Genomic DNA, 72089 nt, shown 5'->3' on the forward strand with positions numbered 1-72089 from the left:
TTTGGCTCCCTAGAAGCAGGAAAATGACTAAGATCATGCTCATTTTATAGAAATGGGATGGAGATGGGGAGATGGAGATGAGATGGGGAGATGGAGATGGGATGGAGATGGAGATGGGGAGTTGGAGATAGGATGGGGAGATGGAGATTGGATGGTAAGGGACGGAGATTTAATGTAAAGAAAAGTAGAGCGATAATTAAGATAAACTGGAGTTAAATTAGGGATAACATGAAGGGAAAATGGGGATAAAATGGAGCTAAAGTGGAGCTAAAATAGGGATAAAGTGGAGAGAACATGGGGATAAAGTGGAGATAAAACTGGGCTAAAGTGGAGCTAAAATGGGGATAAATGGGGATTAAAACAGGGATAAAATGGGGCTATAGTGGGGATAAAGTGGAGATAAAAAATGGAGATAAAACTGGGCTAAAGTGGGGCTAAAATGGGGATAAAGTGGGGATAAAATGGGGCTATAGTGGGGATAAAATTGAGCTAAAGTGGAGATAAATGGGGATAATACAGGGATAACATGGAGATTAAGCAGAGATAAAATGTTGATAAAAACAGATATAATGTAGGTATAATGGAGATATTATGGGGAGCTAATATGGGGAGAGAGATGGGGGAGAAGGATAGGGAGACAGATGGGGGAGACCGATGACCATATTGGGGAGACAGATCGGAGAAGGACATGGGATGAGGGAGATGAGAAAGAGACAGGTGGAGAGAGGATAGAGAGGGAGATGGGGACAGGGTGGAGATGGTGGAGACAGATGAGGAGGGACATGGGATGAGGGAGATGGGGGATGAGGGAGAGCAAGATGAGGGAGAGACTGATGGGGAGACGGTGGAGATGGGGGAGACAGATGGGGGAGAGATGATGAGGGAGAGGGAGATGACTGAGAGACTGATGGGGAAAGGGTGATGGGGAGTGGGTGGAGATGGGGGAGACAGATGGGGAGTTGGAAACATGAATTACCTCTAAATGGTGTTGATATCACTTCCTGCAGTGAATAAACACGTTTTAAGCCCACAAAGTGAGCATGTGGGTCATTTTAAGTGACCTTTACCCATGCGCCAAATCTTGAGTTTTGGCTCCCTAGAAGCATGAAAATGACTATAAATATGGTCATATTAGTTCCAAAAGAGATGATCCACATCTGAAAGTCAAAATTAGTTGAACGATGGAAATTTTCAAAACGGACCATTTTGGTCATCTCAGAGCAATTTCCTCAGGTCGTGTGTCATCGATCATTTTGCATGAAAATTCGGACCTTCTCGCATGAACATGAATTACCTCTAAATGGTGATTATATCACTTGCCGCAGTGAATAAACACATTTTAAGCCCTCACAGTGAGCATTTGAGCTATTTTAAGTCACTTTTACCCTTGAACCAAATCTTGAGTTTTGGCTCCCTAGAAGCTTGAAAATGACTTTAAACATGGTCATTTTAGTTCCAAAAGGGATGATCCACATCTGAAAGTCAAAATTAGTTGAAAGATGGACATTTTCAAAACGGACCATTTTGTTCCTCTCAGAGCAATTTTCTCAGGCCACAGGTCATCGATACTTTTGCATGAAAAATCGGACCTTCTCGCATGAACACGAATTACCTCTATGGGGTTTATATCACTTCCTACAGTGAATAAACATGTTTTAAGCCCTCAAAGTGAGCATTTGGGTAATTTTGAGTCACTTTTACCCATGTGCCAAATCTTGAGTTTTGGCTCCCTAGAAGCAGGAAAATGACTAAGATCATGCTCATTTTATAGAAATGGGATGGAGATGGGGAGTTGGAGATAGGATGGGGAGATGGAGATTGGATGGTAAGGGACGGAGATTTAATGTAAAGAAAAGTAGAGAGATAATTAAGATAAACTGGAGTTAAATTAGGGATACCATGAAGGGAAAATGGGGATAAAATGGAGCTAAAGTGGAGCTAAAATAGGGATAAAGTGGAGAGAACATGGGGATAAAGTGGAGATAAAACTGGGCTAAAGTGGAGCTTAAATGGGGATAAAGGGGATTAAAACAGGGATAAAATGGGGCTATAGTGGGGATAAAGTGGGGATAAAGTGGAGATAAAACTGGGCTAAAGTGGGGCTAAAATGGGGATAAAGTGGGGATAAAATGGGGCTATAGTGGGGATAAAATTGAGCTAAAGTGGAGATAAATGGGGATAATACAGGGATAACATGGAGATTAAGCAGAGATAAAATGTTGATAAAAACAGATATAATGTAGGTATAATGGAGATATTATGGGGAGCTAATATGGGGAGAGAGATGGGGGAGAAGGATAGGGAGACAGATGGGGGAGACCGATGACCATATTGGGGAGACAGATCGGAGAAGGACATGGGATGAGGGAGATGAGAAAGAGACAGGTGGAGAGAGGATAGAGAGGGAGATGGGGACAGGGTGGAGATGGTGGAGACAGATGAGGAGGGACATGGGATGAGGGAGATGGGGGATGAGGGAGAGCAAGATGAGGGAGAGACTGATGGGGAGACGGTGGAGATGGGGGAGACAGATGGGGGAGAGATGATGAGGGAGAGGGAGATGACTGAGAGACTGATGGGGAAAGGGTGATGGGGAGTGGGTGGAGATGGGGGAGACAGATGGGGAGTTGGAAACATGAATTACCTCTAAATGGTGTTGATATCACTTCCTGCAGTGAATAAACACGTTTTAAGCCCACAAAGTGAGCATGTGGGTCATTTTAAGTGACCTTTACCCATGCGCCAAATCTTGAGTTTTGGCTCCCTAGAAGCATGAAAATGACTATAAATATGGTCATATTAGTTCCAAAAGAGATGATCCACATCTGAAAGTCAAAATTAGTTGAACGATGGAAATTTTCAAAACGGACCATTTTGGTCATCTCAGAGCAATTTCCTCAGGTCGTGTGTCATCGATCATTTTGCATGAAAATTCGGACCTTCTCGCATGAACATGAATTACCTCTAAATGGTGATTATATCACTTGCCGCAGTGAATAAACACATTTTAAGCCCTCACAGTGAGCATTTGAGCTATTTTAAGTCACTTTTACCCTTGAACCAAATCTTGAGTTTTGGCTCCCTAGAAGCTTGAAAATGACTTTAAACATGGTCATTTTAGTTCCAAAAGGGATGATCCACATCTGAAAGTCAAAATTAGTTGAAAGATGGACATTTTCAAAACGGACCATTTTGTTCCTCTCAGAGCAATTTTCTCAGGCCACAGGTCATCGATACTTTTGCATGAAAAATCGGACCTTCTCGCATGAACACGAATTACCTCTATGGGGTTTATATCACTTCCTACAGTGAATAAACATGTTTTAAGCCCTCAAAGTGAGCATTTGGGTAATTTTGAGTCACTTTTACCCATGTGCCAAATCTTGAGTTTTGGCTCCCTAGAAGCAGGAAAATGACTAAGATCATGCTCATTTTATAGAAATGGGATGGAGATGGGGAGTTGGAGATAGGATGGGGAGATGGAGATTGGATGGTAAGGGACGGAGATTTAATGTAAAGAAAAGTAGAGAGATAATTAAGATAAACTGGAGTTAAATTAGGGATAACATGAAGGGAAAATGGGGATAAAATGGAGCTAAAGTGGAGCTAAAATAGGGATAAAGTGGAGAGAACATGGGGATAAAGTTGAGATAAAACTGGGCTAAAGTGGAGCTTAAATGGGGATAAAGGGGATTAAAACAGGGATAAAATGGGGCTATAGTGGGGATAAAGTGGAGATAAAATGGAGATAAAACTGGGCTAAAGTGGAGCTAAAATGGGGGTAAAGTGGGGATAAAATGGGGCTATAGTGGGGATAAAATTGAGCTAAAGTGGAGATAAATGGGGATAATACAGGGATAACATGGAGTTAAGCAGAGATAAAATGTTGATAAAACAGATATAATGTAGGTATAATGGAGATATTATGGGGAGCTAATATGGGGAGAGAGATGGGGGAGAAGGATAGGGAGACAGATGGGGGAGACCGATGACCATATTGGGGAGACAGATCGGAGAAGGACATGGGATGAGGGAGATGAGAAAGAGACAGGTGGAGAGAGGATAGAGAGGGAGATGGGGACAGGGTGGAGATGGTGGAGACAGATGAGGAGGGACATGGGATGAGGGAGATGGGGGATGAGGGAGAGCAAGATGAGGGAGAGACTGATGGGGAGACGGTGGAGATGGGGGAGACAGATGGGGGAGAGATGATGAGGGAGAGGGAGATGACTGAGAGACTGATGGGGAAAGGGTGATGGGGAGTGGGTGGAGATGGGGGAGACAGATGGGGAGTTGGAAACATGAATTACCTCTAAATGGTGTTGATATCACTTCCTGCAGTGAATAAACACGTTTTAAGCCCACAAAGTGAGCATGTGGGTCATTTTAAGTGACCTTTACCCATGCGCCAAATCTTGAGTTTTGGCTCCCTAGAAGCATGAAAATGACTATAAATATGGTCATATTAGTTCCAAAAGAGATGATCCACATCTGAAAGTCAAAATTAGTTGAACGATGGAAATTTTCAAAACGGACCATTTTGGTCATCTCAGAGCAATTTCCTCAGGTCGTGTGTCATCGATCATTTTGCATGAAAATTCGGACCTTCTCGCATGAACATGAATTACCTCTAAATGGTGATTATATCACTTGCCGCAGTGAATAAACACATTTTAAGCCCTCACAGTGAGCATTTGAGCTATTTTAAGTCACTTTTACCCTTGAACCAAATCTTGAGTTTTGGCTCCCTAGAAGCTTGAAAATGACTTTAAACATGGTCATTTTAGTTCCAAAAGGGATGATCCACATCTGAAAGTCAAAATTAGTTGAAAGATGGAAATTTTCAAAACGGACCATTTTGTTCCTCTCACAGCAATTTTCTCAGGCCACAGGTCATCGATACTTTTGCATGAAAAATCGGACCTTCTCGCATGAACACGAATTACCTCTATGGTGTTTATATCACTTCCTACAGTGAATAAACATGTTTTAAGCCCTCAAAGTGAGCATTTAGGTAATTTTGAGTCACTTTTACCCCTGCGCCAAATCTTCAGTTTTGGCTCCCTAGAAGCAGGAAAATGACTAAGATCATGCTCATTTTATAGAAATGGGATGGAGATGGGGAGATGGAGATAGGATGGGGAGATGGAGATTGGATGGTAAGGGACGGAGATTTAATGTAAATAAAGTAGAGAGATAATGAAGATGAACTGGAAATAAATTGGGGATAAAATGGAGGGAAAATGAGGATAAAATGGAGCTAAAGTGGAGCTAAAATGGGGATAAAGTGGAGATACCATGGGGATAAAATGGAGATAAAATGGGGCTAAAGTGGAGCCTAAATGGGGTTAAAGTGGGGTTAAAACAGGGATAAAATGGGCCTATAGTGGAGATAAAATGGGGATAAAGTCGAGCTAAAGTGGAGATAAATGGGGATAATACAGGGATAACATGGAGATTAAGCAGAGATAAAATGTTGATAAAACACAGATATAATGTAGGTATAGCGGAGATATTAAGGGGAGCTAATATGGGGAGAGAGATGGGGGAGAAGGATGGGGAGACAGATGGGGGAGACCGATGACCAGATTGTGGAGACATGAGGACATGAGATGAGGGAGATGAGGCAGAGACAGGTGGAGAGAGGATAGAGAGGGAGATGGGGACAGGGTGGAGATGGTGGAGACAGATGAGGAGGGACATGGGATGAGGGAGATGGGGGATGAGGGAGAGCAAGATGAGGGAGAGACTGATGGGGAGATGGTGGAGATGGGGGAGACAGATGGGGAGTTGGAAACATGAATTACCTCTAAATGGTGTTGATATCACTTCCTGCAGTGAATAAACACGTTTTAAGCCCACAAAGTGAGCATGTGGGTCATTTTAAGTGACTTTTACCCATGCGCCAAATCTTGAGTTTTGGCTCCCTAGAAGCATGAAAATGACTATAAATATGGTCATTTTAGTTCCAAAAGGGATGATCCACATCTGAAAGTCAAAATTAGTTGAAAGATAGAAATTTTCAAAACGGACCATTTTGTTCCTCTCAGAGCAATTTTCTCAGGCCACGGGTCATCGATACTTTTGCATGAAAAATCGGACCTTCTCGCATGAATATGAATTACCTCTATGGTGTTTATATCACTTCCTACAGTGAATAAACATGTTTTAAGCCCTCAAAGTGAGCATTTGGGTAATTTTGAGTCACTTTTACCCATGTGCCAAATCTTGAGTTTTGGCTCCCTAGAAGCAGGAAAATGACTATGATCATGCTCATTTTATAGAAATGGGATGGAGATGGGGAGATGGAGATGAGATGGGGAGATGGAGATGGGATGGAGATGGGGAGTTGGAGATAGGATGGAGAGATGGAGATTGGATGGTAAGGGACGGAGATTTAATGTAAATAAAGTAGAGAGATAATGAAGATAAATTGGGGATAAAATGGAGGGAAAATGGGGATAAAATGGAGCTAAAGTGGAGCTAAAATGGGGATAAAGTGGAGAAAACATGGGGATGAAATGGAGATAAAACTGGGCTAAAGTGGAGCTAAAATGGGGAATAAAGTGGGGTTAAAACACTGATAAAATGGGGCTATAGTGGGGATAAAGTGGAGATAAAATGGGGATAAAATGGAGCTAAGGTGGAGATAAATGGGGATAATACAGGGATAACATGGAGATTAAGCAGAGATAAAATGTTGATAAAACACAGATATAATGTAGGTATAATGGAGATATTATGGGGAGCCAATATGGGGAGAGAGATGGGGGAGAAGGATGGGGAGACAGATGGGGGAGACCGATGACCAGATTGGGGAGACAGATCGGAGAAGGACATGGGATGAGGGAGATGAGGCAGAGACAGGTGGAGAGAGGATAGAGAGGGAGATGGGGACAGGGTGGAGATGGTGGAGACAGATGAGGAGGGACATGGGATGAGGGAGATGGGGGATGAGGGAGAGCAAGATGAGGGAGAGACTGATGGGAAGACGGTGGAGATGGGGGAGACAGATGGGGAGAGATGATGAGGGAGAGGGAGATGACTGAGAGACCGATGGGGAGAAGGTGATGGGGAGTGGGTGGAGATGGGGGAGACAGATGGGAGTTAGAAACATGAATTACCTCTAAATGGTGTTGATATCACTTCCTGCAGTGAATAAACACGTTTTAAGCCCACAAAGTGAGCATGTGGGTCATTTTAAGTGACTTTTACCCATGCACCAAATCTTGAGTTTTGGCTCCCTAGAAGCATGAAAATGACTATAAATATGGTCATTTTAGTTCCAAAAGGGATGATCCACATCTGAAAGTCAAAATTAGTTGAAAGATGGAAATTTTCAAAACGGACCATTTTGGTCATCTCAGAGCATTTTCCTCAGGTCGTGGGTCATCGATCATTTTGCATGAAAATTCGGACCTTCTCGCATGAACATGAATTACCTCTAAATGGTGATTATATCACTTGCCGCAGTGAATAAACACATTTTAAGCCCTCACAGTGAGCATTTGAGCTATTTTAGGTCACTTTTACCCTTGAACCAAATCTTGAGTTTTGGCTCCCTAGAAGCTTGAAAATGACTTTAAACATGGTCATTTTAGTTCCAGAAGGGATGTTCCACATCTGAAAGTCAAAATTAGTTGAAAGATGGAAATTTTCAAAACGGACCATTTTGTTCCTCTCAGAGCAATTTTCTCAGGCCACAGGTCATCGATACTTTTGCATGAAAAATCGGACCTTCTCGCATGAACACGAATTACCTCTATGGTGTTTATATCACTTCCTACAGTGAATAAACACGTTTTAAGCCCTCAAAGTGAGCATTTGGGTAATTTTGAGTCACTTTTACCCATGTGCCAAATCTTGAGTTTTGGCTCCCTAGAAGCAGGAAAATAACTAAGATCATGCTCATTTTATAGAAATGGGATGGAGATGGGGAGATGGAGATGAGATGGGGAGATGGAGATGGGATGGAGATGGAGATGGGGAGTTGGAGATAGGATGGGGAGATGGAGATTGGATGGTAAGGGACGGAGATTTAATGTAAAGAAAAGTAGAGAGATAATTAAGATAAACTGGAGTTAAATTAGGGATAAAATGGAGGGAAAATGGGGATAAAATGGAGCTAAAGTGGAGCTAAAATAGGGATAAAGTGGAGAGAACATGGGGATAAAGTGGAGATAAAACTGGGCTAACGTGGAGCTAAAATGGGGATAAAGGGGATTAAAACAGGGATAAAATGGGGCTATAGTGGGGATAAAATGGAGATAAAACGGGGCTAAAGTGGAGCTAAAATGGGGCTAAAGTGGGGATAAAATGGGGCTATAGTGGGGATAAAATGGAGCTAAAGTGGCGATAAATGGGGATAATACAGGGATAACATGGAGATTAAGCAGAGATAAAATGTTGATAAAACAGATATAATGTAGGTATAATGGAGATATTATGGGGAGCTAATATGGGGAGAGAGATGGGGGAGAAGGATAGGGAGACAGATGGGGGAGACCGATGACCATATTGGGGAGACAGATCGGAGAAGGACATGGGATGAGGGAGATGAGGCAGAGACAGGTGGAGAGAGGATAGAGAGGGAGATGGGGACAGGGTGGAGATGGTGGAGACAGATGAGGAGGGACATGGGATGAGGGAGATGGGGGATGAGGGAGAGCAAGATGAGGGAGAGACTGATGGGGAGACGGTGGAGATGGGGGAGACAGATGGGGGAGAGATGATGAGGGAGAGGGAGATGACTGAGAGACTGATGGGGAAAGGGTGATGGGGAGTGGGTGGAGATGGGGGAGACAGATGGGGAGTTGGAAACATGAATTACCTCTAAATGGTGTTGATATCACTTCCTGCAGTGAATACACACGTTTTAAGCCCACAAAGTGAGCATGTGGGTCATTTTAAGTGACCTTTACCCATGCGCCAAATCTTGAGTTTTGGCTCCCTAGAAGCATGAAAATGACTATAAATATGGTCATATTAGTTCCAAAAGAGATTATCCACATCTGAAAGTCAAAATTAGTTGAACGATGGAAATTTTCAAAACGGACCATTTTGGTCATCTCAGAGCAATTTCCTCAGGTCGTGGGTCATCGATCATTTTGCATGAAAATTCGGACCTTCTCGCATGAACATGAATTACCTCTAAATGGTGATTATATCACTTGCCGCAGTGAATAAACACATTTTAAGCCCTCACAGTGAGCATTTGAGCTATTTTAAGTCACTTTTACCCTTGAACCAAATCTTGAGTTTTGGCTCCCTAGAAGCTTGAAAATGACTTTAAACATGATCATTTTAGTTCCAAAAGGGATGATCCACATCTGAAAGTCAAAATTAATTGAAAGATGGAAATTTTCAAAACGGACCATTTTGTTCCTCTCACAGCAATTTTCTCAGGCCACAGGTCATCGATACTTTTGCATGAAAAATCGGACCTTCTCGCATGAACACGAATTACCTCTATGGTGTTTATATCACTTCCTACAGTGACTAAACATGTTTTAAGCCCTCAAAGTGAGCATTTAGGTAATTTTGAGTCACTTTTACCCATGCGCCAAATCTTCAGTTTTGGCTCCCTAGAAGCAGGAAAATGACTAAGATCATGCTCATTTTATAGAAATGGGATGGAGATGGGGAGATGGAGATGAGATGGGGAGATGGAGATGGGATGGAGATGGAGATGGGGAGTTGGAGATAGGATGGGGAGATGGAGATTGGATGGTAAGGGACGGATATTTAATGTAAATAAAGTAGAGAGATAATGAAGATAAACTGGAAATAAATTGGGGATAAAATGGAGGGAAAAAGAGGATAAAATGGAGCTAAAGTGGAGCTAAAATGGGGATAAAGTGGAGATACCATGGGGATAAAATGGAGAGAAAACTGGGCTAAAGTAGAGCTAAAATGGGGTTAAAGTGGGGTTAAAACAGGGATAAAATGGCCCTATAGTGGGGATAAAGTGGAGATAAAATGGGGATAAACTCGAGCTAAAGTGGAGATAAATGGGGATAATACAGGGATAACATGGAGATTAAGCAGAGATAAAATGTTGATAAAACACAGATATAATGTAGGTATAATGGAGATATTAAGGGGAGCTAATATGGGGAGAGAGATGGGGGAGAAGGATGGGGAGACAGATGGGGAGACCGATGACCAGATTGGGGAGACATGAGGACATGAGATGAGGGAGATGAGGCAGAGACAGGTGGAGAGAGGATAGAGAGGGAGATGGGGACAGGGTGGAGATGGTGGAGACAGATGAGGAGGGACATGGGATGAGGGAGATGGGGGATGAGGGAGAGCAAGATGAGGGAGAGACTGATGGGGAGATGGTGGAGATGGGGGAGACAGATGGGGGATAGATGATGAGGGAGAGGGAGATGACTGAGAGACCGATGGGGAGAGGGTGATGGGGAGTGGGTGGAGATGGGGGAGACAGATGGGGAGTTGGAAACATGAATTACCTCTAAATGGTGTTGATATCACTTCCTGCAGTGAATAAACACGTTTTAAGCCCACAAAGTGAGCATGTGGGTCATTTTAAGTGACTTTTACCCATGCGCCAAATCTTGAGTTTTGGCTCCCTAGAAGCATGAAAATGACTATAAAGATGGTCATTTTAGTTCCAAAAGGGATGATCCACATCTGAAAGTCAAAATTAGTTGAAAAATGGAAATTTTCAAAACGGACCATTTTGGTAATCTCAGAGCATTTTCCTCAGGTCGTGGGTCATCGATCATTTTGCATGACAATTCGGACCTTCTCGCATGAACATGAATTACCTCTAAATGCTGATTATATCACTTGCCGCAGTGAATAAACACATTTTAAGCCCTCACAGTGAGCATTTGAGCTATTTTAAGTCACTTTTACCCTTGAACCAAATCTTGAGTTTTGGCTCCCTAGAAGCTTGAAAATGACTTTAAACATGGTCATTTTAGTTCCAGAAGGGATGATCCACATCTGAAAGTCAAAATTAGTTGAAAGATGGAAATTTTCAAAACGGACCATTTTGTTCCTCTCAGAGCAATTTTCTCAGGCCACAGGTCATCAATACTTTTGCATGAAAAATCGGACCTTCTCGCATGAACACGAATTACCTCTATGGTGTTTATATCACTTCCTACAGTGAATAAACATGTTTTAAGCCCTCAAAGTGAGCATTTGGGTAATTTTAAGTCACTTTTACCCATGTGCCAAATCTTGAGTTTTGGCTCCCTAGAAGCAGGAAAATGACTAAGATCATGTTCATTTTATAGAAATGGGATGGAGATGGGGAGATGGAGATGAGATGGGGAGATGGAGATGGGATGGAGATGGAGATGGGGAGTTGGAGATAGGATGGGGAGATGGAGATTGGATGGTAAGGGACGGAGATTTAATGTAAATAAAGTAGAGAGATAATTAAGATAAACTGGAGATAAATTAGGGATAAAATGGAGGGGAAATGGGGATAAAATGGAGCTAAAGTGGAGCTAAAATAGGGATAAAGTGGAGAGAACATGGGGATAAAGTGGAGATAAAACTGGGCTAAAGTGGAGCTAAAATGGGGATAAAATGGGGCTATAGTGGGGATAAAATGGAGCTAAAGTGGAGATAAATGGGGATAATACAGGGATAACATGGAGATTAAGCAGAGATAAAATGTTGATAAAACAGATATAATGTAGGTATAATGGAGATATTATGGGGAGCTAATATGGGGAGAGAGATGGGGGAGAAGGATAGGGAGACAGATGGGGGAGACCGATGACCATATTGGGGAGACAGATCGGAGAAGGACATGGGATGAGGGAGATGAGGCAGAGACAGGTGGAGAGAGGATAGAGAGGGAGATGGGGACAGGGTGGAGATGGTGGAGACAGATGAGGAGGGACATGGGATGAGGGAGATGGGGGATGAGGGAGAGCAAGATGAGGGAGAGACTGATGGGGAGACGGTGGAGATGGGGGAGACAGATGGGGGAGAGATGATGAGGGAGAGGGAGATGACTGAGAGACTGATGGGGAAAGGGTGATGGGGAGTGGGTGGAGATGGGGGAGACAGATGGGGAGTTGGAAACATGAATTACCTCTAAATGGTGTTGATATCACTTCCTGCAGTGAATAAACACGTTTTAATCCCACAAAGTGAGCATGTGGGTCATTTTAAGTGACCTTTACCCATGCACCAAATCTTGAGTTTTGGCTCCCTAGAAGCATGAAAATGACTATAAATATGGTCATTTTAGTTCCAAAAGAGATGGTCCACATCTGAAAGTCAAAATTAGTTGAAAGATGGAAATTTTCAAAACGGACCATTTTGGTCATCTCAGAGCAATTTCCTCAGGTCGTGGGTCATCGATCATTTTGCATGAAAATTCGGACCTTCTCGCATGAACATGAATTACCTCTAAATGGTGATTATATCACTTGCCGCAGTGAATAAACACATTTTAAGCCCTCACTGTGAGCATTTGAGCTATTTTAAGTCACTTTTACCCTTGAACCAAATCTTGAGTTTTGGCTCCCTAGAAGCTTGAAAATGACTTTAAACATGGTCATTTTAGTTCCAAAAGGGATGATCCACATCTGAAAGTCAAAATTAGTTGAAAGATGGAAATTTTCAAAACGGACCATTTTGTTCCTCTCAGAGCAATTTTCTCAGGCCACAGGTCATCGATACTTTTGCATGAAAAATCGGACCTTCTCGCATGAACACGAATTACCTCTATGGTGTTTATATCCCTTCCTACAGTGAATAAACATGTTTTAAGCCCTCAAAGTGAGCATTTGGGTAATTTTGAGTCACTTTTACCCATGTGCCAAATCTTGAGTTTTGGCTCCCTAGAAGCAGGAAAATGACTAAGATCATGCTCATTTTATAGAAATGGGATGGAGATGGGGAGATGGAGATGAGATGGGGAGATGGAGATGGGATGGAGATGGAGATGGGGAGTTGGAGATAGGATGGGGAGATGGAGATTGGATGGTAAGGGACGGAGATTTAATGTAAAGAAAAGTAGAGAGATAATTAAGATAAACTGGAGTTAAATTAGGGATAAAATGGAGGTAAAATGGGGATAAAATGGAGCTAAAGTGGAGCTAAAATAGGGATAAAGTGGAGAGAACATGGGGATAAAGTGGAGATAAAACTGGGCTAAAGTGGAGCTAAAACGGGGTTAAAGTGGGGTTAAAACAGGGATAAAATGGGCCTATAGTGGGGATAAAGTGGAGATAAAATGGGGATAAAATCGAGCTAAAGTGGAGATAAATGGGGATAATACAGGGATAACATGGAGATTAAGCAGAGATAAAATGTTGATAAAACACAGATATAATGTAGGTATAATGGAGATATTAAGGGGAGCTAATATGGGGAGAGAGATGGGGGAGAAGGATGGGGAGACAGATGGGGGAGACCGATGACCAGATTGGGGAGACATGAGGACATGAGATGAGGGAGATGAGGCAGAGACAGGTGGAGAGAGGATAGAGAGGGAGATGGGGACAGGGTGGAGATGGTGGAGACAGATGAGGAGGGACATGGGATGAGGGAGATGGGGGATGAGGGAGAGCAAGATGAGGGAGAGACTGATGGGGAGATGGTGGAGATGGGGGAGACAGATGGGGGATAGATGATGAGGGAGAGGGAGATGACTGAGAGACCGATGGGGAGAGGGTGATGGGGAGTGGGTGGAGATGGGGGAGACAGATGGGGAGTTGGAAACATGAATTACCTCTAAATGGTGTTGATATCACTTCCTGCAGTGAATAAACACGTTTTAAGCCCACAACGTGAGCATGTGGGTCATTTTAAGTGACTTTTACCCATGCGCCAAATCTTGAGTTTTGGCTCCCTAGAATCATGAAAATGACTATAAATATGGTCATTTTAGTTCCAAAAGGGATGATCCACATCTGAAAGTCAAAATTAGTTGAAAGATAGAAATTTTCAAAACGGACCAATTTGTTCCTCTCAGAGCAATTTTCTCAGGCCACGGGTCATCGATACTTTTGCATGAAAAATCGGACCTTCTCGCAAGAACATGAATTACCTCTATGGTGTTTATATCACTTCCTACAGTGAATAAACATGTTTTAAGCCCTCAAAGTGAGCATTTGGGTAATTTTGAGTCACTTTTACCCATTTGCCAAATCTTGAGTTTTGGCTCCCTAGAAGCAGGAAAATGACTATGATCATGCTCATTTTATAGAAATGGGATGGAGATGGGGAGATGGAGATGAGATGGGGAGATGGAGATGGGATGGAGATGGAGATGGGGAGTTGGAGATAGGATGGAGAGATGGAGATTGGATGGTAAGGGACGGAGATTTAATGTAAATAAAGTAGAGAGATAATGAAGATAAACTGGAGATAAATTGGGGATAAAATGGAGGGAAAATGGGGAAAAAATAGAGCTACAGTGGAGCTAAAATGGGGATAAAGTGGAAAAAACATGGGGATGAAAGAAATGGAGATAAAACTGGGCTAAAGTGGAGCTAAAATGGGGAATAAAGTGGGGTTAAAACACTGATAAAAATGGGGCTATAGTGGGGATAAAGTGGAGATAAAATGGGGATAAAATGGAGCTAAGGTGGAGATAAATGGGGATAATACAGGGATAACATGGAGATTAAGCAGAGATAAAATGTTGATAAAACACAGATATAATGTAGGTATAATGGAGATATTATGGGGAGCCAATATGGGGAGAGAGATGGGGGAGAAGGATGGGGAGACAGATGGGGGAGACCGAAGACCAGATTGGGGAGACAGATTGGAGAAGGACATGGGATGAGGGAGATGAGGCAGAGACAGGTGGAGAGAGGATAGAGAGGGAGATGGGGACAGGGTGGAGATGGTGGAGACAGATGAGGAGGGACATGGGATGAGGGAGATGGGGGATGAGGGAGAGCAAGATGAGGGAGAGACTGATGGGGAGACGGTGGAGATGGGGGAGACAGATGGGGAGAGATGATGAGGGAGAGGGAGATGACTGAGAGACCGATGGGGAGAAGGTGATGGGGAGTGGGTGGAGATGGGGGAGACAGATGGGAGTTAGAAACATGAATTACCTCTAAATGGTGTTGATATCACTTCCTGCAGTGAATAAACATGTTTTAAGCCCACAAAGTGAGCATGTGGGTCATTTTAAGCGACTTTTACCCATGCACCAAATCTTGAGTTTTGGCTCCCTAGAAGCATGAAAATGACTATAAATATGGTCATTTTAGTTCCAAAAGGGATGATCCACATCTGAAAGTCAAAATTAGTTGAAAGATGGAAATTTTCAAAACGGACCATTTTGGTCATCTCAGAGCATTTTCCTCAGGTCGTGGGTCATCGATCATTTTGCATGACAATTCGGACCTTCTCGCATGAACATGAATTACCTCTAAATGGTGATTATATCACTTGCCGCAGTGAATAAACACATTTTAAGCCCTCACTGTGAGCATTTGAGCTATTTTAAGTCACTTTTACCCTTGAACCAAATCTTGAGTTTTGGCTCCCTAGAACCTTGAAAATGACTTTAAACATGGTCATTTTAGTTCCAGAAGGGATGATCCACATCTGAAAGTCAAAATTAGTTGAAAGATGGAAATTTTCAAAACGGACCATTTTGTTCCTCTCAGAGCAATTTTCTCAGGCCACAGGTCATCGATACTTTTGCATGAAAAATCGGACCTTCTCGCATGAACACGAATTACCTCTATGGTGTTTATATCACTTCCTACAGTGAATAAACATGTTTTAAGCCCTCAAAGTGAGCATTTGGGTAATTTTGAGTCACTTTAACCCATGTGCCAAATCTTGAGTTTTGGCTCCCTAGAAGCAGGAAAATGACTAAGATCATGCTCATTTTATAGAAATGGGATGGAGATGGGGAGATGGAGATGAGATGGGGAGATGGAGATGGGATGGAGATGGAGATGGGGAGTTGGAGATAGGATGGGGAGATGGAGATTGGATGGTAAGGGGCGGAGATTTAATGTAAATAAAGTAGAGAGATAATTAAGATAAACTGGAGATAAATTAGGGATAAAATGGAGGGAAAATGGGGATAAAATGGAGCTAAAGTGGAGCTAAAATAGGGATAAAGTTGAGAGAACATGGGGATAAAGTGGAGATAAAACTGGGCTAAAGTGGAGCTAAAATGGGGATAAAATGGGGATAAAATGGGGATAAAATGGAGCTAAAGTGGAGATAAATGGGGATAATACAGGGATAACATGGAGATTAAGCAGAGATAAAATGTTGATAAAACAGATATAATGTAGGTATAATGGAGATATTATGGGGAGCTAATATGGGGAGAGAGATGGGGGAGAAGGATAGGGAGACAGATGGGGGAGACCGATGACCATATTGGGGAGACAGATCGGAGAAGGACATGGGATGAGGGAGATGAGGCAGAGACAGGTGGAGAGAGGATAGAGAGGGAGATGGGGACAGGGTGGAGATGGTGGAGACAGATGAGGAGGGACATGGGATGAGGGAGATGGGGGATGAGGGAGAGCAAGATGAGGGAGAGACTGATGGGGAGATGGTGGAGATGGGGGAGACAGATGGGGGAGAGATGATGAGGGAGATGACTGAGAGACTGATGGGGAAAGGGTGATGGGGAGTGGGTGGAGATGGGGGAGACAGATAGGGAGTTGGAAACATGAATTAACTCTAAATGGTGTTGATATAACTTCCTGCAGTGAATAAACACGTTTTAATCCCACAAAGTGAGCATGTGGGTCATTTTAAGTGACCTTTACCCATGCGCCAAATCTTGAGTTTTGGCTCCCTAGAAGCATGAAAATGACTATAAATATGGTCATTTTAGTTCCAAAAGAGATGATCCACATCTGAAAGTCAAAATTAGTTGAAAGATGGAAATTTTCAAAACGGACCATTTTGGTCATCTCAGAGCAATTTCCTCAGGTCGTGGGTCATCGATCATTTTGCATGAAAATTCGGACCTTCTCGCATGAACATGAATTACCTCTAAATGGTGATTATATCACTTGCCGCAGTGAATAAACACATTTTAAGCCCTCACAGTGAGCATTTGAGCTATTTTAAGTCACTTTTACCCTTGAACCAAATCTTGAGTTTTGGCTCCCTAGAAGCTTGAAAATGACTTTAAACATGGTCATTTTAGTTCCAAAAGGGATGATCCACATCTGAAAGTCAAAATTAGTTGAAAGATGGAAATTTTCAAAACGGACCATTTTGTTCCTCTCAGAGAAATTTTCTCAGGCCACAGGTCATCTATACTTTTGCATGAAAATTCGGACCTTCTCGCATGAACACGAATTACCTCTATGGTGTTTATATCACTTCCTACAGTGAATAAACATGTTTTAAGCCCTCAAAGTGAGCATTTGGGTAATTTTGAGTCACTTTTACCCATGTGCCAAATCTTGAGTTTTGGCTCCCTAGAAGCAGGAAAATGACTAAGATCATGCTCATTTTATAGAAATGGGATGGAGATGGGGAGATGGAGATGAGATGGGGAGATGGAGATGGGATGGAGATGGAGATGGGGAGTTGGAGATAGGATGGGGAGATGGAGATTGGATGATAAGGGACGGAGATTTAATGTAAAGAAAAGTAGAGAGATAATTAAGATAAACTGGAGTTAAATTAGGGATAAAATGGAGGGAAAATGGGGATAAAATGGAGCTAAAGTGGAGCTAAAATAGGGATAAAGTGGAGAGAACATGGGGATAAAGTGGAGATAAAACTGGGCTAAAGTGGAGCTAAAATGGGGATAAAGGGGATTAAAACAGGGATAAAATGGGGCTATAGTGGGGATAAAGTGGAGATAAAATGGAGATAAAACTGGGCTAAAGTGGAGCTAAAATGGGGATAAAGTGGGGATAAAATGGGGCTATAGTGGGGATAAAATGGAGCTAAAGTGGAGATAAATGGGGATAATACAGGGATAACATGGAGATTAAGCAGAGATAAAATGTTGATAAAACAGATATAATGTAGGTATAATGGAGATATTATGGGGAGCTAATATGGGGAGAGAGATGGGGGAGAAGGATAGGGAGACAGATGGGGGAGACCGATGACCATATTGGGGAGACAGATCGGAGAAGGACATGGGATGAGGGAGATGAGGCAGAGACAGGTGGAGAGAGGATAGAGAGGGAGATGGGGACAGGGTGGAGATGGTGGAGACAGATGAGGAGGGACATGGGATGAGGGAGATGGGGGATGAGGGAGAGCAAGATGAGGGAGAGACTGATGGGGAGACGGTGGAGATGGGGGAGACAGATGGGGGAGAGATGATGAGGGAGAGGGAGATGACTGAGAGACTGATGGGGAAAGGGTGATGGGGAGTGGGTGGAGATGGGGGAGACAGATGGGGAGTTGGAAACATGAATTACCTCTAAATGGTGTTGATATCACTTCCTGCAGTGAATAAACACGTTTTAATCCCACAAAGTGAGCATGTGGGTCATTTTAAGTGACCTTTACCCATGCGCCAAATCTTGAGTTTTGGCTCCCTAGAAGCATGAAAATGACTATAAATATGGTCATTTTAGTTCCAAAAGAGATGATCCACATCTGAAAGTCAAAATTAGTTGAAAGATGGAAATTTTCAAAACGGACCATTTTGGTCATCTCAAAGCAATTTCCTCAGGTCGTGGGTCATCGATCATTTTGCATGAAAATTCGGACCTTCTCGCATGAACATGAATTACCTCTAAATGGTGATTATATCACTTGCCGCAGTGAATAAACACATTTTAAGCCCTCACAGTGAGCATTTGAGCTATTTTAAGTCACTTTTACCCTTGAACCAAATCTTGAGTTTTGGCTCCCTAGAAGCTTGAAAATGACTTTAAACATGGTCATTTTAATTCCAAAAGGGATGATCCACATCTGAAAGTCAAAATTAGTTGAAAGATGGAAATTTTCAAAACGGACCATTTTGTTCCTCTCAGAGCAATTTTCTCAGGCCACAGGTCATCGATACTTTTGCATGAAAAATCGGACCTTCTCGCATGAACACGAATTACCTCTATGGTGTTTATATCACTTCCTACAGTGAATAAACATGTTTTAAGCCCTCAAAGTGAGCATTTGGGTAATTTTGAGTCACTTTTACCCATGTGCCAAATCTTGAGTTTTGGCTCCCTAGAAGCAGGAAAATGACTAAGATCATGCTCATTTTATAGAAATGGGATGGAGATGGGGAGATGGAGATGAGATGGGGAGATGGAGATGGGATGGAGATGGAGATGGGGAGTTGGAGATAGGATGGGGAGATGGAGATTGGATGGTAAGGGACGGAGATTTAATGTAAAGAAAAGTAGAGAGATAATTAAGATAAACTGGAGTTAAATTAGGGATAAAATGGAGGGAAAATGGGGATAAAATGGAGCTAAAGTGGAGCTAAAATAGGGATAAAGTGGAGAGAACATGGGGATAAAGTGGAGATAAAACTGGGCTAAAGTGGAGCTAAAATGGGGATAAAGGGGATTAAAACAGGGATAAAATGGGGCTATAGTGGGGATAAAGTGGAGATGAAATGGAGATAAAACTGGGCTAAAGTGGAGCTAAAATGGGGATAACGTGGGGATAAAATGGGGCTATAGTGGGGATAAAATGGAGCTAAAGTGGAGATAAATGGGGATAATACAGGGATAACATGGAGATTAAGCAGAGATAAAATGTTGATAAAACAGATATAATGTAGGTATAATGGAGATATTATGGGGAGCTAATATGGGGAGAGAGATGGGGGAGAAGGATAGGGAGACAGATGGGGGAGACCGATGTCCATATTGGGGAGACAGATCGGAGAAAGACATGGGATGAGGGAGATGAGGCAGAGACAGGTGGAGAGAGGATAGAGAGGGAGATGGGGACAGGGTGGAGATGGTGGAGACAGATGAGGAGGGACATGGGATGAGGGAGATGGGGGATGAGGGAGAGCAAGATGAGGGAGAGACTGATGGGGAGACGGCGGAGATGGGGGAGACAGATGGGGAGAGATGATGAGGGAGAGGGAGATGACTGAGAGACCGATGGGGAGAAGGTGATGGGGAGTGGGTGGAGATGGGGGAGACAGATGGGAGTTAGAAACATGAATTACCTCTAAATGGTGTTGATATCACTTCCTGCAGTGAATAAACATGTTTTAAGCCCACAAAGTGAGCCTGTGGGTCATTTTAAGAGACTTTTACCCATGCACCAAATCTTGAGTTTTGGCTCCCTAGAAGCATGAAAATGACTATAAATATGGTCATTTTAGTTCCAAAAGGGATGATCCACATCTGAAAGTCAAAATTAGTTGAAAGATGGAAATTTTCAAAACGGACCATTTTGGTCATCTCAGAGCATTTTCCTCAGGTCGTGGGTCATCGATCATTTTGCATGACAATTCGGACCTTCTCGCATGAACATGAATTACCTCTAAATGGTGATTATATCACTTGCCGCAGTGAATAAACACATTTTAAGCCCTCACAGTGAGCATTTGAGCTATTTTAAGTCACTTTTACCCTTGAACCAAATCTTGAGTTTTGGCTCCCTAGAAGCTTGAAAATGACTTTAAACATGGTCATTTTAGTTCCAGAAGGGATGATCCACATCTGAAAGTCAAAATTAGTTGAAAGATGGAAATTTTCAAAACGGACCATTTTGTTCCTCTCAGAGCAATTTTCTCAGGCCACAGGTCATCGATACTTTTGCATGAAAAATCAGACCTTCTCGCATGAACACGAATTACCTCTATGGTGTTTATATCACTTCCTACAGTGAATAAACATGTTTTAAGCCCTCAAAGTGAGCATTTGGGTAATTTTGAGTCACTTTTACCCATGTGCCAAATCTTGAGTTTTGGCTCCCTAGAAGCAGGAAAATGACTAAGATCATGCTCATTTTATAGAAATGGGATGGAGATGGGGAGATGGAGATGAGATGGGGAGATGGAGATGGGATGGAGATGGAGATGGGGAGTTGGAGATAGGATGGGGAGATGGAGATTGGATGGTAAGGGACGGAGATTTAATGTAAATAAAGTAGAGAGATAGTTAAGATAAACTGGAGATAAATTAGGGATAAAATGGAGGGAAAATGGGGATAAAATGGAGCTAAAGTGGAGCTAAAATAGGGATAAAGTGGAGAGAACATGGGGATAATGTGGAGATAAAACTGGGCTAAAGAGTAGCTAAAATGGGGATAAAGGGGATTAAAACAGGGATAAAATGGGGCTATAGTGGGGATAAAGTGGAGATAAAATGGAGATAAAATGGGGCTAAAGTGGAGCTAAAATGGGGATAAAATGGGGCTATAGTGGGGATAAAATGGAGCTAAAGTGGAGATAAATGGGGATAATACAGGGATAACATGGAGATTAAGCAGAGATAAAATGTTGATAAAACAGATATAATGTAGGTATAATGGAGATATTAATGGGAGCTAATATGGGGAGAGAGATGGGGGAGAAGGATACTGAGACAGATGGGGGAGACCGATGACCATATTGGGGAGACAGATCGGAGAAGGACATGGGATGAGGGAGATGAGGCAGAGACAGGTGGAGAGAGGATAGAGAGGGAGATGGGGACAGGGTGGAGATGGTGGAGACAGATGAGGAGGGACATGGGATGAGGGAGATGGGGGATGAGGGAGAGCAAGATGAGGGAGAGACTGATGGGGAGACGGTGGAGATGGGGGAGACAGATGGGGGAGAGATGATGAGGGAGAGGGAGATGACTGAGAGACTGATGGGGAAAGGGTGATGGGGAGTGGGTGGAGATGGGGGAGACAGATGGGGAGTTGGAAACATGAATTACCTCTAAATGGTGTTGATATCACTTCCTGCAGTGAATAAACACGTTTTAAGCCCACAAAGTGAGCATGTGGGTCATTTTAAGTGACCTTTACCCATGCGCCAAATCTTGAGTTTTGGCTCCCTAGAAGCATGAAAATGACTATAAATATGGTCATTTTAGTTCCAAAACAGATGATCCACATCTGAAAGTCAAAATTAGTTGAAAGATGGAAATTTTCAAAACGGACCATTTTGGTCATCTCAGAGCAATTTCCTCAGGTCGTGGGTCATCGATCATTTTGCATGAAAATTCGGACCTTCTCGCATGAACATGAATTACCTCTAAATGGTGATTATATCACTTGCCGCAGTGAATAAACACATTTTAAGCCCTCACAGTGAGCATTTGAGCTATTTTAAGTCACTTTTACCCTTGAACCAAATCTTGAGTTTTGGCTCCCTAGAAGCTTGAAAATGACTTTAAACATGGTCATTTTAGTTCCAAAAGGGATGATCCACATCTGAAAGTCAAAATTAGTTGAAAGATGGAAATTTTCAAAACGGACCATTTTGTTCCTCTCAGAGCAATTTTCTCAGGCCACAGGTCATCGATACTTTTGCATGAAAAATCGGACCTTCTCGCATGAACACTAATTACCTCTATGGTGTTTATATCACTTCCTACAGTGAATAAACATGTTTTAAGCCCTCAAAGTGAGCATTTGGGTAATTTTGAGTCACTTTTACCCATGTGCCAAATCTTGAGTTTTGGCTCCCTAGAAGCAGGAAAATGACTAAGATCATGCTCATTTTATAGAAATGGGATGGAGATGGGGAGATGGAGATGAGATGGGGAGATGGAGATGGGATGGAGATGGAGATGGGGAGTTGGAGATAGGATGGGGAGATGGAGATTGGATGGTAAGGGACGGAGATTTAATGTAAAGAAAAGTAGAGAGATAATTAAGATAAACTGGAGTTAAATTAGGGATAAAATGGAGGGAAAATGGGGATAAAATGGAGCTAAAGTGGAGCTAAAATAGGGATAAAGTGGAGAGAACATGGGGATAAAGTGGAGATAAAACTGGGCTAAAGTGGAGCTAAAATTGGGATAAAGGGGATTAAAACAGGGATAAAATGGGGCTATAGTGGGGATAAAGTGGAGATAAATGGAGATAAAACTGGGCTAAAGTGGAGCTAAAATGGGGATAAAGTGGGGATAAATGGGGCTATAGTGGGGATAAAATGGAGCTAAAGTGGAGATAAATGGGGATAATACAGGGATAACATGGAGATTAAGCAGAGATAAAATGTTGATAAAACAGATATAATGTAGGTATAATGGAGATATTATGGGGAGCTAATATGGGGAGAGAGATGGGGGAGAAGGATAGGGAGACAGATGGGGGAGACCGATGACCATATTGGGGAGACAGATCGGAGAAGGACATGGGATGAGGGAGATGAGGCAGAGACAGGTGGAGAGAGGATAGAGAGGGAGATGGGGACAGGGTGGAGATGGTGGAGACAGATGAGGAGGTACATGGGATGAGGGAGATGGGGGATGAGGGAGAGCAAGATGAGGGAGAGACTGATGGGGAGACGGTGGAGATGGGGGAGACAGATGGGGGAGAGATGATGAGGGAGAGGGAGATGACTGAGAGACTGATGGGGAAAGGGTGATGGGGAGTGGGTGGAGATGGGGGAGACAGATGGGGAGTTGACAACATGAATTACCTCTAAATGGTGTTGATATCACTTCCTGCAGTGAATAAACACGTTTTAAGCCCACAAAGTGAGCATGTGGGTCATTTTAAGTGACCTTTACCCATGCACCAAATCTTGAGTTTTGGCTCCCTAGAAGCATGAAAATGACTATAAATATGGTCATATTAGTTCCAAAAGAGATGATCCACATCTGAAAGTCAAAATTAGTTGAACGATGGAAATTTTCAAAACGGACCATTTTGGTCATCTCAGAGCAATTTCCTCAGGTCGTGGGTCATCGATCATTTTGCATGAAAATTCGGACCTTCTCGCATGAACATGAATTACCTCTAAATGGTGATTATATCACTTGCCGCAGTGAATAAACACATTTTAAGCCCTCACAGTGAGCATTTGAGCTATTTTAAGTCACTTTTACCCTTGAACCAAATCTTGAGTTTTGGCTCCCTAGAAGCTTGAAAATGACTTTAAACATGGTCATTTTAGTTCCAAAAGGGATGATCCACATCTGAAAGTCAAAATTAGTTGAAAGATGGAAATTTTCAAAACGGACCATTTTGTTCCTCTCAGAGCAATTTTCTCAGGCCACAGGTCATCAATACTTTTGCATGAAAAATCGGACCTTCTCGCATGAACACGAATTACCTCTATGGTGTTTATATCACTTCCTACAGTGAATAAACATGTTTTAAGCCCTCAAAGTGAGCATTTGGGTAATTTTGAGTCACTTTTACCCATGTGCCAAATCTTGAGTTTTGGCTCCCTAGAAGCAGGAAAATGACTAAGATCATGCTCATTTTATAGAAATGGGATGGAGATGGGGAGATGGAGATGAGATGGGGAGATGGAGATGGGATGGAGATGGAGATGGGGAGTTGGAGATAGGATGGGGAGATGGAGATTGGATGGTAAGGGACGGAGATTTAATGTAAAGAAAAGTAGAGAGATAATTAAGATAAACTGGAGTTAAATTAGGGATAAAATGGAGGGAAAATGGGGATAAAATGGAGCTAAAGTGGAGCTAAAATAGGGATAAAGTGGAGAGAACATGGGGATAAAGTGGAGATAAAACTGGGCTAAAGTGGAGCTAAAATGGGGATAAAGGGGATTAAAACAGGGATAAAATGGGGCTATAGTGGGGATAAAGTGGAGATAAAATGGAGATAAAACTGGGCTAGAGTGGGGCTAAAATGGGGATAAAGAAGGGATAAAATGGGGCTATGGTGGGGATAAAATGGAGCTAACGTGGAGATAAATGGGGATAATACAGGGATAACATGGAGATTAAGCAGAGATAAAATGTTGATAAAACAGATATAATGTAGGTATAATGGAGATATTATGGGGAGCTAATATGGGGAGAGAGATGGGGGAGAAGGATAGGGAGACAGATGGGGGAGACCGATGACCATATTGGGGAGACAGATCGGAGAAGGACATGGGATGAAGGGAGATGAGGCAGAGACAGGTGGAGAGAGGATAGAGAGGGAGATGGGGACAGGGTGGAGATGGTGGAGACAGATGAGGAGGGACATGGGATGAGGGAGATGGGGGATGAGGGAGAGCAAGATGAGGGAGAGACTGATGGGGAGACGGTGGAGATGGGGGAGACAGATGGGGGAGAGATGATGAGGGAGAGGGAGATGAATGAGAGACTGATGGGGAAAGGGTGATGGGGAGTGGGTGGAGATGGGGAGACAGATGGGGAGTTGGAAACATGAATTACCTCTAAATGGTGTTGATATCACTTCCTGCAGTGAATAAACACGTTTTAAGCCCACAAAGTGAGCATGTGGGTCATTTTAAGTGACCTTTACCCATGCACCAAATCTTGAGTTTTGGCTCCCTAGAAGCATGAAAATGACTATAAATATGGTCATATTAGTTCCAAAAGAGATGATCCACATCTGAAAGTCAAAATTAGTTGAACGATGGAAATTTTCAAAACGGACCATTTTGGTCATCTCAGAGCAATTTCCTCAGGTCGTGGGTCATCGATCATTTTGCATGAAAATTCGGACCTTCTCGCATGAACATGAATTACCTCTAAATGGTGATTATATCACTTGCCGCAGTGAATAAACACATTTTAAGCCCTCACAGTGAGCATTTGAGCTATTTTAAGTCACTTTTACCCTTGAACCAAATCTTGAGTTTTGGCTCCCTAGAAGCTTGAAAATGACTTTAAACATGGTCATTTTAGTTCCAAAAGGGATGATCCACATCTGAAAGTCAAAATTAGTTGAAAGATGGAAATTTTCAAAACGGACCATTTTGTTCCTCTCACAGCAATTTTCTCAGGCCACAGGTCATCGATACTTTTGCATGAAAAATCGGACCTTCTCGCATGAACACGAATTACCTCTATGGTGTTTATATCACTTCCTACAGTGAATAAACATGTTTTAAGCCCTCAAAGTGAGCATTTAGGTAATTTTGAGTCACTTTTACCCATGCGCCAAATCTTCAGTTTTGGCTCCCTAGAAGCAGGAAAATGACTAAGATCATGCTCATTTTATAGAAATGGGATGGAGATGGGGAGATGGAGATGAGATGGGGAGATGGAGATTGGATGGTAAGGGACGGATATTTAATGTAAATAAAGTAGAGAGATAATGAAGATAAACTGGAAATAAATTGGGGATAAAATGGAGGGAAAATGAGGATAAAATGGAGCTAAAGTGGAGCTAAAATGGGGATAAAGTGGAGATACCATGGGGATAAAATGGAGATAAAATGGGGCTAAAGTGGAGCTAAAATGGGGTTAAAGTGGGGTTAAAACAGTGATAAAATGGGCCTATAGTGGGGATAAAGTGGAGATAAAATGGGGATAAAATCGAGCTAAAGTGGAGATAAATGGGGATAATACAGGGATAACATGGAGATTAAGCAGAGATAAAATGTTGATAAAACACAGATATAATGTAGGTATAATGGAGATATTAAGGGGAGCTAATATGGGGAGAGAGATGGGGAGAAGGATGGGGAGACAGATGGGGGAGACCGATGACCAAATTGGGGAGACATGAGGACATGAGATGAGGGAGATGAGGCAGAGACAGGTGGAGAGAGGATAGAGAGGGAGATGGGGACAGGGTGGAGATGGTGGAGACAGATGAGGAGGGACATGGGATGAGGGAGATGGGGGATGAGGGAGAGCAAGATGAGGGAGAGACTGATGGGGAGATGGTGGAGATGGGGGAGACAGATGGGGGATAGATGATGAGGGAGAGGGAGATGACTGAGAGACAGATGGGGAGAGGGTGATGGGGAGTGGGTGGAGATGGGGGAGACAGATGGGGAGTTGGAAACATGAATTACCTCTAAATGGTGTTGATATCACTTCCTGCAGTGAATAAACACGTTTTAAGCCCACAACGTGAGCATGTGGGTCATTTTAAGTGACTTTTACCCATGCGCCAAATCTTGAGTTTTGGCTCCCTAGAATCATGAAAATGACTATAAATATGGTCATTTTAGTTCCAAAAGGGATGATCCACATCTGAAAGTCAAAATTAGTTGAAAGATAGAAATTTTCAAAACGGACCATTTTGTTCCTCTCAGAGCAATTTTCTCAGGCCACGGGTCATCGATACTTTTGCATGAAAAATCGGACCTTCTCGCAAGAACATGAATTACCTCTATGGTGTTTATATCACTTCCTACAGTGAATAAACATGTTTTAAGCCCTCAAAGTGAGCATTTGGGTAATTTTGAGTCACTTTTACCCATTTGCCAAATCTGGAGTTTTGGCTCCCTAGAAGCAGGAAAATGACTATGATCATGCTCATTTTATAGAAATGGGATGGAGATGGGGAGATGGAGATGAGATGGGGAGATGGAGATGGGATGGAGATGGAGATGGGGAGTTGGAGATAGGATGGAGAGATGGAGATTGGATGGTAAGGGACGGAGATTTAATGTAAATAAAGTAGAGAGATAATGAAGATAAACTGGAGATAAATTGGGGATAAAATGGAGGGAAAATGGGGAAAAAATAGAGCTAAAGTGGAGCTAAAATGGGGATAAAGTGGAGAAAACATGGGGATGAAAGAAATGGAGATAACACTGGGCTAAAGTGGAGCTAAAATGGGGAATAAAGTGGGGTTAAAACACTGATAAAATGGGGCTATAGTGGGGATAAAGTGGAGATAAAATGGGGATAAAATGGAGCTAAGGTGGAGATAAATGGGGATAATACAGGGATAACATGGAGATTAAGCAGAGATAAAATGTTGATAAAACACAGATATAATGTAGGTATAATGGAGATATTATGGGGAGCCAATATGGGGAGAGAGATGGGGGAGAAGGATGGGGAGACAGATGGGGGAGACCGATGACCAGATTTTGGAGACAGATCGGAGAAGGACATGGGATGAGGGAGATGAGGCAGAGACAGGTGGAGAGAGGATAGAGAGGGAGATGGGGACAGGGTGGAGATGGTGGAGACAGATGAGGAGGGACATGGGATGAGGGAGATGGGGGATGAGGGAGAGCAAGATGAGGGAGAGACTGATGGGGAGACGGTGGAGATGGGGGAGACAGATGGGCAGAGATGATGAGGGAGAGGGAGATGACTGAGAGACCGATGGGGAGAAGGTGATGGGGAGTGGGTGGAGATGGGGGAGACAGATGGGAGTTAGAAACATGAATTACCTCTAAATGGTGTTGATATCACTTCCTGCAGTGAATAAACATGTTTTAAGCCCACAAAGTGAGCATGTGGGTCATTTTAAGCGATTTTTACCCATGCACCAAATCTTGAGTTTTGGCTCCCTAGAAGCATGAAAATGACTATAAATATGGTCATTTTAGTTCCAAAAGGGATGATCCACATCTGAAAGTCAAAATTAGTTGAAAGATGGAAATTTTCAAAACGGACCATTTTGGTCATCTCAGAGCATTTTCCTCAGGTCGTGGGTCATCGATCATTTTGCATGACAATTCGGACCTTCTCGCATGAACATGAATTACCTCTAAATGGTGATTATATCACTTGCCGCAGTGAATAAACACATTTTAAGCCCTCACTGTGAGCATTTGAGCTATTTTAAGTCACTTTTACCCTTGAACCAAATCTTGAGTTTTGGCTCCCTAGAAGCTTGAAAATGACTTTAAACATGGTCATTTTAGTTCCAGAAGGGATGATCCACATCTGAAAGTCAAAATTAGTTGAAAGATGGAAATTTTCAAAACGGACCATTTTGTTCCTCTCAGAGCAATATTCTCAGGCCACAGGTCATCGATACTTTTGCATGAAAAATCGGACCTTCTCGCATGAACACGAATAACCTCTATGGTGTTTATATCACTTCCTACAGTGAATAAACATGTTTTAGGCCCTCAAAGTGAGCATTTGGGTAATTTTGAGTCACTTTTACCCATGTGCCAAATCTTGAGTTTTGGCTCCCTAGAAGTAGGAAAATGACTAAGATCATGCTCATTTTATAGAAATGGGATGGAGATGGAGAGATGGAGATGAGATGGGGAGATGGAGATGGGATGGAGATGGAGATGGGGAGTTGGAGATAGGATGGGGAGATGGAGATTGGATGGTAAGGGGCGGAGATTTAATGTAAATAAAGTAGAGAGATAATTAAGATAAACTGGAGATAAATTAGGGATAAAATGGAGGGAAAATGGGGATAAAATGGAGCTAAAGTGGAGCTAAAATAGGGATAAAGTGGAGAGAACATGGGGATAAAGTGGAGATAAAACTGGGCTAAAGTGGAGCTAAAATGGGGATAAAGGGGATTAAAACAGGGATAAAATGGGGCTATAGTGGGGATAAAGTGGAGATAAAATGGAGATAAAACGGGGCTAAAGTTGAGCTAAAATGGGGATAAAGTGGGGATAAAGTGGGGCTATAGTGGGGATAAAATGGAGATAAATGGGGATAATACAGGGATAACATGGAGATTAAGCAGAGATAAAATGTTGATAAAACAGATATAATGTAGGTATAATGGAGATATTATGGGGAGCTAATATGGGGAGAGAGATGGGGGAGAAGGATAGGGAGACAGATGGGGGAGACCGATGACCATATTGGGGAGACAGATCGGAGAAGGACATGGGATGAGGGAGATGAGGCAGAGACAGGTGGAGAGAGGATAGAGAGGGAGATGGGGACAGGGTGGAGATGGTGGAGACAGATGAGGAGGGACATGGGATGAGGGAGATGGGGGATGAGGGAGAGCAAGATGAGGGAGAGACTGATGGGGAGACGGTGGAGATGGGGGAGACAGATGGGGGAGAGATGATGAGGGAGAGGGAGATGACTGAGAGACTGATGGGGAAAGGGTGATGGGGAGTGGGTGGAGATGGGGGAGACAGATAGGGAGTTGGAAACATGAATTACCTCTAAATGGTGTTGATATCACTTCCTGCAGTGAATAAACATGTTTTAATCCCACAAAGTGAGCATGTGGGTCATTTTAAGTGACCTTTACCCATGCGCCAAATCTTGAGTTTTGGCTCCCTAGAAGCATGAAAATGACTATAAATATGGTCATTTTAGTTCCAAAAGAGATGATCCACATCTGAAAGTCAAAATTAGTTGAAAGATGGAAATTTTCAAAACGGACCATTTTGGTCATCTCAGAGCAATTTCCTCAGGTCGTGGGTCATCGATCATTTTGCATGAAAATTCGGACCTTCTCGCATGAACATGAATTACCTCTAAATGGTGATTATATCACTTGCCGCAGTGAATAAACACATTTTAAGCCCTCACAGTGAGCATTTGAGCTATTTTAAGTCACTTTTACCCTTGAACCAAATCTTGAGTTTTGGCTCCCTAGAAGCTTGAAAATGACTTTAAACATGGTCATTTTAGTTCCAAAAGGGATGATCCACATCTGAAAGTCAAAATTAGTTGAAAGATGGAAATTTTCAAAACGGACCATTTTGTTCCTCTCAGAGCAATTTTCTCAGGCCACAGGTCATCGATACTTTTGCATGAAAAATCGGACCTTCTCGCATGAACACGAATTACCTCTATGGTGTTTATATCACTTCCTACAGTGAATAAACATGTTTTAAGCCCTCAAAGTGAGCATTTGGGTAATTTTGAGTCACTTTTACCCATGTGCCAAATCTTGAGTTTTGGCTCCCTAGAAGCAGGAAAATGACTAAGATCATGCTCATTTTATAGAAATGGGATGGAGATGGGGAGATGGAGATGAGATGGGGAGATGGAGATGGGATGGAGATGGAGATGGGGAGTTGGAGATAGGATGGGGAGATGGAGATTGGATGGTAAGGGACGGAGATTTAATGTAAAGAAAAGTAGAGAGATAATTAAGATAAACTGGAGTTAAATTAGGGATAAAATGGAGGGAACATGGGGATAAAATGGAGCTAAAGTGGAGCTAAAATAGGGATAAAGTGGAGAGAACATGGGGATAAAGTGGAGATAAAACTGAGCTAAAGTGGAGCTAAAATGGGGATAAAGGGGATTAAAACAGGGATAAAATGGGGCTATAGTGGGGATAAAGTGGAGATAAAATGGAGATAAAACGGGGCTAAAGTTGACCTAAAATGGGATAAAGTGGGGATAAAATGGGGCTATAGTGGGGATAAAATGGAGCTAAAGTGGAGATAAATGGGGATAATACAGGATAACATGGAGATTAAGCAGAGATAAAATGTTGATAAAACAGATATAATGTAGGTATAATGGAGATATTATGAGGAGCTAATATGGGGAGAGAGATGGGGGAGAAGGATAGGGAGACAGATGGGGGAGACCGATGACCATATTGGGGAGACAGATCGGAGAAGGACATGGGATGAGGGAGATGAGGCAGAGACAGGTGGAGAGAGGATAGAGAGGGAGATGGGGACAGGGTGGAGATGGTGGAGACAGATGAGGAGGGACATGGGATGAGGGAGATGGGGGATGAGGGAGAGCAAGATGAGGGAGAGACTGATGGGGAGACGGTGGAGATGGGGGAGACAGATGGGGGAGAGATGATGAGGGAGAGGGAGATGACTGAGAGACTGATGGGGAAAGGGTGATGGGGAGTGGGTGGAGATGGGGGAGACAGATGGGGAGTTGGAAACATGAATTACCTCTAAATGGTGTTGATATCACTTCCTGCAGTGAATAAACACGTTTTAAGCCCACAAAGTGAGCATGTGGGTCATTTTAAGTGACCTTTACCCATGCGCCAAATCTTGAGTTTTGGCTCCCTAGAAGCATGAAAATGACTATAAATATGGTCATTTTAGTTCCAAAAGAGATGATCCACATCTGAAAGTCAAAATTAGTTGAAAGATGGAAATTTTCAAAACGGACCATTTTGGTCATCTCAGAGCAATTTCCTCAGGTCGTGGGTCATCGATCATTTTGCATGAAAATTCGGACCTTCTCGCATGAACATGAATTACCTCTAAATGGTGGTTATATCACTTGCCGCAGTGAATAAACACATTTAAACCCTCACAGTGAGCATTTGAGCTATTTTAAGTCACTTTTACCCTTGAACCAAATCTTGAGTTTTGGCTCCCTAGAAGCTTGAAAATGACTTTAAACATGGTCATTTTAGTTCCAAAAGGGATGATCCACATCTGAAAGTCAAAATTAGTTGAAAGATGGAAATTTTCAAAACGGACCATTTTGTTTCTCTCAGAGCAATTTTCTCAGGCCACAGGTCATCGATACTTTTGCATGAAAAATCGGACCTTCTCGCATGAACACGAATTACCTCTATGGTGTTTATATCACTTCCTACAGTGAATAAACATGTTTTAAGCCCTCAAAGTGAGCATTTGGGTAATTTTGAGTCACTTTTACCCATGTGCCAAATCTTGAGTTTTGGCTCCCTAGAAGCAGGAAAATGACTAAGATCATGCTCATTTTATAGAAATGGGTTGGAGATGGGGAGATGGAGATGAGATGGGGAGATGGAGATGGGATGGAGATGGAGATGGGGAGTTGGAGATAGGATGGGGAGATGGAGATTGGATGGTAAGGGACGGAGATTTAATGTAAAGAAAAGTAGAGAGATAATTAAGATAAACTGGAGTTAAATTAGGGATAAAATGGAGGGAAAATGGGGATAAAATGGAGCTAAAGTGGAGCTAAAATAGGGATACAGTGGAGAGAACATGGGGATAAAGTGGAGATAAAACTGGGCTAAAGTGGAGCTAAAATGGGGATAAAGGGGATTAAAACAGGGATAAAATGGGGCTATAGTGGGGATAAAGTGGAGATAAAACTGGGCTAAAGTGGAGCTAAAATGGGGATAAAGTGGGGATAAAGTGGGGCTATAGTGGGGATAAAATGGAGCTAATGTGGAGATAAATGGGGATAATACAGGGATAACATGGAGATTAAGCAGAGATAAAATGTTGATAAAACAGATATAATGTAGGTATAATGGAGATATTATGGGGAGCTAATATGGGGAGAGAGATGGGGGAGAAGGATAGGGAGACAGATGGGGGAGACCGATGACCATATTGGGGAGACAGATCGGAGAAGGACATGGGATGAGGGAGATGAGGCAGAGACAGGTGGAGAGAGGATAGAGAGGGAGATGGGGACAGGGTATAGATGGTGGAGACAGATGAGGAGGGACATGGGATGAGGGAGATGGGGGATGAGGGAGAGCAAGATGAGGGAGAGACTGATGGGGAGACGGTGGAGATGGGGGAGACAGATGGGGAGAGATGATGAGGGAGAGGGAGATGACTGAGAGACTGATGGGGAAAGGGTGATGGGGAGTGGGTGGAGATGGGGGAGACAGATGGGGAGTTGGAAACATGAATTACCTCTAAATGGTGTTGATATCACTTCCTGCAGTGAATAAACACGTTTTAAGCCCACAAAGTGAGCATGTGGGTCATTTTAAGTGACCTTTACCCATGCGCCCAATCTTGAGTTTTGGCTCCCTAGAAGCATGAAAATGACTATAAATATGGTCATTTTAGTTCCAAAAGGGATGATCCACATCTGAAAGTCAAAATTAGTTGAAAGATGGAAATTTTCAAAACGGACCATTTTGTTCCTCTCAGAGCAATTTTCTCAGGCCACGGGTCATCGATACTTTTGCATGAAAAATCGGACCTTCTCGCATGAACATGAATTACCTCTATGGTGTTTATATCACTTCCTACAGTGAATAAACATGTTTTAAGCCTTCAAAGTGAGCATTTGGGTAATTTTGAGTCACTTTTACCCATGTGCCAAATCTTGAGTTTTGGCTCCCTAGAAGCAGGAAAATGACTATGATCATGCTCATTCTATAGAAATGGGATGGAGATGGGGAGATGGAGATGAGATGGGGAGATGGAGATGGGATGGAGATGGAGATGGGGAGTTGGAGATAGGATGGAGAGATGGAGATTGGATGGTAAGGGACGGAGATTGAATGTAAATAAAGTAGAGAGATAATGAAGATAAACTGGAGATAAATTGGGGATAAAATGGAGGGAAAATGGGGAAAAAATAGAGCTACAGTGGAGCTAAAATGGGGATAAAGTGGAGAAAACATGGGGATGAAAGAAATGGAGATAAAACTGGGCTAAAGTGGAGCTAAAATGGGGAATAAAGTGGGGTTAAAACACTGATAAAATGGGGCTATAGTGGGGATAAAGTGGAGATAAAAAAGGGGATAAAATGGAGCTAAGGTGGAGATAAATGGGGATAATACAGGGATAACATGGAGATTAAGCAGAGATAAAATGTTGATAAAACACAGATATAATGTAGGTATAATGGAGATATTATGGGGAGCCAATATGGGGAGAGAGATGGGGGAGAAGGATGGGGAGACAGATGGGGGAGACCGATGACCAGATTGGGGAGACAGATCGGAGAAGGACATGGGATGAGGGAGATGAGGCAGAGACAGGTGGAGAGAGGATAGAGAGGGAGATGGGGACAGGGTGGAGATGGTGGAGACAGATGAGGAGGGACATGGGATGAGGGAGATGGGGGATGAGGGAGAGCAAGATGATGGAGAGACTGATGGGGAGACGGTGGAGATGGGGGAGACAGTTGGGGAGAGATGATGAGGGAGAGGGAGATGACTGAGAGACCGATGGGGAGAAGGTGATGGGGAGTGGGTGGAGATGGGGGAGACAGATGGGAGTTAGAAACATGAATTACCTCTAAATGGTGTTGATATCACTTCCTGCAGTGAATAAACACGTTTTAAGCCCACAAAGTGAGCATGTGGGTCATTTTAAGCGACTTTTACCCATGTACCAAATCTTGAGTTTTGGCTCCCTAGAAGCATGAAAATGACTATAAATATGGTCATTTTAGTTCCAAAAGGGATGATCCACATCTGAAAGTCAAAATTAGTTGAAAGATGGAAATTTTCAAAACGGACCATTTTGGTCATCTCAGAGCATTTTCCTCAGGTCGTGGGTCATCGATCATTTTGCATGACAATTCGGACCTTCTCGCATGAACATGAATTACCTCTAAATGGTGATTATATCACTTGCCGCAGTGAATAAACACATTTTATTTATTTATTTATTTGGACATTTTTAAAGCGCCTGGTGACGCCAGAAGGCGTGTCCCCGCGCTATGGTAAGTGAACAGTTGCCATCCCCCCCTCCCCGAGGAGCTACCTGCTAAAAAGGTAAGTTTTTAATTTTTTCCTAAACAGGGCCTCTGATGGCTCAAGACGGAGGTCTGGGGGCAAGACATTCCAGCACTTGGGAGCAAGGTATCTGAAAGATCTCCCCCCCATCCGTGCCTTCCTAACTCTGGGCACCACAAGTAGTCCCGTCTGAGAGGACCGTAAATTGCGGGTAGGCTCATAGTGGGACACCAGACTCTGAAGTGGCACAGGGGCTTTGCCGCTCAGAATGCGATGGCACGTTGAGAGGGCCTTAAACTCAACTCTCTTCTCCATCGGAAGCCAATGGAGAGCTTGGAGAGCGGGTTTAGAGGGAGACCTTCTCGGGAGTCTTAGCACGAGCCGTGCTGCGGCATTTTGGAGCACCTGAAGGCGCCCCATGACCTTGCCTGAAGCCCCCAGATAAAGCAGGTTACCATAGTCTAGGCGCGAGGTGACCAGGGCGTGCACCAGCGTCCTACGAGCCGAGATGGGAAGCAGATCTAGAACCTTCCTCAGAGTTCTCAAGACACCGAAACACACCCCCGTCACCCGGCCAACCTGAGGGCCAAAGGCAAGGTCCTTATCAAGCCACATGCCAAGATTCTTGGCCTCCAGGCTGGGAGTGGGGGCCTCACCTAGGCAGGATGGCCACCACGCAGGCGACCACGCAGAAGGCCCGGCCCCCACCACGATCACCTCGGTCTTGCTGCCGTTCAGTTTTAAACAGTGTGCGGACATCCAGGCTGCAAGATCTTGCATGCAGTTCCTGAAGATGTCCGCCGCAAGGCCGGGGGAACGAGATAGGGAGACGACCAACTGCGTGTCGTCGGCGTAGGACACCAGGTGGATACCGTGGCCCTCCGCGATGGCTGCTAACGGGGAGACGTAGATATTGAATAAAGTCGGGCTCAGGGACGAACCCTGAGGTACGCCCTGGCCCAACTCGATCTCCCTCGAATAGCATTCATTTTAAGCCCTCACAGTGAGCATTTGAGCTATTTTAAGTCACTTTTACCCTTGAACCAAATCTTGAGTTTTGGCTCCCTAGAAGCTTGAAAATGACTTTAAACATGGTCATTTTAGTTCCAGAAGGGATGATCCACATCTGAAAGTCAAAATTAGTTAAAAGATGGAAATTTTCAAAACGGACCATTTTGTTCCTCTCAGAGCAATTTTCTCAGGCCACAGGTCATCGATACTTTTGCATGAAAAATCGGACCTTCTCGCATGAACACGAATTACCTCTATGGTGTTTATATCACTTCCTACAGTGAATACACATGTTTTAAGCGCTCAAAGTGAGCATTTAGGTAATTTTGAGTCACTTTTACCCATGCGCCAAATCTAGAGTTTTGGCTCCCTAGAAGCAGGAAAATGACTAAGATCATGCTCATTTTATAGAAATGGGATGGAGATGGGGAGATGGAGATGAGATGGGGAGATGGAGATGGGATGGAGATGGAGATGGGGAGTTGGAGATAGGATGGGGAGATGGAGATTGGATGGTAAGGGACGGAGATTTAATGTAAATAAAGTAGAGAGATAATGAAGATAAACTGGAAATAAATTGGGGATAAAATGGAGGGAAAATGAGGATAAAATGGAGCTAAAGTGGAGCTAAAATGGGGATAAAGTGGAGATACCATGGGGATAAAATGGAGATAAAACTGGGCTAAAGAGGAGCTAAAATGGGGTTCAAGTGGGGTTAAAACAGGGCTAAAATGGGCCTATAGTGGGGATAAAGTGGAGATAAAATGGGGATAAAATCGAGCTAAAGTGGAGATAAATGGGGATAATACAGGGATAACATGGAGATTAAGCAGAGATAAAATGTTGATAAAACACAGATATAATGTAGGTATAATGGAGATATTAAGGGGAGCTAATATGGGGAGAGAGATGGGGGAGAAGGATGGGGAGACAGATGGGGGAGACCGATGACCAGATTGGGGAGACATGAGGACATGAGATGAGGGAGATGAGGCAGAGACAGGTGGAGAGAGGATAGAGAGGGAGATGGGGACAGGGTGGAGATGGTGGAGACAGATGAGGAGGGACATGGGATGAGGGAGATGGGGGATGAGGGAGAGCAAGATGAGGGAGAGACTGATGGGGAGATGGTGGAGATGGGGGAGACAGATGGGGGAGAGATGATGAGGGAGAGGGAGATGACTGAGAGACCGATGGGGAGAGGGTGATGGGGAGTGGGTGGAGATGGGGGAGACAGATGGGGAGTTGGAAACATGAATTACCTCTAAATGGTGTTGATATCACTTCCTGCAGTGAATAAACACGTTTTAAGCCCACAAAGTGAGCATGTGGGTCATTTTAAGTGACTTTTACCCATGCGCCAAATCTTGAGTTTTGGCTCCCTAGAAGCATGAAAATGACTTTAAATATGGTCATTTTAGTTCCAAAAGGGATGATCCACATCTGAAAGTCAAAATTAGTTGAAAGATGGAAATTTTCAAAACGGACCATTTTGTTCCTCTCAGAGCAATTTTCTCAGGCCACGGGTCATCGATACTTTTGCATGAAAAATCGGACCTTCTCGCATGAACATGAATTACCTCTATGGTGTTTATATCACTTCCTACAGTGAATAAACATGTTTTAAGCCCTCAAAGTGAGCATTTAGGTAATTTTGAGTCACTTTTACCCATGCGCCAAATCTTGAGTTTTGTCTCCCTAGAAGCAGGAAAATGACTAAGATCATGCTCATTTTATAGAAATGGGATGGAGATGGGGAGATGGAGATGAGATGGGGAGATGGAGATGGGATGGAGATGGAGATGGGGAGTTGGAGATAGGATGGGGAGATGGAGATTGGATGGTAAGGGACGGAGATTTAATGTAAAGAAAAGTAGAGAGATAATTAAGATAAACTGGAGTTAAATTAGGGATAAAATGGAGGGAAAATGGGGATAAAATGGAGCTAAAGTGGAGCTAAAATAGGGATACAGTGGAGAGAACATGGGGATAAAGTGGAGATAAAACTGGGCTAAAGTGGAGCTAAAATGGGGATAAAGGGGATTAAAACAGGGATAAAATGGGGCTATAGTGGGGATAAAGTGGAGATAAAACTGGGCTAAAGTGGAGCTAAAATGGGGATAAAATGGGGATAAAGTGGGGCTATAGTGGGGATAAAATGGAGCTAATGTGGAGATAAATGGGGATAATACAGGGATAACATGGAGATTAAGCAGAGATAAAATGTTGATAAAACAGATATAATGTAGGTATAATGGAGATATTATGGGGAGCTAATATGGGGAGAGAGATGGGGGAGAAGGATAGGGAGACAGATGGGGGAGACCGATGACCATATTGGGGAGACAGATCGGAGAAGGACATGGGATGAGGGAGATGAGGCAGAGACAGGTGGAGAGAGGATAGAGAGGGAGATGGGGACAGGGTATAGATGGTGGAGACAGATGAGGAGGGACATGGGATGAGGGAGATGGGGGATGAGGGAGAGCAAGATGAGGGAGAGACTGATGGGGAGACGGTGGAGATGGGGGAGACAGATGGGGAGAGATGATGAGGGAGAGGGAGATGACTGAGAGACTGATGGGGAAAGGGTGATGGGGAGTGGGTGGAGATGGGGGAGACAGATGGGGAGTTGGAAACATGAATTACCTCTAAATGGTGTTGATATCACTTCCTGCAGTGAATAAACACGTTTTAAGCCCACAAAGTGAGCATGTGGGTCATTTTAAGTGACCTTTACCCATGCGCCAAATCTTGAGTTTTGGCTCCCTAGAAGCATGAAAATGACTATAAATATGGTCATTTTAGTTCCAAAAGGGATGATCCACATCTGAAAGTCAAAATTAGTTGAAAGATGGAAATTTTCAAAACGGACCATTTTGTTCCTCTCAGAGCAATTTTCTCAGGCCACGGGTCATCGATACTTTTGCATGAAAAATCGGACCTTCTCGCATGAACATGAATTACCTCTATGGTGTTTATATCACTTCCTACAGTGAATAAACATGTTTTAAGCCTTCAAAGTGAGCATTTGGGTAATTTTGAGTCACTTTTACCCATGTGCCAAATCTTGAGTTTTGGCTCCCTAGAAGCAGGAAAATGACTATGATCATGCTCATTCTATAGAAATGGGATGGAGATGGGGAGATGGAGATGAGATGGGGAGATGGAGATGGGATGGAGATGGAGATGGGGAGTTGGAGATAGGATGGAGAGATGGAGATTGGATGGTAAGGGACGGAGATTGAATGTAAATAAAGTAGAGAGATAATGAAGATAAACTGGAGATAAATTGGGGATAAAATGGAGGGAAAATGGGGAAAAAATAGAGCTACAGTGGAGCTAAAATGGGGATAAAGTGGAGAAAACATGGGGATGAAAGAAATGGAGATAAAACTGGGCTAAAGTGGAGCTAAAATGGGGAATAAAGTGGGGTTAAAACACTGATAAAATGGGGCTATAGTGGGGATAAAGTGGAGATAAAATGGGGATAAAATGGAGCTAAGGTGGAGATAAATGGGGATAATACAGGGATAACATGGAGATTAAGCAGAGATAAAATGTTGATAAAACACAGATATAATGTAGGTATAATGGAGATATTATGGGGAGCCAATATGGGGAGAGAGATGGGGGAGAAGGATGGGGAGACAGATGGGGGAGACCGATGACCAGATTGGGGAGACAGATCGGAGAAGGACATGGGATGAGGGAGATGAGGCAGAGACAGGTGGAGAGAGGATAGAGAGGGAGATGGGGACAGGGTGGAGATGGTGGAGACAGATGAGGAGGGACATGGGATGAGGGAGATGGGGGATGAGGGAGAGCAAGATGATGGAGAGACTGATGGGGAGACGGTGGAGATGGGGGAGACAGTTGGGGAGAGATGATGAGGGAGAGGGAGATGACTGAGAGACCGATGGGGAGAAGGTGATGGGGAGTGGGTGGAGATGGGGGAGACAGATGGGAGTTAGAAACATGAATTACCTCTAAATGGTGTTGATATCACTTCCTGCAGTGAATAAACACGTTTTAAGCCCACAAAGTGAGCATGTGGGTCATTTTAAGCGACTTTTACCCATGTACCAAATCTTGAGTTTTGGCTCCCTAGAAGCATGAAAATGACTATAAATATGGTCATTTTAGTTCCAAAAGGGATGATCCACATCTGAAAGTCAAAATTAGTTGAAAGATGGAAATTTTCAAAACGGACCATTTTGGTCATCTCAGAGCATTTTCCTCAGGTCGTGGGTCATCGATCATTTTGCATGACAATTCGGACCTTCTCGCATGAACATGAATTACCTCTAAATGGTGATTATATCACTTGCCGCAGTGAATAAACACATTTTATTTATTTATTTATTTGGACATTTTTAAAGCGCCTGGTGACGCCAGAAGGCGTGTCCCCGCGCTATGGTAAGTGAACAGTTGCCATCCCCCCCTCCCCGAGGAGCTACCTGCTAAAAAGGTAAGTTTTTAATTTTTTCCTAAACAGGGCCTCTGATGGCTCAAGACGGAGGTCTGGGGGCAAGACATTCCAGCACTTGGGAGCAAGGTATCTGAAAGATCTCCCCCCCATCCGTGCCTTCCTAACTCTGGGCACCACAAGTAGTCCCGTCTGAGAGGACCGTAAATTGCGGGTAGGCTCATAGTGGGACACCAGACTCTGAAGTGGCACAGGGGCTTTGCCGCTCAGAATGCGATGGCACGTTGAGAGGGCCTTAAACTCAACTCTCTTCTCCATCGGAAGCCAATGGAGAGCTTGGAGAGCGGGTTTAGAGGGAGACCTTCTCGGGAGTCTTAGCACGAGCCGTGCTGCGGCATTTTGGAGCACCTGAAGGCGCCCCATGACCTTGCCTGAAGCCCCCAGATAAAGCAGGTTACCATAGTCTAGGCGCGAGGTGACCAGGGCGTGCACCAGCGTCCTACGAGCCGAGATGGGAAGCAGATCTAGAACCTTCCTCAGAGTTCTCAAGACACCGAAACACACCCCCGTCACCCGGCCAACCTGAGGGCCAAAGGCAAGGTCCTTATCAAGCCACATGCCAAGATTCTTGGCCTCCAGGCTGGGAGTGGGGGCCTCACCTAGGCAGGATGGCCACCACGCAGGCGACCACGCAGAAGGCCCGGCCCCCACCACGATCACCTCGGTCTTGCTGCCGTTCAGTTTTAAACAGTGTGCGGACATCCAGGCTGCAAGATCTTGCATGCAGTTCCTGAAGATGTCCGCCGCAAGGCCGGGGGAACGAGATAGGGAGACGACCAACTGCGTGTCGTCGGCGTAGGACACCAGGTGGATACCGTGGCCCTCCACGATGGCTGCTAACGGGGAGACGTAGATATTGAATAAAGTCGGGCTCAGGGACGAACCCTGAGGTACGCCCTGGCCCAACTCGATCTCCCTCGAATAGCATTCATTTTAAGCCCTCACAGTGAGCATTTGAGCTATTTTAAGTCACTTTTACCCTTGAACCAAATCTTGAGTTTTGGCTCCCTAGAAGCTTGAAAATGACTTTAAACATGGTCATTTTAGTTCCAGAAGGGATGATCCACATCTGAAAGTCAAAATTAGTTAAAAGATGGAAATTTTCAAAACGGACCATTTTGTTCCTCTCAGAGCAATTTTCTCAGGCCACAGGTCATCGATACTTTTGCATGAAAAATCGGACCTTCTCGCATGAACACGAATTACCTCTATGGTGTTTATATCACTTCCTACAGTGAATACACATGTTTTAAGCGCTCAAAGTGAGCATTTAGGTAATTTTGAGTCACTTTTACCCATGCGCCAAATCTTGAGTTTTGGCTCCCTAGAAGCAGGAAAATGACTAAGATCATGCTCATTTTATAGAAATGGGATGGAGATGGGGAGATGGAGATGAGATGGGGAGATGGAGATGGGATGGAGATGGAGATGGGGAGTTGGAGATAGGATGGGGAGATGGAGATTGGATGGTAAGGGACGGAGATTTAATGTAAATAAAGTAGAGAGATAATGAAGATAAACTGGAAATAAATTGGGGATAAAATGGAGGGAAAATGAGGATAAAATGGAGCTAAAGTGGAGCTAAAATGGGGATAAAGTGGAGATACCATGGGGATAAAATGGAGATAAAACTGGGCTAAAGAGGAGCTAAAATGGGGTTCAAGTGGGGTTAAAACAGGGCTAAAATGGGCCTATAGTGGGGATAAAGTGGAGATAAAATGGGGATAAAATCGAGCTAAAGTGGAGATAAATGGGGATAATACAGGGATAACATGGAGATTAAGCAGAGATAAAATGTTGATAAAACACAGATATAATGTAGGTATAATGGAGATATTAAGGGGAGCTAATATGGGGAGAGAGATGGGGGAGAAGGATGGGGAGACAGATGGGGGAGACCGATGACCAGATTGGGGAGACATGAGGACATGAGATGAGGGAGATGAGGCAGAGACAGGTGGAGAGAGGATAGAGAGGGAGATGGGGACAGGGTGGAGATGGTGGAGACAGATGAGGAGGGACATGGGATGAGGGAGATGGGGGATGAGGGAGAGCAAGATGAGGGAGAGACTGATGGGGAGATGGTGGAGATGGGGGAGACAGATGGGGGAGAGATGATGAGGGAGAGGGAGATGACTGAGAGACCGATGGGGAGAGGGTGATGGGGAGTGGGTGGAGATGGGGGAGACAGATGGGGAGTTGGAAACATGAATTACCTCTAAATGGTGTTGATATCACTTCCTGCAGTGAATAAACACGTTTTAAGCCCACAAAGTGAGCATGTGGGTCATTTTAAGTGACTTTTACCCATGCGCCAAATCTTGAGTTTTGGCTCCCTAGAAGCATGAAAATGACTTTAAATATGGTCATTTTAGTTCCAAAAGGGATGATCCACATCTGAAAGTCAAAATTAGTTGAAAGATGGAAATTTTCAAAACGGACCATTTTGTTCCTCTCAGAGCAATTTTCTCAGGCCACGGGTCATCGATACTTTTGCATGAAAAATCGGACCTTCTCGCATGAACATGAATTACCTCTATGGTGTTTATATCACTTCCTACAGTGAATAAACATGTTTTAAGCCCTCAAAGTGAGCATTTAGGTAATTTTGAGTCACTTTTACCCATGCGCCAAATCTTCAGTTTTGGCTCCCTAGAAGCAGGAAAATGACTAAGATCATGCTCATTTTATAGAAATGGGATGGAGATGGGGAGAAGGAGATGAGATGGGGAGATGGAGATGGGATGGAGATGGAGATGGGGAGTTGGAGATAGGATGGAGAGATGGAGATTGGATGGTAAGGGACGGAGATTTAATGTAAATAAAGTAGAGAGATAATGAAGATAAACTGGAGATAAATTGGGGATAAAATGGAGGGAAAATGGGGATAAAATGGAGCTAAAGTGGAGCTAAAATGGGGATAAAGTGGAGAAAACATGGGGATGAAAGAAATGGAGATAAAACTGGGCTAAAGTGGAGCTAAAATGGGGAATAAAGTGGGGTTAAAACACTGATAAAATGGGGCTATAGTGGGGATAAAGTGGAGATAAAATTGGGGATAAAATGGAGCTAAGGTGGAGATAAATGGGGATAATACAGGGATAACATGGAGATTAAGCAGAGATAAATTGTTGATAAAACACAGATATAATGTAGGTATAATGGAGATATTATGGGGAGCCAATATGGGGAGAGAGATGGGGGAGAAGGATGGGGAGACAGATGGGGGAGACCGATGACCAGATTGGGGAGACAGATCGGAGAAGGACATGGGATGAGGGAGATGAGGCAGAGACAGGTGGAGAGAGGATAGAGAGGGAGATGGGGACAGGGTGGAGATGGTGGAGACAGATGAGGAGGGACATGGGATGAGGGAGATGGGGGATGAGGGAGAGCAAGATGAGGGAGAGACTGATGGGGAGACGGTGGAGATGGGGGAGACAGATGGGGAGAGATGATGAGGGAGAGGGAGATGACTGAGAGACCGATGGGGAGAGGGTGATGGGGAGTGGGTGGAGATGGGGGAGACAGATGGGGAGTTGGAAACATGAATTACCTCTAAATGGTGTTGATATCACTTCCTGCAGTGAATAAACACGTTTTAAGCCCACAAAGTGAGCATGTGGGTCATTTTAAGTGACTTTTACCCATGCACCAAATCTTGAGTTTTGGCTCCCTAGAAGCATGAAAATGACTATAAATATGGTCATTTTAGTTCCAAAGGGATGATCCACATCTGAAAGTCAAAATTAGTTGAAAGATGGAAATTTTCAAAACGGACCATTTTGGTCATCTCAGAGCATTTTCCTCAGGTCGTGGGTCATCGATCATTTTGCATGAAAATTCGGACCTTCTCGCATGAACATGAATTACCTCTATATGGTGATTATATCACTTGCAGCAGTGAATAATTACATTTTAAGCCCTCACAGTGAGCATTTGAGCTATTTTAAGTCACTTTTACCCTTGAACCAAATCTTGAGTTTTGGATCCCTAGAAGCTTGAAAATGACTTTAAACATGGTCATTTTAGTTCCAGAAGGGATGATCCACATCTGAAAGTCAAAATTAGTTGAAAGATGGAAATTTTCAAAACGGACCATTTTGTTCCTCTCAGAGCAATTTTCTCAGGCCACAGGTCATCGATACTTTTGCATGAAAAATCGGACCTTCTCGCATGAACACGAATTACCTCTATGGTGTTTATATCACTTCCTACAGTGAATAAACATGTTTTAAGCCCTCAAAGTGAGCATTTGGGTAATTTTGAGTCACTTTTACCCATGTGCCAAATCTGGAGTTTTGGCTCCCTAGAAGCAGGAAAATGACTAAGATCATGCTCATTTTATAGAAATGGGATGGAGATGGGGAGATGGAGATGAGATGGGGAGATGGAGATGGGATGGAGATGGAGATGGGGAGTTGGAGATAGGATGGGGAGATGGAGATTGGATGGTAAGGGACGGAGATTTAATGTAAATAAAGTAGAGAGATAATTAAGATAAACTGGAGATAAATTAGGGATAAAATGGAGGGAAAATGGGGATAAAATGGAGCTAAAGTGGAGCTAAAATAGGGATAAAGTGGAGAGAACATGGGGATAAAGTGGAGATAAAACTGGGCTAAAGTGGAGCTAAAATGGGATAAAGGGGATTAAAACAGGGATAAAATGGGGCTATAGTGGGGATAAAGTGGAGATAAAATGGAGATAAAACTGGGCTAAAGTGGAGCTAAAATGGGGATAAAGTGGGGATAAAATGGGGATAAATGGGGCTGTAGTGGGGATAAAATGGAGCTAAAGTGGAGATAAATGGGGAAAATACAGGGATAACATGGAGATTAAGCAGAGATAAAATGTTGATAAAACAGATATAATGTAGGTATAATGGAGATATTATGGGGAGCTAATATGGGGAGAGAGATGGGGGAGAAGGATAGGGAGACAGATGGGGGAGACCGATGACCATATTGGGGAGACAGATCGGAGAAGGACATGGGATGAGGGAGATGAGGCAGAGACAGGTGGAGAGAGGATAGAGAGGGAGATGGGGACAGGGTGGAGATGGTGGAGACAGATGAGGAGGGACATGGGATGAGGGAGATGGGGGATGAGGGAGAGCAAGATGAGGGAGAGACTGATGGGGAGACGGTGGAGATGGGGGAGACAGATGGGGGAGAGATGATGAGGGAGAGGGAGATGACTGAGAGACTGATGGGGAAAGGGTGATGGGGAGTGGGTGGATATGGGGGAGACAGATGGGGAGTTGGAAACATGAATTACCTCTAAATGGTGTTGATATCACTTCCTGCAGTGAATAAACACGTTTTAATCCCACAAAGTGAGCATGTGGGTCATTTTAAGTGACCTTTACCCATGCGCCAAATCTTGAGTTTTGGCTCCCTAGAAGCATGAAAATGACTATAAATATGGTCATTTTAGTTCCAAAAGAGATGATCCACATCTGAAAGTCAAAATTAGTTGAAAGATGGAAATTTTCAAAACGGACCATTTTGGTCATCTCAGAGCAATTTCCTCAGGTCGTGGGTCATCGATCATTTTGCATGAAAATTCGGACCTTCTCGCATGAACATGAATTACCTCTAAATGGTGATTATATCACTTGCCGCAGTGAATAAACACATTTTAAGCCCTCACAGTGAGCATTTGAGCTATTTTAAGTCACTTTTACCCTTGAACCAAACCTTGAGTTTTGGCTCCCTAGAAGCTTGAAAATGACTTTAAACATGGTCATTTTAGTTCCAAAAGGGATGATCCACATCTGAAAGTCAAAATCAGTTGAAAGATGGAAATTTTCAAAACGGACCATTTTGTTCCTCTCAGAGCAATTTTCTCAGGCCACAGGTCATCGATACTTTTGCATGAAAAATCGGACCTTCTCGCATGAACACGAATTACCTCTATGGTGTTTATATCACTTCCTACAGTGAATAAACATGTTTTAAGCGCTCAAAGTGAGCATTTAGGTAATTTTGAGTCACTTTTACCCATGCGCCAAATCTTGAGTTTTGGCTCCCTAGAAGCAGGAAAATGACTAAGATCATGCTCATTTTATAGAAATGGGATGGAGATGGGGAGATGGAGATGAGATGGGGAGATGGAGATGGGATGGAGATGGAGATGGGGAGTTGGAGATAGGATGGGGAGATGGAGATTGGATGGTAAGGGACGGAGATTTAATGTAAATAAAGTAGAGAGATAATGAAGATAAACTGGAAATAAATTGGGGATAAAATGGAGGGAAAATGAGGATAAAATGGAGCTAAAGTGGAGCTAAAATGGGGATAAAGTGGAGATACCATGGGGATAAAATGGAGATAAAACTGGGCTAAAGTGGAGCTAAAATGGGGTTCAAGTGGGGTTAAAACAGGGCTAAAATGGGCCTATAGTGGGGATAAAGTGGAGATAAAATGGGGATAAAATCGAGCTAAAGTGGAGATAAATGGGGATAATACAGGGATAACATGGAGATTAAGCAGAGATAAAATGTTGATAAAACACAGATATAATGTAGGTATAATGGAGATATTAAGGGGAGCTAATATGGGGAGAGAGATGGGGGAGAAGGATGGGGAGACAGATGGGGGAGACCGATGACCAGATTGGGGAGACATGAGGACATGAGATGAGGGAGATGAGGCAGAGACAGGTGGAGAGAGGATAGAGAGGGAGATGGGGACAGGGTGGAGATGGTGGAGACAGATGAGGAGGGACATGGGATGAGGGAGATAGGGGATGAGGGAGAGCAAGATGAGGGAGAGACTGATGGGGAGATGGTGGAGATGGGGGAGACAGATGGGGGAGAGATGATGAGGGAGAGGGAGATGACTGAGAGACCGATGGGGAGAGGGTGATGGGGAGTTGGTGGAGATGGGGGAGACAGATGGGGAGTTGGAAACATGAATTACCTCTAAATGGTGTTGATATCACTTCCTGCAGTGAATAAACACGTTTTAAGCCCACAAAGTGAGCATGTGGGTCATTTTAAGTGACTTTTACCCATGCGCCAAATCTTGAGTTTTGGCTCCCTAGAAGCATGAAAATGACTATAAATATGGTCATTTTAGTTCCAAAAGGGATGATCCACATCTGAAAGTCAAAATTAGTTGAAAGATGGAAATTTTCAAAACGGACCATTTTGTTCCTCTCAGAGCAATTTTCTCAGGCCACGGGTCATCGATACTTTTGCATGAAAAATCGGACCTTCTCGCATGAACATGAATTACCTCTATGGTGTTTATATCACTTCCTACAGTGAATAAACATGTTTTAAGCCCTCAAAGTGAGCATTTAGGTAATTTTGAGTCACTTTTACCCATGCGCCAAATCTTCAGTTTTGGCTCCCTAGAAGCAGGAAAATGACTAAGATCATGCTCATTTTATAGAAATGGGATGGAGATGGGGAGATGGAGATGAGATGGGGAGATGGAGATGGGATGGAGATGGAGATGGGGAGTTGGAGATAGGATGGAGAGATGGAGATTGGATGGTAAGGGACGGAGATTTAATGTAAATAAAGTAGAGAGATAATGAAGATAAACTGGAGATAAATTGGGGATAAAATGGAGGGAAAATGGGGATAAAATGGAGCTAAAGTGGAGCTAAAATGGGGATAAAGTGGAGAAAACATGGGGATGAAAGAAATGGAGATAAAACTGGGCTAAAGTGGAGCTAAAATGGGGAATAAAGTGGGGTTAAAACACTGATAAAATGGGGCTATAGTGGGGATAAAGTTGAGATAAAATGGGGGATAAAATGGAGCTAAGGTGGAGATAAATGGGGATAATACAGGGATAACATGGAGATTAAGCAGAGATAAATTGTTGATAAAACACAGATATAATGTAGGTATAATGGAGATATTATGGGGAGCCAATATGGGGAGAGAGATGGGGGAGAAGGATGGGGAGACAGATGGGGGAGACCGATGACCAGATTGGGGAGACAGATCGGAGAAGGACATGGGATGAGGGAGATGAGGCAGAGACAGGTGGAGAGAGGATAGAGAGGGAGATGGGGACAGGGTGGAGATGGTGGAGACAGATGAGGAGGGACATGGGATGAGGGAGATGGGGGATGAGGGAGAGCAAGATGAGGGAGAGACTGATGGGGAGACGGTGGAGATGGGGGAGACAGATGGGGAGAGATGATGAGGGAGAGGGAGATGACTGAGAGACCGATGGGGAGAGGGTGATGGGGAGTGGGTGGAGATGGGGGAGACAGATGGGGAGTTGGAAACATGAATTACCTCTAAATGGTGTTGATATCACTTCCTGCAGTGAATAAACACGTTTTAAGCCCACAAAGTGAGCATGTGGGTCATTTTAAGTGACTTTTACCCATGCACCAAATCTTGAGTTTTGGCTCCCTAGAAGCATGAAAATGACTATAAATATGGTCATTTTAGTTCCAAAGGGATGATCCACATCTGAAAGTCAAAATTAGTTGAAAGATGGAAATTTTCAAAACGGACCATTTTGGTCATCTCAGAGCATTTTCCTCAGGTCGTGGGTCATCGATCATTTTGCATGAAAATTCGGACCTTCTCGCATGAACATGAATTACCTCTAAATGGTGATTATATCACTTGCAGCAGTGAATAAACACATTTTAAGCCCTCACAGTGAGCATTTGAGCTATTTTAAGTCACTTTTACCCTTGAACCAAATCTTGAGTTTTGGATCCCTAGAAGCTTGAAAATGACTTTAAACATGGTCATTTTAGTTCCAGAAGGGATGATCCACATCTGAAAGTCAAAATTAGTTGAAAGATGGAAATTTTCAAAACGGACCATTTTGTTCCTCTCAGAGCAATTTTCTCAGGCCACAGGTCATCGATACTTTTGCATGAAAAATCGGACCTTCTCGCATGAACACGAATCACCTCTATGGTGTTTATATCACTTCCTACAGTGAATAAACATGTTTTAAGCCCTCAAAGTGAGCATTTGGGTAATTTTGAGTCACTTTTACCCATGTGCCAAATCTGGAGTTTTGGCTCCCTAGAAGCAGGAAAATGACTAAGATCATGCTCATTTTATAGAAATGGGATGGAGATGGGGAGATGGAGATGAGATGGGGAGATGGAGATGGGATGGAGATGGAGATGGGGAGTTGGAGATAGGATGGGGAGATGGAGATTGGATGGTAAGGGACGGAGATTTAATGTAAATAAAGTAGAGAGATAATTAAGATAAACTGGAGATAAATTAGGGATAAAATGGAGGGAAAATGGGGATAAAATGGAGCTAAAGTGGAGCTAAAATAGGGATAAAGTGGAGAGAACATGGGGATACAGTGGAGATAAAACTGGGCTAAAGTTGAGCTAAAATGGGATAAAGGGGATTAAAACAGGGATAAAATGGGGCTATAGTGGGGATAAAGTGGAGATAAAATGGAGATAAAACTGGGCTAAAGTGGAGCTAAAATGGGGATAAAGTGGGGATAAAATGGGGATAAATGGGGCTATAGTGGGGATAAAATGGAGCTAAAGTGGAGATAAATGGGGATAATACAGGGATAACATGGAGATTAAGCAGAGATAAAATGTTGATAAAACAGATATAATGTAGGTATAATGGAGATATTATGGGGAGCTAATATGGGGAGAGAGATGGGGGAGAAGGATAGGGAGACAGATGGGGGAGACCGATGACCATATTGGGGAGACAGATCGGAGAAGGACATGGGATGAGGGAGATGAGGCAGAGACAGGTGGAGAGAGGATAGAGAGGGAGATGGGGACAGGGTGGAGATGGTGGAGACAGATGAGGAGGGACATGGGATGAGGGAGATGGGGGATGAGGGAGAGCAAGATGAGGGAGAGACTGATGGGGAGACGGTGGAGATGGGGGAGACAGATGGGGGAGAGATGATGAGGGAGAGGGAGATGACTGAGAGACTGATGGGGAAAGGGTGATGGGGAGTGGGTGGAGATGGGGGAGACAGATGGGGAGTTGGAAACATGAATTACCTCTAAATGGTGTTGATATCACTTCCTGCAATGAATAAACACGTTTTAATCCCACAAAGTGAGCATGTGGGTCATTTTAAGTGACCTTTACCCATGCGCCAAATCTTGAGTTTTGGCTCCCTAGAAGCATGAAAATGACTATAAATATGGTCATTTTAGTTCCAAAAGAGATGATCCACATCTGAAAGTCAAAATTAGTTGAAAGATGGACATTTTCAAAACGGACCATTTTGGTCATCTCAGAGCAATTTCCTCAGGTCGTGGGTCATCGATCATTTTGCATGAAAATTCGGACCTTCTCGCATGAACATGAATTACCTCTAAATGGTGATTATATCACTTGCCGCAGTGAATAAACACATTTTAAGCCCTCACAGTGAGCATTTGAGCTATTTTAAGTCACTTTTACCCTTGAACCAAATCTTGAGTTTTTGGCTCCCTAGAAGCTTGAAAATGACTTTAAACATGGTCATTTTAGTTCCAAAAGGGATGATCCACATCTGAAAGTCAAAATTAGTTGAAAGATGGAAATTTTCAAAACGGACCATTTTGTTCCTCTCAGAGCAATTTTCTCAGGCCACAGGTCATCGATACTTTTGCATGAAAAATCGGACCTTCTCGCATGAACACGAATTACCTCTATGGTGTTTATATCACTTCCTACAGTGAATAAACATGTTTTAAGCCCTCAAAGTGAGCATTTAGGTAATTTTGAGTCACTTTTACCCATGCGCCAAATCTTGAGTTTTGGCTCCCTAGAAGCAGGAAAATGACTAAGATCATGCTCATTTTATAGAAATGGGATGGAGATGGGGAGATGGAGATGAGATGGGGAGATGGAGATGGGATGGAGATGGAGATGGGGAGTTGGAGATAGGATGGGGAGATGGAGATTGGATGGTAAGGGACGGAGATTTAATGTAAATAAAGTAGAGAGATAATGAAGATAAACTGGAAATAAATTGGGGATAAAATGGAGGGAAAATGAGGATAAAATGGAGCTAAAGTGGAGCTAAAATGGGGATAAAGTGGAGATACCATGGGGATAAAATGGAGATAAAACTGGGCTAAAGTGGAGCTAAAATGGGGTTCAAGTGGGGTTAAAACAGGGCTAAAATGGGCCTATAGTGGGGATAAAGTGGAGATAAAATGGGGATAAAATCGAGCTAAAATGGAGATAAATGGGGATAATACAGGGATAACATGGAGATTAAGCAGAGATAACATGTTGATAAAACACAGATATAATGTAGGTATAATGGAGATATTAAGGGGAGCTAATATGGGGAGAGAGATGGGGGAGAAGGATGGGGAGACAGATGGGGGAGACCGATGACCAGATTGGGGAGACATGAGGACATGAGATGAGGGAGATGAGGCAGAGACAGGTGGAGAGAGGATAGAGAGGGAGATGGGGACAGGGTGGAGATGGTGGAGACAGATGAGGAGGGACATGGGATGAGGGAGATGGGGGATGAGGGAGAGCAAGATGAGGGAGAGACTGATGGGGAGATGGTGGAGATGGGGGAGACAGATGGGGGAGAGATGATGAGGGAGAGGGAGATGACTGAGAGACCGATGGGGAGAGGGTGATGGGGAGTGGGTGGAGATGGGGGAGACAGATGGGGAGTTGGAAACATGAATTACCTCTAAATGGTGTTGATATCACTTCCTGCAGTGAATAAACACATTTTAAGCCCACAAAGTGAGCATGTGGGTCATTTTAAGTGACTTTTACCCATGCGCCAAATCTTGAGTTTTGGCTCCCTAGAAGCATGAAAATGACTATAAATATGGTCATTTTAGTTCCAAAAGGGATGATCCACATCTGAAAGTCAAAATTAGTTGAAAGATGGAAATTTTCAAAACGGACCATTTTGTTCCTCTCAGAGCAATTTTCTCAGGTCACGGGTCATCGATACTTTTGCATGAAAAATCGGACTTTCTCGCATGAACATGAATTACCTCTATGGTGTTTATATCACTTCCTACAGTGAATAAACATGTTTTAAGCCCTCAAAGTGAGCATTTGGGTAATTTTGAGTCACTTTTACCCATTTGCCAAATCTGGAGTTTTGGCTCCCTAGAATCAGGAAAATGACTATGATCATGCTCATTTTATAGAAATGGGATGGAGATGGGGAGATGGAGATGAGATGGGGAGATGGAGATGGGAAGGAGATGGAGATGGGGAGTTGGAGATAGGATGGAGAGATGGAGATTGGATGGTAAGGGACGGAGATTTAATGTAAATAAAGTAGAGAGATAATGAAGATAAACTGGAGATAAATTGGGGATAAAATGGAGGGAAAATGGGGATAAAATAGAGCTAAAGTGGAGCTAAAATGGGGATAAAGTGGAGAAAATATGGGGATGAAAGAAATGGAGATAAAACTGGGCTAAAGTGGAGCTAAAATGGGGAATAAAGTGGGGTTAAAACACTGATAAAATGGGGCTATAGTGGGGATAAAGTGGAGATAAAATGGGGATAAAATGGAGCTAAGGTGGAGATAAATGGGGATAATACAGGGATAACATGGAGATTAAGCAGAGATAAAATGTTGATAAAACACAGATATAATGTAGGTATAATGGAGATATTATGGGGAGCCAATATGGGGAGAGAGATGGGGGAGAAGGATGGGGAGACAGATGGGGGAGACCGATGACCATATTGGGGAGACAGATCGGAGAAGGACATGGGATGAGGGAGATGAGGCAGAGACAGGTGGAGAGAGGATAGAGAGGGAGATGGGGACAGGGTGGAGATGGTGGAGACAGATGAGGAGGGACATGGGATGAGGGAGATGGGGGATGAGGGAGAGCAAGATGAGGGAGAGACTGATGGGGAGACGGTGGAGATGGGGGAGACAGATGGGGGAGAGATGATGAGGGAGAGGGAGATGACTGAGAGACTGATGGGGAAAGGGTGATGGGGAGTGGGTGGAGATGGGGGAGACAGATGGGGAGTTGGAAACATGAATTACCTCTAAATGGTGTTGATATCACTTCCTGCAGTGAATAAACACATTTTAAGCCCACAAAGTGAGCATGTGGGTCATTTTAACCCCTTCCACACTCATGACGAGCTGGGCTCGTCATGCAGTAGCCTCCCAGCACGCTCATGACGAGCCCAGCTCGTCATGAATAATGGGTTTTTGCATATTCCAGCACAGGGCTGGAACTCATCGAGCATCGATGTGGTTAAGTGACCTTTACCCTTGCGCCAAATCTTGAGTTTTGGCTCCCTAGAAGCATGAAAATGACTATAAATATGGTCATATTAGTTCCAAAAGAGATGATCCACATCTGAAAGTCAAAATTAGTTGAACGATGGAAATTTTCAAAATGACCAATTTTGGTCATCTCAGAGCAATTTCCTCAGGTCGTGGGTCATCGATCATTTTGCATGAAAATTCGGACCTTCTCGCATGAACATGAATTACCTCTAAATGGTGATTATATCACTTGCCGCAGTGAATAAACACATTTTAAGCCCTCACAGTGAGCATTTGAGCTATTTTAAGTCACTTTTACCATTGAACCAAATCTTGAGTTTTGGCTCCCTAGAAGCTTGAAAATGACTTTAAACATGGTCATTTTAGTTCCAAAAGGGATGATCCACATCTGAAAGTCAAAATTAGTTGAAAGATGGAAATTTTCAAAACGGACCATTTTGTTCCTCTCACAGCAATTTTCTCAGGCCACAGGTCATCGATACTTTTGCATGAAAAATCGGACCTTCTCGCATGAACACGAATTACCTCTATGGTGTTTATATCACTTCCTACACTGAATAAACATGTTTTAAGCCCTCAAAGTGAGCATTTAGGTAATTTTGAGTCACTTTTACCCATGCGCCAAATCTTCAGTTTTGGCTCCCTAGAAGCAGGAAAATGACTAAGATCATGCTCATTTTATAGAAATGGGATGGAGATGGGGAGATGGAGATGAGATGGGGAGATGGAGATGGGATGGAGATGGAGATGGGGAGTTGGAGATAGGATGGAGAGATGGAGATTGGATGGTAAGGGACGGAGATTTAATGTAAATAAAGTAGAGAGATAATGAAGATAAACTGGAGATAAATTGGGGATAAAATGGAGGGAAAATGGGGATAAAATAGAGCTACAGTGGAGCTAAAATGGGGATAAAGTGGAGAAAACATGGGGATGAAAGAAATGGAGATAAAACTGGGCTAAAGTGGAGCTAAAATGGGGAATAAAGTGGGGTTAAAACACTGATAAAATGGGGCTATAGTGGGGATACAGTGGAGATAAAATGGGGATAAAATGGAGCTAAGGTGGAGATAAATGGGGATAATACAGGGATAACATGGAGATTAAGCAGAGATAAAATGTTGATAAAACACAGATATAATGTAGGTATAATGGAGATATTATGGGGAGCCAATATGGGGAGAGAGATGGGGGAGAAGGATGGGGAGACAGATGGGGGAGACCGATGACCAGATTGGGGAGACAGATCGGAGAAGGACATGGGATGAGGGAGATGAGGCAGAGACAGGTGGAGAGAGGATAGAGAGGGAGATGGGGACAGGGTGGAGATGGTGAAGACAGATGAGGAGGGACATGGGATGAGGGAGATGGGGGATGAGGGAGAGCAAGATGAGGGAGAGACTGATGGGGAGACGGTGGAGATGGGGGAGACAGATGGGGGAGAGATGATGAGGGAGAGGGAGATGACTGAGAGACTGATGGGGAAAGGGTGATGGGGAGTGGGTGGAGATGGGGGAGACAGATGGGGAGTTGGAAACATGAATTACCTCTAAATGGTGTTGATATCACTTCCTGCAGTGAATAAACACGTTTCAAGCCCACAAAGTGAGCATGTGGGTCATTTTAAGTGACCTTTACCCATGCGCCAAAACTTGAGTTTTGGCTCCCTAGAAGCATGAAAATGACTATAAATATGGTCATATTAGTTCCAAAAGAGATGATCCACATGTGAAAGTCAAAATCAAAATGGATCATTTTGGTCATCTCAGAGCAATTTCCTCAGGTCGTGGGTCATCGATCATTTTGCATGAAAATTCGGACCTTCTCGCATGAACATGAATTACCTCTAAATGGTGATTATATCACTTGCCGCAGTGAATAAACACATTTTAAGCCCTCACAGTGAGCATTTGAGCTATTTTAAGTCACTTTTACCCTTGAACCAAATCTTGAGTTTTGGCTCCCTAGAAGCTTGAAAATGACTTTAAACATGGTCATTTTAGTTCCAAAAGGGATGATCCACATCTGAAAGTCAAAATTAGTTGAAAGATGGAAATTTTCAAAACGGACCATTTTGTTCCTCTCAGAGCAATTTTCTCAGGCCACAGGTCATCGATACTTTTGCATGAAAAATCGGACCTTCTCGCATGAACACGAATTACCTCTATGGTGTTTATATCACTTCCTACAGTGAATAAACATGTTTTTTTAAGCGCTCAAAGTGAGCATTTAGGTAATTTTGAGTCACTTTTACCCATGCGCCAAATCTTGAGTTTTGGCTCCCTAGAAGCAGGAAAATGACTAAGATCATGCTCATTTTATAGAAATGGGATGGAGATGGGGAGATGGAGATGAGATGGGGAGATGGAGATGGGATGGAGATGGAGATGGGGAGTTGGAGATAGGATGGGGAGATGGAGATTGGATGGTAAGGGACGGAGATTTAATGTAAATAAAGTAGAGAGATAATGAAGATAAACTGGAAATAAATTGGGGATGAAATGGAGGGAAAATGAGGATAAAATGGAGCTAAAGTGGAGCTAAAATGGGGATAAAGTGGAGATACCATGGGGATAAAATGGAGATAAAACTGGGCTAAAGTGGAGCTAAAATGGGGTTCAAGTGGGGTTAAAACAGGGCTAAAATGGGCCTATAGTGGGGATAAAGTGGAGATAAAATGGGGATAAAATCGAGCTAAAGTGGAGATAAATGGGGATAATACAGGGATAACATGGAGATTAAGCAGAGATAAAATGTTGATAAAACACAGATATAATGTAGGTATAATGGAGATATTAAGGGGAGCTAATATGGGGAGAGAGATGGGGGAGAAGGATGGGGAGACAGATGGGGGAGACCGATGACCAGATTGGGGAGACATGAGGACATGAGATGAGGGAGATGAGGCAGAGACAGGTGGAGAGAGGATAGAGAGGGAGATGGGGACAGGGTGGAGATGGTGGAGACAGATGAGGAGGGACATGGGATGAGGGAGATGGGGGATGAGGGAGAGCAAGATGAGGGAGAGACTGATGGGGAGATGGTGGAGATGGGGGAGACAGATGGGGGAGAGATGATGAGGGAGAGGGAGATGACTGAGAGACCGATGGGGAGAGGGTGATGGGGATTGGGTGGAGATGGGGGAGACAGATGGGGAGTTGGAAACATGAATTACCTCTAAATGGTGTTGATATCACTTCCTGCAGTGAATAAACAGGTTTTAAGCCCACAAAGTGAGCATGTGGGTCATTTTAAGTGACTTTTACCCATGCGCCAAATCTTGAGTTTTGGCTCCCTAGAAGCATGAAAATGACTATAAATATGGTCATTTTAGTTCCAAAAGGGATGATCCACATCTGAAAGTCAAAATTAGTTGAAAGATGGAAATTTTCAAAACGGACCATTTTGTTCCTCTCAGAGCAATTTTCTCAGGCCACGGGTCATCGATACTTTTGCATGAAAAATCGGACCTTCTCGCATGAACATGAATTACCTCTATGGTGTTTATATCACTTCCTACAGTGAATAAACATGTTTTAAGCCCTCAAAGTGAGCATTTAGGTAATTTTGAGTCACTTTTACCCATGCGCCAAATCTTCAGTTTTGGCTCCCTAGAAGCAGGAAAATGACTAAGATCATGCTCATTTTATAGAAATGGGATGGAGATGGGGAGATGGAGATGAGATGGGGAGATGGAGATGGGATGGAGATGGAGATGGGGAGTTGGAGATAGGATGGAGAGATGGAGATTGGATGGTAAGGGACGGAGATTTAATGTAAATAAAGTAGAGAGATAATGAAGATAAACTGGAGATAAATTGGGGATAAAATGTAGGGAAAATGGGGATAAAATGGAGCTAAAGTGGAGCTAAAATGGGGATAAAGTGGAGAAAACATGGGGATGAAAGAAATGGAGATAAAACTGGGCTAAAGTGGAGCTAAAATGGGGAATAAAGTGGGGTTAAAACACTGATAAAATGGGGCTATAGTGGGGATAAAGTGGAGATAAAATGGGGGATAAAATGGAGCTAAGGTGGAGATAAATGGGGATAATACAGGGATAACATGGAGATTAAGCAGAGATAAATTGTTGATAAAACACAGATATAATGTAGGTATAATGGAGATATTATGGGGAGCCAATATGGGGAGAGAGATGGGGGAGAAGGATGGGGAGACAGATGGGGGAGACCGATGACCAGATTGGGGAGACAGATCGGAGAAGGACATGGGATGAGGGAGATGAGGCAGAGACAGGTGGAGAGAGGATAGAGAGGGAGATGGGGACAGGGTGGAGATGGTGGAGACAGATGAGGAGGGACATGGGATGAGGGAGATGGGGGATGAGGGAGAGCAAGATGAGGGAGAGACTGATGGGGAGACGGTGGAGATGGGGGAGACAGATGGGGAGAGATGATGAGGGAGAGGGAGATGACTGAGAGACCGATGGGGAGAGGGTGATGGGGAGTGGGTGGAGATGGGGGAGACAGATGGGGAGTTGGAAACATGAATTACCTCTAAATGGTGTTGATATCACTTCCTGCAGTGAATAAACACGTTTTAAGCCCACAAAGTGAGCATGTGGGTCATTTTAAGTGACTTTTACCCATGCACCAAATCTTGAGTTTTGGCTCCCTAGAAGCATGAAAATGACTATAAATATGGTCATTTTAGTTCCAAAGGGATGATCCACATCTGAAAGTCAAAATTAGTTGAAAGATGGAAATTTTCAAAACGGACCATTTTGGTCATCTCAGAGCATTTTCCTCAGGTCGTGGGTCATCGATCATTTTGCATGAAAATTCGGACCTTCTCGCATGAACATGAATTACCTCTAAATGGTGATTATATCACTTGCATCAGTGAATAAACACATTTTAAGCCCTCACAGTGAGCATTTGAGCTATTTTAAGTCACTTTTACCCTTGAACCAAATCTTGAGTTTTGGATCCCTAGAAGCTTGAAAATGACTTTAAACATGGTCATTTTAGTTCCAGAAGGGATGATCCACATCTGAAAGTCAAAATTAGTTGAAAGATGGAAATTTTCAAAACGGACCATTTTGTTCCTCTCAGAGCAATTTTCTCAGGCCACAGGTCATCGATACTTTTGCATGAAAAATCGGACCTTCTCGCATGAACACGAATTACCTCTATGGTGTTTATATCACTTCCTACAGTGAATAAACATGTTTTAAGCCCTCAAAGTGAGCATTTGGGTAATTTTGAGTCACTTTTACCCATGTGCCAAATCTGGAGTTTTGGCTCCCTAGAAGCAGGAAAATGACTAAGATCATGCTCATTTTATAGAAATGGGATGGAGATGGGGAGATGGAGATGAGATGGGGAGATGGAGATGGGATGGAGATGGAGATGGGGAGTTGGAGATAGGATGGGGAGATGGAGATTGGATGGTAAGGGACGGAGATTTAATGTAAATAAAGTAGAGAGATAATTAAGATAAACTGGAGATAAATTAGGGATAACATGGAGGGAAAATGGGGATAAAATGGAGCTAAAGTGGAGCTAAAATAGGGATAAAGTGGAGAGAACATGGGGATAAAGTGGAGATAAAACTGGGCTAAAGTTGAGCTAAAATGGGATAAAGGGGATTAAAACAGGGATAAAATGGGGCTATAGTGGGGATAAAGTGGAGATAAAATGGAGATAAAACTGGTCTAAAGTGGAGCTAAAATGGGGATAAAGTGGGGATAAAATGGGGATAAATGGGGCTATAGTGGGGATAAAATGGAGCTAAAGTGGAGATAAATGGGGATAATACAGGGATAACATGGAGATTAAGCAGAGATAAAATGTTGATAAAACAGATATAATGTAGGTATAATGGAGATATTATGGGGAGCTAATATGGGGAGAGAGATGGGGGAGAAGGATAGGGAGACAGATGGGGGAGACCGATGACCATATTGGGGAGACAGATCGGAGAAGGACATGGGATGAGGGAGATGAGGCAGAGACAGGTGGAGAGAGGATAGAGAGGGAGATGGGGACAGGGTGGAGATGGTGGAGACAGATGAGGAGGGACATGGGATGAGGGAGATGGGGGATGAGGGAGAGCAAGATGAGGGAGAGACTGATGGGGAGACGGTGGAGATGGGGGAGACAGATGGGGGAGAGATGATGAGGGAGAGGGAGATGACTGAGAGACTGATGGGGAAAGGGTGATGGGGAGTGGGTGGAGATGGGGGAGACAGATGGGGAGTTGGAAACATGAATTACCTCTAAATGGTGTTGATATCACTTCCTGCAATGAATAAACACGTTTTAATCCCACAAAGTGAGCATGTGGGTCATTTTAAGTGACCTTTACCCATGCGCCAAATCTTGAGTTTTGGCTCCCTAGAAGCATGAAAATGACTATAAATATGGTCATTTTAGTTCCAAAAGAGATGATCCACATCTGAAAGTCAAAATTAGTTGAAAGATGGAAATTTTCAAAACGGACCATTTTGGTCATCTCAGAGCAATTTCCTCAGGTCGTGGGTCATCGATCATTTTGCATGAAAATTCGGACCTTCTCGCATGAACATGAATTACCTCTAAATGGTGATTATATCACTTGCCGCAGTGAATAAACACATTTTAAGCCCTCACAGTGAGCATTTGAGCTATTTTAAGTCACTTTTACCCTTGAACCAAATCTTGAGTTTTGGCTCCCTAGAAGCTTGAAAATGACTTTAAACATGGTCATTTTAGTTCCAAAAGGGATGATCCACATCTGAAAGTCAAAATTAGTTGAAAGATGGAAATTTTCAAAACGGACCATTTTGTTCCTCTCAGAGCAATTTTCTCAGGCCACAGGTCATCGATACTTTTGCATGAAAAATCGGACCTTCTCGCATGAACACGAATTACCTCTATGGTGTTTATATCACTTCCTACAGTGAATAAACATGTTTTAAGCCCTCAAAGTGAGCATTTAGGTAATTTTGAGTCACTTTTACCCATGCGCCAAATCTTGAGTTTTGGCTCCCTAGAAGCAGGAAAATGACTAAGATCATGCTCATTTTATAGAAATGGGATGGAGATGGGGAGATGGAGATGAGATGGGGAGATGGAGATGGGATGGAGATGGAGATGGGGAGTTGGAGATAGGATGGGGAGATGGAGATTGGATGGTAAGGGACGGAGATTTAATGTAAATAAAGTAGAGAGATAATGAAGATAAACTGGAAATAAATTGGGGATAAAATGGAGGGAAAATGAGGATAAAATAGAGCTAAAGTGGAGCTAAAATGGGGATAAAGTGGAGATACCATGGGGATAAAATGGAGATAAAACTGGGCTAAAGTGGAGCTAAAATGGGGTTCAAGTGGGGTTAAAACAGGGCTAAAATGGGCCTATAGTGGGGATAAAGTGGAGATAAAATGGGGATAAAATCGAGCTAAAATGGAGATAAATGGGGATAATACAGGGATAACATGGAGATTAAGCAGAGATAACATGTTGATAAAACACAGATATAATGTAGGTATAATGGAGATATTAAGGGGAGCTAATATGGGGAGAGAGATGGGGGAGAAGGATGGGGAGACAGATGGGGGAGACCGATGACCAGATTGGGGAGACATGAGGACATGAGATGAGGGAGATGAGGCAGAGACAGGTGGAGAGAGGATAGAGAGGGAGATGGGGACAGGGTGGAGATGGTGGAGACAGATGAGGAGGGACATGGGATGAGGGAGATGGGGGATGAGGGAGAGCAAGATGAGGGAGAGACTGATGGGGAGATGGTGGAGATGGGGGAGACAGATGGGGGAGAGATGATGAGGGAGAGGGAGATGACTGAGAGACCGATGGGGAGAGGGTGATGGGGAGTGGGTGGAGATGGGGGAGACAGATGGGGAGTTGGAAACATGAATTACCTCTAAATGGTGTTGATATCACTTCCTGCAGTGAATAAACACGTTTTAAGCCCACAAAGTGAGCATGTGGGTCATTTTAAGTGACTTTTACCCATGCGCCAAATCTTGAGTTTTGGCTCCCTAGAAGCATGAAAATGACTATAAATATGGTCATTTTAGTTCCAAAAGGGATGATCCACATCTGAAAGTCAAAATTAGTTGAAAGATGGAAATTTTCAAAACGGACCATTTTGTTCCTCTCAGAGCAATTTTCTCAGGTCACGGGTCATCGATACTTTTGCATGAAAAATCGGACTTTCTCGCATGAACATGAATTACCTCTATGGTGTTTATATCACTTCCTACAGTGAATAAACATGTTTTAAGCCCTCAAAGTGAGCATTTGGGTAATTTTGAGTCACTTTTACCCATTTGCCAAATCTGGAGTTTTGGCTCCCTAGAATCAGGAAAATGACTATGATCATGCTCATTTTATAGAAATGGGATGGAGATGGGGAGATGGAGATGAGATGGGGAGATGGAGATGGGATGGAGATGGAGATGGGGAGTTGGAGATAGGATGGAGAGATGGAGATTGGATGGTAAGGGACGGAGATTTAATGTAAATAAAGTAGAGAGATAATGAAGATAAACTGGAGATAAATTGGGGATAAAATGGAGGGAAAATGGGGATAAAATAGAGCTAAAGTGGAGCTAAAATGGGGATAAAGTGGAGAAAATATGGGGATGAAAGAAATGGAGATAAAACTGGGCTAAAGTGGAGCTAAAATGGGGAATAAAGTGGGGTTAAAACACTGATAAAATGGGGCTATAGTGGGGATAAAGTGGAGATAAAATGGGGATAAAATGGAGCTAAGGTGGAGATAAATGGGGATAATACAGGGATAACATGGAGATTAAGCAGAGATAAAATGTTGATAAAACACAGATATAATGTAGGTATAATGGAGATATTATGGGGAGCCAATATGGGGAGACAGATGGGGGAGAAGGATGGGGAGACAGATGGGGGAGACCGATGACCATATTGGGGAGACAGATCGGAGAAGGACATGGGATGAGGGAGATGAGGCAGAGACAGGTGGAGAGAGGATAGAGAGGGAGATGGGGACAGGGTGGAGATGGTGGAGACAGATGAGGAGGGACATGGGATGAGGGAGATGGGGGATGAGGGAGAGCAAGATGAGGGAGAGACTGATGGGGAGACGGTGGAGATGGGGGAGACAGATGGGGGAGAGATGATGAGGGAGAGGGAGATGACTGAGAGACTGATGGGGAAAGGGTGATGGGGAGTGGGTGGAGATGGGGGAGACAGATGGGGAGTTGGAAACATGAATTACCTCTAAATGGTGTTGATATCACTTCCTGCAGTGAATAAACACATTTTAAGCCCACAAAGTGAGCATGTGGGTCATTTTAAGTGACCTTTACCCTTGCGCCAAATCTTGAGTTTTGGCTCCCTAGAAGCATGAAAATGACTATAAATATGGTCATATTAGTTCCAAAAGAGATGATCCACATCTGAAAGTCAAAATTAGTTGAACGATGGAAATTTTCAAAATGACCAATTTTGGTCATCTCAGAGCAATTTCCTCAGGTCGTGGGTCATCGATCATTTTGCATGAAAATTCGGACCTTCTCGCATGAACATGAATTACCTCTAAATGGTGATTATATCACTTGCCGCAGTGAATAAACACATTTTAAGCCCTCACAGTGAGCATTTGAGCTATTTTAAGTCACTTTTACCATTGAACCAAATCTTGAGTTTTGGCTCCCTAGAAGCTTGAAAATGACTTTAAACATGGTCATTTTAGTTCCAAAAGGGATGATCCACATCTGAAAGTCAAAAATAGTTGAAAGATGGAAATTTTCAAAACGGACCATTTTGTTCCTCTCACAGCAATTTTCTCAGGCCACAGGTCATCGATACTTTTGCATGAAAAATCGGACCTTCTCGCATGAACACGAATTACCTCTATGGTGTTTATATCACTTCCTACACTGAATAAACATGTTTTAAGCCCTCAAAGTGAGCATTTAGGTAATTTTGAGTCACTTTTACCCATGCGCCAAATCTTCAGTTTTGGCTCCCTAGAAGCAGGAAAATGACTAAGATCATGCTCATTTTATAGAAATGGGATGGAGATGAGATGGGGAGATGGAGATGGGATGGAGATGGAGATGGGGGGTTGGAGATAGGATGGGGAGATGGAGATTGGATGGTAAGGGACGGAGATTTATGTAAATAAAGTAGAGAGATAATGAAGATAAACTGGAAATAAATTGGGGATAAATGGAGGGAAAATGAGGATAAAATGGAGCTAAAGTTGAGCTAAAATGGTGATAAAGTGGAGATACCATGGGGATAAAATGGAGATAAAACTGGGCTAAAGTGGAGCTAAAATGGGGTTAAAGTGGGGGTAAAACAGGGATAAAATGGGCCTATAGTGGGGATAAAGTGGAGATAAAATGGGGATAAAATCGAGCTAAAGTGGAGATAAATGGGGATAATACAGGGATAACATGGAGATTAAGCAGAGATAAAATGTTGATAAAACACAGATATAATGTAGGTATAATAGAGATATTAAGGGGAGCTAATATGGGGAGAGAGATGGGGGAGAAGGATGGGGAGACAGATGGGGGAGACCGATGACCAGATTGGGGAGACATGAGGACATGAGATGAGGGAGATGAGGCAGAGACAGGTGGAGAGAGGATAGAGGGGGAGATGGGGACAGGGTGGAGATGGTGGAGACAGATGAGGAGGGACATGGGATGAGGGAGATGGGGGATGAGGGAGAGCAAGATGAGGGAGAGACTGATGGGGAGATGGGGGAGATGGGGGAGACAGATGGGGGAGAGATGATGAGGGAGAGGGAGATGACTGAGAGACCGATGGGGAGAGGGTGATGGGGAGTGGGTGGAGATGGGGCAGACAGATGGGGAGTTGGAAACATGAATTACCTCTAAATGGTGTTGATATCACTTCCTGCAGTGAATAAACACGTTTTAAGCCCACAAAGTGAGCATGTGGGTCATTTTAAGTGACTTTTACCCATGCGCCAAATCTTGAGTTTTGGCTCCCTAAAGCATGAAAATGACTATAAATATGGTCATTTTAGTTCCAAAAGGGATGATCCACATCTGAAAGTCAAAATTAGTTGAAAGATAGAAATTTTCGAAACGGACCATTTTGTTCCTCTCAGAGCAATTTTCTCAGGCCACGGGTCATCGATACTTTTGCATGAAAAATCGGACCTTCTCGCATGAACATGAATTACCTCTATGGTGTTTATATCACTTCCTACAGTGAATAAACATGTTTTAAGCCCTCAAAGTGAGCATTTGGGGAATTTTGAGTCACTTTTACCAATTTGCCAAATCTGGAGTTTTGGCTCCCTAGAAGCAGGAAAATGACTATGATCATGCTCATTTTATAGAAATGGGATGGAGATGGGGAGATGGAGATGAGATGGGGAGATGGAGATGGGATGGAGATGGAGATGGGGAGTTGGAGATAGGATGGAGAGATGGAGATTGGATGGTAAGGGACGGAGATTTAATGTAAATAAAGTAGAGAGATAATGAAGATAAACTGGAGATAAATTGGGGATAAAATGGAGGGAAAATGGGGATAAAATAGAGCTACAGTGGAGCTAAAATGGGGATAAAGTGGAGAAAACATGGGGATGAAAGAAATGGAGATAAAACTGGGCTAAAGTGGAGCTAAAATGGGGAATAAAGTGGGGTTAAAACACTGATAAAATGGGGCTATAGTGGGGATACAGTGGAGATAAAATGGGGATAAAATGGAGCTAAGGTGGAGATAAATGGGGATAATACAGGGATAACATGGAGATTAAGCAGAGATAAAATGTTGATAAAACACAGATATAATGTAGGTATAATGGAGATATTATGGGGAGCCAATATGGGGAGAGAGATGGGGGAGAAGGATGGGGAGACAGATGGGGGAGACCGATGACCAGATTGGGGAGACAGATCGGAGAAGGACATGGGATGAGGGAGATGAGGCAGAGACAGGTGGAGAGAGGATAGAGAGGGAGATGGGGACAGGGTGGAGATGGTGAAGACAGATGAGGAGGGACATGGGATGAGGGAGATGGGGGATGAGGGAGAGCAAGATGAGGGAGAGACTGATGGGGAGACGGTGGAGATGGGGGAGACAGATGGGGGAGAGATGATGAGGGAGAGGGAGATGACTGAGAGACTGATGGGGAAAGGGTGATGGGGAGTGGGTGGAGATGGGGAGACAGATGGGGAGTTGGAAACATGAATTACCTCTAAATGGTGTTGATATCACTTCCTGCAGTGAATAAACACGTTTCAAGCCCACAAAGTGAGCATGTGGGTCATTTTAAGTGACCTTTACCCATGCGCCAAAACTTGAGTTTTGGCTCCCTAGAAGCATGAAAATGACTATAAATATGGTCATATTAGTTCCAAAAGAGATGATCCACATGTGAAAGTCAAAATCAAAACGGATCATTTTGGTCATCTCAGAGCAATTTCCTCAGGTCGTGGGTCATCGATCATTTTGCATGAAAATTCGGACCTTCTCGCATGAACATGAATTACCTCTAAATGGTGATTATATCACTTGCCGCAGTGAATAAACACATTTTAAGCCCTCACAGTGAGCATTTGAGCTATTTTAAGTCACTTTTACCCTTGAACCAAATCTTGAGTTTTGGCTCCCTAGAAGCTTGAAAATGACTTTAAACATGGTCATTTTAGTTCCAAAAGGGATGATCCACATCTGAAAGTCAAAATTAGTTGAAAGATGGAAATTTTCAAAACGGACCATTTTGTTCCTCTCAGAGCAATTTTCTCAGGCCACAGGTCATCGATACTTTTGCATGAAAAATCGGACCTTCTCGCATGAACACGAATTACCTCTATGGTGTTTATATCACTTCCTACAGTGAATAAACATGTTTTAAGCGCTCAAAGTGAGCATTTAGGTAATTTTGAGTCACTTTTACCCATGCGCCAAATCTTGAGTTTTGGCTCCCTAGAAGCAGGAAAATGACTAAGATCATGCTCATTTTATAGAAATGGGATGGAGATGGGGAGATGGAGATGAGATGGGGAGATGGAGATGGGATGGAGATGGAGATGGGGAGTTGGAGATAGGATGGGGAGATGGAGATTGGATGGTAAGGGACGGAGATTTAATGTAAATAAAGTAGAGAGATAATGAAGATAAACTGGAAATAAATTGGGGATAAAATGGAGGGAAAATGAGGATAAAATGGAGCTAAAGTGGAGCTAAAATGGGGATAAAGTGGAGATACCATGGGGATAAAATGGAGATAAAACTGGGCTAAAGTGGAGCTAAAATGGGGTTCAAGTGGGGTTAAAACAGGGCTAAAATGGGCCTATAGTGGGGATAAAGTGGAGATAAAATGGGGATAAAATCGAGCTAAAGTGGAGATAAATGGGGATAATACAGGGATAACATGGAGATTAAGCAGAGATAAAATGTTGATAAAACACAGATATAATGTAGGTATAATGGAGATATCAAGGGGAGCTAATATGGGGAGAGAGATGGGGGAGAAGGATGGGGAGACAGATGGGGGAGACCGATGACCAGATTGGGGAGACATGAGGACATGAGATGAGGGAGATGAGGCAGAGACAGGTGGAGAGAGGATAGAGAGGGAGATGGGGACAGGGTGGAGATGGTGGAGACAGATGAGGAGGGACATGGGATGAGGGAGATGGGGGATGAGGGAGAGCAAGATGAGGGAGAGACTGATGGGGAGATGGTGGAGATGGGGGAGACAGATGGGGGAGAGATGATGAGGGAGAGGGAGATGACTGAGAGACCGATGGGGAGAGGGTGATGGGGAGTGGGTGGAGATGGGGGAGACAGATGGGGAGTTGGAAACATGAATTACCTCTAAATGGTGTTGATATCACTTCCTGCAGTGAATAAACACGTTTTAAGCCCACAAAGTGAGCATGTGGGTCATTTTAAGTGACTTTTACCCATGCGCCAAATCTTGAGTTTTGGCTCCCTAGAAGCATGAAAATGACTATAAATATGGTCATTTTAGTTCCAAAAGGGATGATCCACATCTGAAAGTCAAAATTAGTCGAAAGATGGAAATTTTCAAACTGGACCATTTTGTTCCTCTCAGAGCAATTTTCTCAGGCCACGGGTCATCGATACTTTTGCATGAAAAATCGGACCTTCTCGCATGAACATGAATTACCTCTATGGTGTTTATATCACTTCCTACAGTGAATAAACATGTTTTAAGCCCTCAAAGTGAGCATTTAGGTAATTTTGAGTCACTTTTACCCATGCGCCAAATCTTCAGTTTTGGCTCCCTAGAAGCAGGAAAATGACTAAGATCATGCTCATTTTATAGAAATGGGATGGAGATGGGGAGATGGAGATGAGATGGGGAGATGGAGATGAGATGGAGATGGAGATGGGGAGTTGGAGATAGGATGGAGAGATGGAGATTGGATGGTAAGGGACGGAGATTTAATGTAAATAAAGTAGAGAGATAATGAAGATAAACTGGAGATAAATTGGGGATAAAATGGAGGGAAAATGGGGATAAAATGGAGCTAAAGTGGAGCTAAAATGGGGATAAAGTGGAGAAAACATGGGGATGAAAGAAATGGAGATAAAACTGGGCTAAAGTGGAGCTAAAATGGGGAATAAAGTGGGGTTAAAACACTGCTAAAATGGGGCTATAGTGGGGATAAAGTGGAGATAAAATGGGGGATAAAATGGAGCTAAGGTGGAGATAAATGGGGATAATACAGGGATAACATGGAGATTAAGCAGAGATAAATTGTTGATAAAACACAGATATAATGTAGGTATAATGGAGAAATTATGGGGAGCCAATATGGGGAGAGAGATGGGGGAGAAGGATGGGGAGACAGATGGGGGAGACCGATGACCAGATTGGGGAGACAGATCGGAGAAGGACATGGGATGAGGGAGATGAGGCAGAGACAGGTGGAGAGAGGATAGAGAGGGAGATGGGGACAGGGTGGAGATGGTGGAGACAGATGAGGAGGGACATGGGATGAGGGAGATGGGGGATGAGGGAGAGCAAGATGAGGGAGAGACTGATGGGGAGACGGTGGAGATGGGGGAGACAGATGGGGAGAGATGATGAGGGAGAGGGAGATGACTGAGAGACCGATGGGGAGAGGGTGATGGGGAGTGGGTGGAGATGGGGGAGACAGATGGGGAGTTGGAAACATGAATTACCTCTAAATGGTGTTGATATCACTTCCTGCAGTGAATAAACACGTTTTAAGCCCACAAAGTGAGCATGTGGGTCATTTTAAGTGACTTTTACCCATGCACCAAATCTTGAGTTTTGGCTCCCTAGAAGCATGAAAATGACTATAAATATGGTCATTTTAGTTCCAAAGGGATGATCCACATCTGAAAGTCAAAATTAGTTGAAAGATGGAAATTTTCAAAACGGACCATTTTGGTCATCTCAGAGCATTTTCCTCAGGTCGTGGGTCATCGATCATTTTGCATGAAAATTCGGACCTTCTCGCATGAACATGAATTACCTCTAAATGGTGATTATATCACTTGCAGCAGTGAATAAACACATTTTAAGCCCTCACAGTGAGCATTTGAGCTATTTTAAGTCACTTTTACCCTTGAACCAAATCTTGAGTTTTGGATCCCTAGAAGCTTGAAAATGACTTTAAACATGGTCATTTTAGTTCCAGAAGGGATGATCCACATCTGAAAGTCAAAATTAGTTGAAAGATGGAAATTTTCAAAACGGACCATTTTGTTCCTCTCAGAGCAATTTTCTCAGGCCACAGGTCATCGATACTTTTGCATGAAAAATCGGACCTTCTCGCATGAACACGAATTACCTCTATGGTGTTTATATCACTTCCTACAGTGAATAAACATGTTTTAAGCCCTCAAAGTGAGCATTTGGGTAATTTTGAGTCACTTTTACCCATGTGCCAAATCTGGAGTTTTGGCTCCCTAGAAGCAGGAAAATGACTAAGATCATGCTCATTTTATAGAAATGGGATGGAGATGGGGAGATGGAGATGAGATGGGGAGATGGAGATGGGATGGAGATGGAGATGGGGAGTTGGAGATAGGATGGGGAGATGGAGATTGGATGGTAAGGGACGGAGATTTAATGTAAATAAAGTAGAGAGATAATTAAGATAAACTGGAGATAAATTAGGGATAAAATGGAGGGAAAATGGGGATAAAATGGAGCTAAAGTGGAGCTAAAATAGGGATAAAGTGGAGAGAACATGGGGATAAAGTGGAGATAAAACTGGGCTAAAGTTGAGCTAAAATGGGATAAAGGGGATTAAAACAGGGATAAAATGGGGCTATAGTGGGGATAAAGTGGAGATAAAACTGGGCTAAAGTGGAGCTAAAATGGGGATAAAATGGGGATAAATGGGGCTATAGTGGGGATAAAATGGAGCTAAAGTGGAGATAAATGGGGATAATACAGGGATAACATGGAGATTAAGCAGAGATAAAATGTTGATAAAACAGATATAATGTAGGTATAATGGAGATATTATGGGGAGGTAATATGGGGAGAGAGATGGGGGAGAAGGATAGGGAGACAGATGGGGGAGACCGATGACCATATTGGGGAGACAGATCGGAGAAGGACATGGGATGAGGGAGATGAGGCAGAGACAGGTGGAGAGAGGATAGAGAGGGAGATGGGGACAGGGTGGAGATGGTGGAGACAGATGAGGAGGGACATGGGATGAGGGAGATGGGGGATGAGGGAGAGCAAGATGAGGGAGAGACTGATGGGGAGACGGTGGAGATGGGGGAGACAGATGGGGAGAGATGATGAGGGAGAGGGAGATGACTGAGAGACTGATGGGGAAAGGGTGATGGGGAGTGGGTGGAGATGGGGGAGACAGATGGGGAGTTGGAAACATGAATTACCTCTAAATGGTGTTGATATCACTTCCTGCAATGAATAAACACGTTTTAATCCCACAAAGTGAGCATGTGGGTCATTTTAAGTGACCTTTACCCATGCGCCAAATCTTGAGTTTTGGCTCCCTAGAAGCATGAAAATGACTATAAATATGGTCATTTTAGTTCCAAAAGAGATGATCCACATCTGAAAGTCAAAATTAGTTGAAAGATGGAAATTTTCAAAACGGACCATTTTGGTCATCTCAGAGCAATTTCCTCAGGTCGTGGGTCATCGATCATTTTGCATGAAAATTCGGACCTTCTCGCATGAACATGAATTACCTCTAAATGGTGATTATATCACTTGCCACAGTGAATAAACACATTTTAAGCCCTCACAGTGAGCATTTGAGCTATTTTAAGTCACTTTTACCCTTGAACCAAATCTTGAGTTTTGGCTCCCTAGAAGCTTGAAAATGACTTTAAACATGGTCATTTTAGTTCCAAAAGGGATGATCCACATCTGAAAGTCAAAATTAGTTGAAAGATGGAAATTTTCAAAACGGACCATTTTGTTCCTCTCAGAGCAATTTTCTCAGGCCACAGGTCATCGATACTTTTGCATGAAAAATCGGACCTTCTCGCATGAACACGAATTACCTCTATGGTGTTTATATCACTTCCTACAGTGAATAAACATGTTTTAAGCCCTCAAAGTGAGCATTTAGGTAATTTTGAGTCACTTTTACCCATGCGCCAAATCTTGAGTTTTGGCTCCCTAGAAGCAGGAAAATGACTAAGATCATGCTCATTTTATAGAAATGGGATGGAGATGGGGAGATGGAGATGAGATGGGGAGATGGAGATGGGATGGAGATGGAGATGGGGAGTTGGAGATAGGATGGGGGGATGGAGATTGGATGGTAAGGGACGGAGATTTAATGTAAATAAAGTAGAGAGATAATGAAGATAAACTGGAAATAAATTGGGGATAAAATGGAGGGAAAATGAGGATAAAATGGAGCTAAAGTGGAGCTAAAATGGGGATAAAGTGGAGATACCATGGGGATAAAATGGAGATAAAACTGGGCTAAAGTGGAGCTAAAATGGGGTTCAAGTGGGGTTAAAACAGGGCTAAAATGGGCCTATAGTGGGGATAAAGTGGAGATAAAGTAGGGATAAAATCGAGCTAAAATGGAGATAAATGGGGATAATACAGGGATAACATGGAGATTAAGCAGAGATAACATGTTGATAAAACACAGATATAATGTAGGTATAATGGAGATATTAAGGGGAGCTAATATGGGGAGAGAGATGGGGGAGAAGGATGGGGAGACAGATGGGGGAGACCGATGACCAGATTGGGGAGACATGAGGACATGAGATGAGGGAGATGAGGCAGAGACAGGTGGAGAGAGGATAGAGAGGGAGATGGGGACAGGG

The sequence above is a fragment of the Lissotriton helveticus genome, chromosome 7, assembly GCF_964261635.1.
Source record: "Lissotriton helveticus chromosome 7, aLisHel1.1, whole genome shotgun sequence".
Classification (NCBI taxonomy): domain Eukaryota; kingdom Metazoa; phylum Chordata; class Amphibia; order Caudata; family Salamandridae; genus Lissotriton; species Lissotriton helveticus.